The sequence below is a fragment of the Triturus cristatus genome, chromosome 1_1, assembly GCF_964204655.1.
Source record: "Triturus cristatus chromosome 1_1, aTriCri1.1, whole genome shotgun sequence".
Lineage (NCBI taxonomy): Eukaryota > Metazoa > Chordata > Amphibia > Caudata > Salamandridae > Triturus > Triturus cristatus.
The window spans coordinates 997233106-997305194 of NC_140579.1; positions in this window are offsets into that span (position 1 = coordinate 997233106).

The window sequence follows — 72089 nt, forward strand, 5'->3', positions numbered from 1 at the left end:
CTTTCTAGGGTCAGTGCTGGGCTAAAAGATGCAACACTGGGTTCTCTCCCGATAACAGGTGAGTATATCAGAATTCGTAATTTGGCTGATTTAAGAGGAATATTTTTACGTTTCAAAAATGGACACTTGGAAACTTTTCTGGTGAAAACCACACAATGGATTCTTATGGAAGGAAAGACAAGTTACTGGTAAGTACGCTTAGAATTACTTTTCAGGGTCAGTGCTGTGCTAAAAGAATCAGCACTGGGTTCTCTCCTGATAACAGGTGAGTAAATCAGAATTCGTAGTTCGACTAATTTTAGAGGAATATTTGTACATTTCAAAAATGGACACTTGGAAACTTTTCTGGTGAGAACCACACAATGGATTCTTATGGAAGGATAGACAAGTTACTGGTAAGTATGCTTAGAATTACTTTCCAGGGTCAGTGCTGGGCTAAAAGATACAGCACTGGGTTCTCTCCTGATAACAGGTAAGTAAATCGGAATTCGTGGTTCGACTCATTTTAGAGGAATATTTGTACATTTCAAAAATGGACACTTAGAATTTTTTCTGCTGAAAACCACACAATGGTTTCCTGTGGAAGGAAATACAAGTTACTGGTAAGTACGCTTAGAATTACTTTTCAGGGTCAGTGCTGTGCTAAAAGATGCAGCACTGGGTTATCTCCTGATAACAGGTGAGTAAATCGGAATTCGTAGTTCAGCTTATTTTAGAGGAATATTTGTATGTTTCAAAAATGGACAATTAGAAACTTTTCAGCTGAAAACCACACAATGGATTCCTATGGAAGATAATACAAGTAAAGGTAAGTATGCTTAGAATAACTTTTCAGGGTCAATGCTTGGCTAAAAGATGCAGCACTGGGATCTCTCCTGATGGTAGGTGAGTAAATCGGAATTCGTAGTTCGGCTGATTTTAGAGGAATATTTGTACGTTTCAAAAATGGAAACTTAGAAACTTTTCAGCTGAAAACCACACAATGGATTCCAATGGAATGAAGTACAAGTTACTGGTAAGTACGCTTACAATTACTTTTTAGGGTCAGTGCTGGGCTAAAAGATGCTGCTCTGGGTTCTCTCCTGATAACAGGTGAGTTAATTGGAATTAGTAGTTCGGCTGATTTTAGAGGAATATTTGTACGTTTCAAAAATGGACACTCACAAACGTTTCTGGTGAAAACCACACAATGGATGCCTATGGAAGGAAATACAAGTTACTGGTAAGTACACTTAGAATTACTTTCCAGGGTCAGTGCTGGGCTAAAAGATGCAACACTGAGTTCTCCCCTGATAACAGGTGAGTAAATCGGAATTCGTAGTTCGGCTGATTTTAGAGGAATATTTGTACGTTTCAAAAATGGACACTTAGAAACTTTTTTCTGAAAACCACACAATGGATTCCTATGGAAGGAAATACAAGTTACTGGTAAGTACGCTTAGAATTACTTTCCAGGGTCAGTGCTGGGCTAAAAGATGCAACACTGGGTTCTCTCCAGATAACAGGTGAGTAAATCGGAATTCGCAGTTCGGCTTATTTTAAAGGAATATTTGTACATTTAAAAAATGGACAATTAGAAACTTCTCAGCTGAAAACCACACAATGGATTAATATGGAAGGAAATACAAGTTACTGGTAAGTATGCTTAGAATAACTTTTCAGGGTCAGTGCTTGGCTAAAAGATGCAGCACTGGGATCTCTCCTGAAAACAGGTGAGTAAATCAGAATTCGTAGTTCGGCTTATTTTAGAGGAATATTTGTACGTTTCAAAAACTGGACAATTAGAAACTTTTCAGCTGAAAACCACACAATGGATTAATATAGAAGGAAATACAAGTTACTTGTAAGTATGCTTAGAATAACTTTTCAGGGTCAGTGCTTGGCTAAAAGATGCAGCACTGGGATCCCTCCTGATAACAGGTGAGTAAATCGGAATTCGTAGTTCGGCTTATTTCAGAGGAATATTTGTATGTTTCAAAAATGGACAATTAGAAACTTTTCAGCTGAAAACCACACAATGCATTCCTATGGAAGGAAATACAAGTTACTGGTAAGTACGCTTAGAATTACTTTTCAGGGTCAGTGCTGTGCTAAAAGATGCAGCACTGGGTTCTCTCCTGATAACAGGTGAGTAAATCGGAATTCGTAGTTCGGCTGATTTTAGAGGAATATTTGTACATTTCAAAAATGGACACTCACAAGCGTTTCTGGTGAAAACCACACAATGGATGCCTATGGAAGGAAATACAAGTTACTGGTAAATATACTTAGAACTACTTTCCAGGGTCAGTGCTGGGCTAAAAGATGCAGCACTGGGTTCTCTCCTGATAACAGGTGAGTAAATCGGAATTCGCAGTTCGACTTATTTTAGAGGAACATTTGTACATTTAAAAAATGGACACTTAGAAACTTTTTTGCTGAAAACCACACAATGGATTCCTATGGAAGGAAATACAAGTTACTGGTAAGTATGCTTAGAATTACTTTTCAGGGTCAGTGCTGTGCTAAAAGATGCAGCACAGGGTTCTCTCCCGATAACAGGTGAGTAAATCGGAATTCGTAGTTCGGCTGATTTTAGAGGAATATTTGTACCTTTCAAAAACGGACACTTAGCATATTTTCTGCTGAAAACCACACAATTGTTTCCTATGGAAGGAAATACAAGTATAGGTAAGCATGATTAGAATTACTTTTCAGGGTGAGTGCTGGGTTAAAAGATGCAGCACTGGGTTCCCTCCTGATAACAGGTGAGTAAATCGGAATTCGTAGTTCGGCTGATTTTAGAGGAATATTTGTACGTTTCAAAAATGGACACTTAGAATCTTTTCTGGTGAGAAACACACAATGTATTCCTATGGAAGGAATACAAGTTACTGGTAAGTACGCTTAGAATTACTTTTCAGGGTAAGTGCTGGGCTAAAAGATGCAGCACTGGGTTCTCTCCTGATAATAGGTGAGTAAATCAGAATTCGTAGTTCGGCTGATTTAAGAGGAATATTTGTACGTTTACAAAATGGACAATCAGAAACTTTTAAGCTGAAACCCACACAATGGATTCCAATGGAATGAAGTACAAGTTACTGGTAAGTACGCTTGGAATTACTTTTCAGGGTCAGTGCTGGGATAAAAGATGCAGCTCTGGGTTCTCTCCTGATAACAGGTGAGTTAATCGGAATTCGTAGTTCGGCTGATTTTAGAGTAATATTTGTACGTTTCAAAAATGGACACTCACAAACGTTTCTGGTGAAAACCACACAATGGATGCCTATGGAAGGAAATACAAGTTACTGGTAAGTACACTTAGAATTACTTTCCAGGGTCAGTGCTGGGCTAAAAGATGCAACACTGGGTTCTCTCCTGATAACAGGTGAGTAAATGGGAATTCGTAGTTCGGCTTATTTTAGAGGAATATTTGTATGTTTCAAAAATGGACAATTAGAAACTTTTCAGCTGAAAACCACACAATGGATTCCTATGGAAGGAAATACAAGTAAAGGTAAGTATGCTTAGAATAACTTTTCAGGGTCAGTGCTGGGCTAAAAGATGCAGCACTGGGATCTCTCCTGATAATAGGTGAGTAATTCGGAATTCGTAGTTTGGCTGATTTTAGATGAATATTTGTACGTTTCAAAAATGGACACTTAGAAACTTTTCAGCTGAAAACCACACAATGGATTCCAATGGAATGAAGTACAAGTTACTGGTAAGTACGCTTAGAATTACTTTTCAGGGTCAGTGCTGGGCTAAAAGATGCAGCTCTGGGTTCACTCCTGATAACAGGTGAGTTAATCGGAATTCGTAGTTCGGCTGATTTTAGAGGAATATTTGTACGTTTCAAAAATGGACACTCACAAACGTTTCTGGTGAAAACCACACAATGGATGCCTATGGAAGGAAAAACAAGTTACTGGTAAGTACACTTAGAATTACTATCCAGGGTCAGTGCTGGGCTAAAAGATGCAACACTGGGTTCTCTCCTGATAACAGGTGAGTAAATCGGAATTCGTAGTTCGACTAATTTTAGAGGAATATTTGTACATTTCAAAAATGGACACTTAGAATATTTTCTGCTGAAAACCACACAATGGTTTCCTATGGAAGGAAACACAAGTTACTATTAAGTACGCTTAGAATTACTTTTCAGGGTCAGTGCTGGGCTAAAAGATGCAGCACTGGGTTCTCTCCTGATAACAGGTGAGTAAATCAGAATTTGTAGTTCGACTAATTTTAGAGGAATATTTGTACATTTCAAAAATGGATACTTAGAATATTTTCTGCTGAAAACCACACAATGGTTTCCTATGGAAGGAAATACAAGTTACTGGTAAGTACGCTTAGAATTACTTTTCAGGGTCAGTGCTGTTCTAAAAGATGCAGCTCTGGGTTCTCTCCTGATAATAGGTGAGTAAATCGGAATTCGTAGTTCGGCTTATTTTAGAGGAATATTTGTATGTTTCAAAAATTGACAATTAGAAACTTTTGAGCTGAAAACCACACAATGGATTCCTATGGAAGGAAATACAAGTAAAGGTAAGTATGCTTAGAATTACTTTTCAGGGTCAGTGCTGGGTAAGATGCAGCACTGGGTTCTCTCCTGATAACAGGTGAGTAAATCGGAATTCGTAGTTCGGCTAATTTTAGAGGAATATTTGTACGTTTCAAAAATGGACAATTAGAAACTTTTCAGCTGAAAACCACACAATGGATTAATATGGAAGGAAATACAAGTTACTGGTATGTATGCTTAGAATAACTTTTCAGGGTCAGTGCTTGGCTAAAAGACGCAGCACTGGGATCTCTCCTGAAAACAGGTGAGTAAATCGGAATTCGTAGTTCGGCTGATTTTAGAGGAATATTTGTACGTTTCAAAAATGGAAACTTAGAAACTTTTCAGCTGAAAACCACACAATGTATTCCTATGGAATGAAATATAAGTTACTGGTAAGTACGCTTAGAATTACTTTTAAGGGTCAGTGCTGGGCTAAAAGATGCAGCTCTGGGTTCTCTTCTGATAACAGGTGAGTAAATCAGAATTCGTAGTTCGGCTGATTTTAGAGGAATATTTGTATGTTTCAAAAATGGACACTTCCAAACGTTTCTGGTGAAAACCACACAATAAATGCCTATGGAAGTAAATACAAGTTACTGGTAACTACGCTTAGAATTACTTTTCAGGGTCAGTGCTGTGCTAAAAGATGCAGCACTGGGTTCTCTCCTGATAACAGATGAGTAAATCGGAATTCGTAGTTCGGCTTATTTTAGAGGAATATTTGTACATTTCAAAAATGGACAATTAGAAACTTTTCAGCTGAAAACCACACAATGGATTCCTATGGACGGAAATACAAGTTACTGGTAAGTACGCTTAGATTTACTTTCCAGGGTCAGTGCTGGGCTAAAAGATGCAACACTGTGTTCTCTCCTGATAACAGGTGAGTAAATCGGAAATCATAGATCGGCTTATTTTAGAGGAATATTTGTACGTTTCAAAAATGGACACTCACAAACGTTTCTGGTGAAAACCACACAATGGATGCCTATGGAAGGAAATACAAGTTACTGGTAAGTACACTTAGAATTACTATCCAGGGTCAGTGCTGTGCTAAAAGATGCAGCACTGGGTTCTCTCCTGATAACAGGTGAGTAAATCGGAATTCGTAGTTCGGCTTATTTAAGAGGAATATTTGTATGTTTCAAAAATGGACAATTAGAAACTTTTCAGCTGAAAACCACACAATGGATTCCTATGGAAGGAAATACAAGTAAAGGTAAGTATGCTTAGAATAACTTTTCAGCGTCAATGCTTGGCTAAAAGATGCAGCACTGGGATCTCTCCTGATAATAGGTGAGTAAATCGGAATTCGTAATTCGGCCGATTTTAGAGGAATATTTGTACGTTTCAAAAATGGACACTTAGAAACTTTTCAGCTGAAAACCACACAATGGATTCCAATTGAATGAAGTACAAGTTACTGGTAAGTACGCTTACAATTACTTTTTAGTGTCAGTGCTGGGCTAAAAGATGCAGCTCTGGGTTCTCTCCTGATAACAGGTGAGTTAATCGGAATTCGCAGTTCGGCTGATTTTAGAGGAATATTTGTATGTTTCAAAAATGGACACTCACAAACGTTTCTGGTGAAAACGACACAATGGCTGCTTATGGAAGGAAATACAAGTTACTGGTAAGTACACTTAGAATTACTTTCCAGGGTCAGTGCTGGGCTAAAAGATGCAACACTGGGTTCTCTCCTAATAACAGGTGAGTAAATCGGAATTTGTAGTTCGGCTTATTTTAGAGGAATATTTGTACATTTCAAAAATGGACAATTAGAAACTTTTCAGCTGAAAACCACACAATGGATTCCTATGGAAGGAAATACAAGTTACTGGTAAGTACGCTTAGATTTACTTTCCAGGGTCAGTGCTGGGCTAAAAGATGCAACACTGTGTTCTCTCCTGATAACAGGTGAGTAAATCGGAAATCATAGATCGGCTTATTTTAGAGGAATATTTGTACGTTTCAAAAATGGACACTCACAAACGTTTCTGGTGAAAACCACACAATGGATGCCTATGGAAGGAAATACAAGTTACTGGTAAGTACACTTAGAATTACTATCCAGGGTCAGTGCTGGGCTAAAATATGCAACACTGGGTTCTCTCCTGATAACAGGTGAGTAAATCGGAATTCGTAGTTCGACTAATTTTAGAGGAATATTTGTACATTTCAAAAATGAACAATTAGAAACTTTTCAGCAGAAAACCACAGAATGGATTCCTATGGAAGGAAATACAAGTAAAGGTAAGTATGCTTAGAATAACTTTTCAGGGTCAATGCTTGGCTAAAAGATGCAGCACTGGGATCTCTCCTGATAATAGGTGAGTAAATCGGAATTCGTAGTTCGGCTGATTTTAGAGGAATATTTGTACGTTTCAAAAATGGAAACTTAGAAACTTTTCAGCTGAAAACCACACAATGGATTCCAATGGAATGAAGTACAAGTTACTGGTAAGTACGCTTAGAATTACTTTTCAGGGTCAGTGCTGGGCTAAAAGATGCAGCACTGGGTTCTCTCCTGATAACAGGTGAGTAAATCGGAATTCGTAGTTCGACTAATTTTAGAGGAATATTTGTACATTTCAAAAATGGACACTTAAAATATTTTCTGCTGAAAACCACAGAATGGTTTCCTATGGAAGGAAATACAAGTTACTGGTAAGTACGCTTAGAATTACTTTTCAGGGTCAGTGCTGTGCTAAAAGATGCAGCACTGGGTTCTCTCCTGATAACAGGTGAGTAAATCGGAATTCGTAATTCGGCTTATTTTAGAGGAATATTTGTATGTTTCAAAAATGGACAATTAGAACCTTTTCAGCTAAAAACCACACAATGGATTCCTATGGAAGATAATGCAAGTAAAAGTAAGTATGCTTAGAATAACTTTTGAGGGTCAATGCTTGGCTAAAAGATGCAGCACTGGGATCTCTCCTGATAATAGGTGAGTAAATCGGAATTAGTAGTTCAGCTGATTTTAGAGGAATATTTGTATGTTTCAAAAATGGACACTCACAAACGTTTCTGGCGAAAACCACACAATGGATGCCTATGGAAGAAAAAACAAGTTACTGGTAAGTACACTTAGAATTACTTTCCAGGGTCAGTGCTGGGCTAAAAGATGCAACACTGGGTTCTCTCCTGATAACAGGTGAGTAAATCGGAATTCGTAGTTCGGCTGATTTTAGAGGAATATTTGTACGTTTCAAAAATGGCCCTTAGAAACTTTTTTGCTGAAAACCACACAATGGATTCCTATGGAAGGAAATACAAGTTACTGGTAAGTACACTTAGAATTACTTTCCAGGGTCAGTGCTGGGCTAAAAGATGCAACACTGGGTTCTCTCCTTATAACAGGTGAGTAAATCGGAATTCGTAGTTCGGCTGATTTTAGAGGAATATTTGTACGTTTCAAAAATGGACACTCACAAACGTTTCTGGTGAAAACCACACAATGGATGCCTATAGAAGGAAATACAAGTTACTGGTAAGTATACTTAGAATTACTTTCTAGGGTCAGTGCTGGGCTAAAAGATGCAACACTGGGTTCTCTCCCGATAACAGGTGAGTATATCAGAATTCGTAATTTGGCTGATTTAAGAGGAATATTTTTACGTTTCAAAAATGGACACTTGGAAACTTTTCTGGTGAAAACCACACAATGGATTCTTATGGAAGGAAAGACAAGTTACTGGTAAGTACGCTTAGAATTACTTTTCAGGGTCAGTGCTGTGCTAAAAGAATCAGCACTGGGTTCTCTCCTGATAACAGGTGAGTAAATCAGAATTCGTAGTTCGACTAATTTTAGAGGAATATTTTTACATTTCAAAAATGGACACTTGGAAACTTTTCTGGTGAGAACCACACAATGGATTCTTATGGAAGGATAGACAAGTTACTGGTAAGTATGCTTAGAATTACTTTCCAGGGTCAGTGCTGGGCTAAAAGATACAGCACTGGGTTCTCTCCTGATAACAGGTGAGTAAATCGGAATTCGTGGTTCGACTAATTTTAGAGGAATATTTGTACATTTCAAAAATGGACACTTAGAATTTTTTCTGCTGAAAACCACACAATGGTTTCCTGTGGAAGGAAATACAAGTTACTGGTAAGTACGCTTAGAATTACTTTTCAGGGTCAGTGCTGTGCTAAAAGATGCAGCACTGGGTTATCTCCTGATAACAGGTGAGTAAATCGGAATTCGTAGTTCAGCTTATTTTAGAGGAATATTTGTATGTTTCAAAAATGGACAATTAGAAACTTTTCAGCTGAAAACCACACAATGGATTCCTATGGAAGATAATACAAGTAAAGGTAAGTATGCTTAGAATAACTTTTCAGGGTCAATGCTTGGCTAAAAGATGCAGCACTGGGATCTCTCCTGATGGTAGGTGAGTAAATCGGAATTCGTAGTTCGGCTGATTTTAGAGGAATATTTGTACGTTTCAAAAATGGAAACTTAGAAACTTTTCAGCTGAAAACCACACAATGGATTCCAATGGAATGAAGTACAAGTTACTGGTAAGTACGCTTACAATTACTTTTTAGGGTCAGTGCTGGGCTAATAGATGCTGCTCTGGGTTCTCTCCTGATAACAGGTGAGTTAATTGGAATTAGTAGTTCGGCTGATTTTAGAGGAATATTTGTACGTTTCAAAAATGGACACTCACAAACGTTTCTGGTGAAAACCACACAATGGATGCCTATGGAAGGAAATACAAGTTACTGGTAAGTACACTTAGAATTACTTTCCAGGGTCAGTGCTGGGCTAAAAGATGCAACACTGAGTTCTCCCCTGATAACAGGTGAGTAAATCGGAATTCGTAGTTCGGCTGATTTTAGAGGAATATTTGTACGTTTCAAAAATGGACACTTAGAAACTTTTTTTCTGAAAACCACACAATGGATTCCTATGGAAGGAAATACAAGTTACTGGTAAGTACGCTTAGAATTACTTTCCAGGGTCAGTGCTGGGCTAAAAGATGCAACACTGGGTTCTCTCCAGATAACAGGTGAGTAAATCGGAATTCGCAGTTCGGCTTATTTTAGAGGAATATTTGTACATTTAAAAAATGGACAATTAGAAACTTCTCAGCTGAAAACCACACAATGGATTAATATGGAAGGAAATACAAGTTACTGGTAAGTATGCTTAGAATAACTTTTCAGGGTCAGTGCTTGGCTAAAAGATGCAGCACTGGGATCTCTCCTGAAAACAGGTGAGTAAATCAGAATTCGTAGTTCGGCTTATTTTAGAGGAATATTTGTACGTTTCAAAAACTGGACAATTAGAAACTTTTCAGCTGAAAACCACACAATGGATTAATATAGAAGGAAATACAAGTTACTTGTAAGTATGCTTAGAATAACTTTTCAGGGTCAGTGCTTGGCTAAAAGATGCAGCACTGGGATCTCTCCTGATAACAGGTGAGTAAATCGGAATTCGTAGTTCGGCTTATTTCAGAGGAATATTTGTATGTTTCAAAAATGGACAATTAGAAACTTTTCAGCTGAAAACCACACAATGCATTCCTATGGAAGGAAATACAAGTTACTGGTAAGTACGCTTAGAAATACTTTTCAGGGTCAGTGCTGTGCTAAAAGATGCAGCACTGGGTTCTCTCCTGATAACAGGTGAGTAAATCGGAATTTGTAGTTTGGCTGATTTTAGAGGAATATTTGTACATTTCAAAAATGGACACTCACAAGCGTTTCTGGTGAAAACCACACAATGGATGCCTATGGAAGGAAATACAAGTTACTGGTAAGTATACTTAGAACTACTTTCCAGGGTCAGTGCTGGGCTAAAAGATGCAGCACTGGGTTCTCTCCTGATAACAGGTGAGTAAATCGGAATTCGCAGTTCGACTTATTTTAGAGGAACATTTGTACATTTAAAAAATGGACACTTAGAAACTTTTTTGCTGAAAACCACACAATGGATTCCTATGGAAGGAAATACAAGTTACTGGTAAGTATGCTTAGAATTACTTTTCAGGGTCAGTGCTGTGCTAAAAGATGCAGCACTGGGTTCCCTCCTGATAACAGGTGAGTAAATCGGAATTCGTAGTTCGGCTGATTTTAAAGGAATATTTGTACGTTTCAAAAATGGACACTTAGAATCTTTTCTGGTGAGAAACACACAATGTATTCCTATGGAAGGAAATACAAGTTACTGGTAAGTACGCTTAGAATTACTTTTCAGGGTAAGTGCTGGGCTAAAAGATGCAGCACTGGGTTCTCTCCTGATAATAGGTGAGTAAATCAGAATTCGTAGTTCGGCTGATTTAAGAGGAATATTTGTACGTTTACAAAATGGACAATCAGAAACTTTTAAGCTGAAACCCACACAATGGATTCCAATGGAATGAAGTACAAGTTACTGGTAAGTACGCTTAGAATTACTTTTCAGGGTCAGTGCTGGGATAAAAGATGCAGCTCTGGGTTCTCTCCTGATAACAGGTGAGTTAATCGGAATTCGTAGTTCGGCTGATTTTAGAGGAATATTTGTACGTTTCAAAAATGGACACTCACAAACGTTTCTGGTGAAAACCACACAATGGATGCCTATGGAAGGAAATACAAGTTACTGGTAAGTACACTTAGAATTACTTTCCAGGGTCAGTGCTGGGCTAAAAGATGCAACACTGGGTTCTCTCCTGATAACAGGTGAGTAAATGGGAATTCGTAGTTCGGCTTATTTTAGAGGAATATTTGTATGTTTCAAAAATGGACAATTAGAAACTTTTCAGCTGAAAACCACACAATGGATTCCTATGGAAGGAAATACAAGTAAAGGTAAGTATGCTTAGAATAACTTTTCAGGGTCAGTGCTGGGCTAAAAGATGCAGCACTGGGATCTCTCCTGATAATAGGTGAGTAATTCGGAATTCGTAGTTTGGCTGATTTTAGATGAATATTTGTACGTTTCAAAAATGGACACTTAGAAACTTTTCAGCTGAAAACCACACAATGGATTCCAATGGAATGAAGTACAAGTTATTGGTAAGTACGCTTAGAATTACTTTTCAGGGTCAGTGCTGTGCTAAAAGATGCAGCTCTGGGTTCACTCCTGATAACAGGTGAGTTAATCGGAATTCGTAGTTCGGCTGATTTTAGAGGAATATTTGTACGTTTCAAAAATGGACACTCACAAACGTTTCTGGTGAAAAACACACAATGGATGCCTATGGAAGGAAAAACAAGTTACTGGTAAGTACACTTAGAATTACTATCCAGGGTCAGTGCTGGGCTAAAAGATGCCACACTGGGTTCTCTCCTGATAACAGGTGAGTAAATCGGAATTCGTAGTTCGACTAATTTTAGAGGAATATTTGTACATTTCAAAAATGGACACTTAGAATATTTTCTGCTGAAAACCACACAATGGTTTCCTATGGAAGGAAACACAAGTTACTATTAAGTACGCTTAGAATTACTTTTCAGGGTCAGTGCTGGGCTAAAAGATGCAGCACTGGGTTCTCTCCTGATAACAGGTGAGTAAATCAGAATTTGTAGTTCGACTAATTTTAGAGGAATATTTGTACATTTCAAAAATGGATACTTAGAATATTTTCTGCTGAAAACCACACAATGGTTTCCTATGGAAGGAAATACAAGTTACTGGTAAGTACGCTTAGAATTACTTTTCAGGGTCAGTGCTGTGCTAAAAGATGCAGCTCTGGGTTCTCTCCTGATAATAGGTGAGTAAATCGGAATTCGTAGTTCGGCTTATTTTAGAGGAATATTTGTATGTTTCAAAAATTGACAATTAGAAACTTTTGAGCTGAAAACCACACAATGGATTCCTATGGAAGGAAATACAAGTAAAGGTAAGTATGCTTAGAATTACTTTTCAGGGTCAGTGCTGGGTAAGATGCAGCACTGGGTTCACTCCTGATAACAGGTGAGTAAATCGGAATTCGTAGTTCGGCTAATTTTAGAGGAATATTTGTACGTTTCAAAAATGGACAATTAGAAACTTTTCAGCTGAAAACCACACAATGGATTAATATGGAAGGAAATACAAGTTACTGGTATGTATGCTTAGAATAACTTTTCAGGGTCAGTGCTTGGCTAAAAGACGCAGCACTGGGATCTCTCCTGAAAACAGGTGAGTAAATCGGAATTCGTAGTTCGGCTGATTTTAGAGGAATATTTGTACGTTTCAAAAATGGAAACTTAGAAACTTTTCAGCTGAAAACCACACAATGTATTCCTATGGAATGAAATATAAGTTACTGGTAAGTACGCTTAGAATTACTTTTAAGGGTCAGTGCTGGGCTAAAAGATGCAGCTCTGGGTTCTCTTCTGATAACAGGTGAGTAAATCAGAATTCGTAGTTCGGCTGATTTTAGAGGAATATTTGTATGTTTCAAAAATGGACCCTTCCAAACGTTTCTGGTGAAAACCACACAATAAATGCCTATGGAAGTAAATACAAGTTACTGGTAACTACGCTTAGAATTACTTTTCAGGGTCAGTGCTGTGCTAAAAGATGCAGCACTGGGTTCTCTCCTGATAACAGGTGAGTAAATCGGAATTCGTAGTTCGGCTTATTTTAGAGGAATATTTGTATGTTTCAAAAATGGACAATTAGAAACTTATCAGCTGAAAACCACACAATAGATTCCTACGGAAGGAAATACAAGTAAAGGTAAGTATGCTTAGAATTACTTTTCAGGGTCAGTGCTTGGCTAAAAGATGCAGCACAGGGTTCTCTCCCGATAACAGGTGAGTAAATCGGAATTCGTAGTTCGGCTGATTTTAGAGGAATATTTGTACCTTTCAAAAACGGACACTTAGAATATTTTCTGCTGAAAACCAAACAATTGTTTCCTATGGAAGGAAATACAAGTTACTGGTAAGTACGCTTAGAATTACTTTTCAGGGTCAGTGCTGTGCTAAAAGATGCAGCACTGGGTTCTCTCCTGATACCAGGTGAGTATATCGGAATTCATAGTTCGGCTTATTTTAGAGGAATAATTGTATGTTTCAAAAATGGACAATTAGAAACTTTTCAGCTGAAAACCACACAATGGATTCCTATGGAAGGAAATACAAGTAAAGGTAAGTATGCTTAGAATTACTTTTCAGGGTCAGTGCTGGGTAAGATGCAGCACTGGGTTCTCTCCTGATAACAGGTGAGTAAATCGGAATTCGTAGTTCGGCTGATTTTAGAGGAATATTTGTACGTTTAAAAAATGGACACTTAGAATCTTTTCTGGTGAGAAACACACAATGCATTCCTATGGAAGGAAATACAAGTTACTGGTAAGTACGCTTAGAATAACTTTTTAGGGTAAGTGCTGGAATAAAAGATGCAGCACTGGGTTCTCTCCTGATAATAGGTGAGTAAATCAGAATTCGTAGTTCGGCTGATTTAAGAGGAATATTTGTACGTTTACAAAATGGACAATTAGAAACTTTTCAGCTGAAAACCACACAATGGATTCCAATGGAATGAAATACAAGTTACTGGTAAGTACGCTTAGAATTACTTTTCAGGGTCAGTGCTGGGCTAAAAGATGCAGCTCTGGGTTCTCTCCTGATAACAGGTGAGTTAATCGGAATTCGTAGTTCGGCTGATTTTAGAGGAATATTTGTACGTTTCAAAAATGGACACTCACAAACGTTTCTGGTGAAAACCACACAATGGATGCCTATGGAAGGAAATACAAGTTACTGGTAAGTACACTTAGAATTACTTTCCAGGGTCAGTGCTGGGCTAAAAGATGCAACACTGGGTTCTCTCCTGATAACAGGTGAGTAAATGGGAATTCGTAGTTCGGCTTATTTTAGAGGAATATTTGTATGTTTCAAAAATGGACAATTAGAAACTTTTCAGCTGAAAACCACACAATGGATTCCTATGGAAGGAAATACAAGTAAAGGTAAGTATGCTTAGAATAACTTTTCAGGGTCAGTGCTGGGCTAAAAGATGCAGCACTGGGATCTCTCCTGATAATAGGTGAGTAATTCGGAATTCGTAGTTTGGCTGATTTTAGATGAATATTTGTACGTTTCAAAAATGGACACTTAGAAACTTTTCAGCTGAAAACCACACAATGGATTCCAATGGAATGAAGTACAAGTTATTGGTAAGTACGCTTAGAATTACTTTTCAGGGTCAGTGCTGGGCTAAAAGATGCAGCTCTGGGTTCACTCCTGATAACAGGTGAGTTAATCGGAATTCGTAGTTCGGCTGATTTTAGAGGAATATTTGTACGTTTCAAAAATGGACACTCACAAACGTTTCTGGTGAAAAACACACAATGGATGCCTATGGAAGGAAAAACAAGTTACTGGTAAGTACACTTAGAATTACTATCCAGGGTCAGTGCTGGGCTAAAAGATGCCACACTGGGTTCTCTCCTGATAACAGGTGAGTAAATCGGAATTCGTAGTTCGACTAATTTTAGAGGAATATTTGTACATTTCAAAAATGGACACTTAGAATATTTTCTGCTGAAAACCACACAATGGTTTCCTATGGAAGGAAACACAAGTTACTATTAAGTACGCTTAGAATTACTTTTCAGGGTCAGTGCTGGGCTAAAAGATGCAGCACTGGGTTCTCTCCTGATAACAGGTGAGTAAATCAGAATTTGTAGTTCGACTAATTTTAGAGGAATATTTGTACATTTCAAAAATGGATACTTAGAATATTTTCTGCTGAAAACCACACAATGGTTTCCTATGGAAGGAAATACAAGTTACTGGTAAGTACGCTTAGAATTACTTTTCAGGGTCAGTGCTGTGCTAAAAGATGCAGCTCTGGGTTCTCTCCTGATAATAGGTGAGTAAATCGGAATTCGTAGTTCGGCTTATTTTAGAGGAATATTTGTATGTTTCAAAAATTGACAATTAGAAACTTTTGAGCTGAAAACCACACAATGGATTCCTATGGAAGGAAATACAAGTAAAGGTAAGTATGCTTAGAATTACTTTTCAGGGTCAGTGCTGGGTAAGATGCAGCACTGGGTTCACTCCTGATAACAGGTGAGTAAATCGGAATTCGTAGTTCGGCTAATTTTAGAGGAATATTTGTACGTTTCAAAAGTGGACAATTAGAAACTTTTCAGCTGAAAACCACACAATGGATTAATATGGAAGGAAATACAAGTTACTGGTATGTATGCTTAGAATAACTTTTCAGGGTCAGTGCTTGGCTAAAAGACGCAGCACTGGGATCTCTCCTGAAAACAGGTGAGTAAATCGGAATTCGTAGTTCGGCTGATTTTAGAGGAATATTTGTACGTTTCAAAAATGGAAACTTAGAAACTTTTCAGCTGAAAACCACACAATGTATTCCTATGGAATGAAATATAAGTTACTGGTAAGTACGCTTAGAATTACTTTTAAGGGTCAGTGCTGGGCTAAAAGATGCAGCTCTGGGTTCTCTTCTGATAACAGGTGAGTAAATCAGAATTCGTAGTTCGGCTGATTTTAGAGGAATATTTGTATGTTTCAAAAATGGACACTTCCAAACGTTTCTGGTGAAAACCACACAATAAATGCCTATGGAAGTAAATACAAGTTACTGGTAACTACGCTTAGAATTACTTTTCAGGGTCAGTGCTGTGCTAAAAGATGCAGCACTGGGTTCTCTCCTGATAACAGGTGAGTAAATCGGAATTCGTAGTTCGGCTTATTTTAGAGGAATATTTGTATGTTTCAAAAATGGACAATTAGAAACTTATCAGCTGAAAACCACACAATAGATTCCTACGGAAGGAAATACAAGTAAAGGTAAGTATGCTTAGAATTACTTTTCAGGGTCAGTGCTTGGCTAAAAGATGCAGCACAGGGTTCTCTCCCGATAACAGGTGAGTAAATCGGAATTCGTAGTTCGGCTGATTTTAGAGGAATATTTGTACCTTTCAAAAACGGACACTTAGAATATTTTCTGCTGAAAACCAAACAATTGTTTCCTATGGAAGGAAATACAAGTTACTGGTAAGTACGCTTAGAATTACTTTTCAGGGTCAGTGCTGTGCTAAAAGATGCAGCACTGGGTTCTCTCCTGATACCAGGTGAGTATATCGGAATTCATAGTTCGGCTTATTTTAGAGGAATAATTGTATGTTTCAAAAATGGACAATTAGAAACTTTTCAGCTGAAAACCACACAATGGATTCCTATGGAAGGAAATACAAGTAAAGGTAAGTATGCTTAGAATTACTTTTCAGGGTCAGTGCTGGGTAAGATGCAGCACTGGGTTCTCTCCTGATAACAGGTGAGTAAATCGGAATTCGTAGTTCGGCTGATTTTAGAGGAATATTTGTACGTTTAAAAAATGGACACTTAGAATCTTTTCTGGTGAGAAACACACAATGCATTCCTATGGAAGGAAATACAAGTTACTGGTAAGTACGCTTAGAATAACTTTTTAGGGTAAGTGCTGGAATAAAAGATGCAGCACTGGGTTCTCTCCTGATAATAGGTGAGTAAATCAGAATTCGTAGTTCGGCTGATTTAAGAGGAATATTTGTACGTTTACAAAATGGACAATTAGAAACTTTTCAGCTGAAAACCACACAATAGATTCCAATGGAATGAAATACAAGTTACTGGTAAGTACGCTTAGAATTACTTTTCAGGGTCAGTGCTGGGCTAAAAGATGCAGCTCTGGGTGCTCTCCTGATAACAGGTGAGTTAATCAGAATTCGTAGTTCGGCTGATTTTTGAGGAATATTTGTACGTTTCAAAACTGGACACTCACAAACGTTTCTGGTGAAAACCACACAATGGATGCCTATGGAAGGAAATACAAGTTACTGATAAGTACACTTAGAATTACTTTCCAGGGTCAGTGCTGGGCTAAAAGATGCAACACTGGGTTCTCTCCTGATAACAGGTGAGTAAATCGGAATTCGTAGTTTGACTAATTTTAGAGGAAAATATGTACATTTCAAAAATGCACAATTAGAAACTTTTCAGCTGAAAACCACACAATGGATTAATATGGAAGGAAATACAAGTTACTGGTAAGTATGCTTAGAATAACTTTTCAGGGTCAGTGCTTGGCTAAAAGATGCGGTAAAAGGCATGGCTTGGCAGTTCAGGCTGGACAGTTCCCATGAGGCACAAGGTCAGACTGATTTGCATATGGCCATGTCTGGACTGGGGTGGCAGAGTGGGCTAAAGAAGGGTGATGGATCAAACCCAGATCTGTTGACTGGGTGTGAGTGTTTGATTGGTTCTGATGCTCCGTCCGTCACCACCCCCTTTTGTACCGCTTTGTTCGCCATAAGTTGGCAGGGTATGCTCAGACGTGAGTCCCTTGCTCACTTTGCCACTGGATTCAAGCAAGCCTGGCTGAAGATGGCTGAAATGCCAGAAACCGGTCCTAGGAAGCTTGTTACCGGTCCAGGGAAGGCATGGCTTGGCAGTTCAGGCTGGACTGTTCCCATGAGGCACAGGGTCAGACTGATTTTCATATGGCCATGTCTGAACTGGGGTGGCAGAGTGGGCTAAAGAACGTTGCTGGATCAAACACAGATCTGTTGACTGGGTGTGAGTGTTTGATTGGTTCTGATGCTCCGTCCATCACCACCCCCTTTTGTATGGCTAAAAGATGCAGCACTGGGATCTCTCCTGAAAACAGGTGAGTAAATCAGAATTCGCAGTTCGGCTGATTTTAGAGGAATATTTGTACGTTTCCAAAATGGAAAATTAGAAACTTTTCAGCTGAAAACCACACAATGTATTCCTATGGAATGAAATACAAGTTACTGGTAAGTACGCTTAGAATTACTTTTCAGGGTCAGTGCTGAGCTAAAAGATGAAGCTCTGGGTTCTCTCCTGATAACAGGTGAGAAAATCAGAATTCGTAGTTCGGCTGATTTTAGAGGAATATTTGTACATTTCAAAAATGGACACTTACAAACGTTTCTGGTGAAAACCACACAATGGATGCCTATGGAAGAAAATACAAGTTACAGGTAAGTACGCTTAGAATTACTTTCCAGGGTCAGTGCTGGGCTAAAAGATGCAGCCCTGTGTTCTCTCCTGATAACAGGTGAGTAAATCGAAATTCGTAGTTCGGCTGATTTTAGAGGAATATTTGTACGTTTCAAAAATGGACATTTAGAAACTTTTCAGCTCAAAACCACACAGTGGATTCGTATAAAAAGGAAATACAAGTTACTGGTAAGTATGCTTAGAATTAGTTTTCAGGGTCAGTGCTGGGCTAAAAGATGCAGCACTGGGTTCTCTCCCGATAACAGGTGAGTATATCAGAATTCGTAGTTCGGCTGATTTTAGAGGAATATTTGTACGTTTCAAAAATGGACACTTACAAACGTTTCTGGTGAAAACCACACAATGGATGCCTATGGAACAAAATACAAGTTACTGGTAAGTACGCTTAGAATTACTTTCCAGGGTCAGTGCTGGGCTAAAAGATGCAGCCCTGGGTTCTCTCTTGATAACAGGTGAGTAAATCAGAATTCGTAGTCGGCTGATTTTAGAGGAATATTTGTACATTTCAAAAATGGACAATTAGAAACTTTTCAACTGAACACCACACAGTGGTTTCCTATGGAAGGAAATACAAGTTACTGGTAAGTATGCTTAGAATTAGTTTTCAGGGTCAGTGCTGGGCTAAAAGATGCAGCACTGGGTTCTCTCGTGATAACAGGTGAGTATATCAGAGTTCGTAATTTGGCTGATTTAAGAGGAATATTTTTACGTTTCAAAAATGGACACTTGGAAACTTTTCTGGTGAAAACCACACAATGGATTCTTATGGAAGGAAAGACAAGTTACTGGTAAGTACGCTTAGAATTACTTTCCAGGGTCAGTGCTGGGCTAAAAGATACAGCACTGGGTTCTCTCCTGATAACAGGTGAGTAAATCGGAATTCGTAGTTCGACTTATTTTAGAGGAATATTTGTAAATTTCAAAAATGGACACTTAGAATATTTTCTGCTGAAAACCACACAATGGTTTCCTATAGAAGGAAATACAAGTTACTGGTAAGTATGCTTAGAATTACTTTTCAGGGTCAGTGCTGTGCTAGAAGATGCAGCACTGGGTTCTCTCCTGATAACAGGTGAGTAAATCGGAATTCGTAGTTCGGCTTATTTTTGAGGATTATTTGTATGTTTCAAAAATGGACAATTAGAAACTTTTCAGCTGAAAACCACACAATGGATTCCTATGGAAGATAATACAAGTAAAGGTAAGTATGCTTAGAATAACTTTTCAGGGTCAATGCTCGGCTAAAAGATGCAGCACCGGGATCTCTCCTGATAATAGGTGAGTAAATCGGAATTCGTAGTTCGGCTGAATTTAGAGGAATATTTGTACGTTTCAAAAATGGAAACTTAGAAACTTTTCAGCTGAAAACCACACAATGGATTCCAATGGAATGAAGTACAAGTTACTGGTAAGTACGCTTACAATTACTTTTTAGGGTCAGTGCTGGGCTAAAAGATGCTGCTCTGGGTTCTCTCCCGATAACAGGTGAGTTAATCGGAATTAGTAGTTCGGCTGATTTTAGAGGAATATATGTACGTTTCAAAAATGGACACTCACAAACGTTTCTGGTGAAAACCACACAATGGATGCCTATGGAAGGAAATACAAGTTACTGGTAAGTACACTTAGAATTACTTTCCAGGGTCAGTGCTGGGCTAAAAGATGCAACACTGGGTTCTCTCCTGATAACAGGTGAGTAAATCGGAATTCGTAGTTCGGCTGATTTTAGAGGAATATTTGTACGTTTCAAAAATGGACAATTAGAAACTTTTTTGCTGAAAACCACACAATCGATTCCTATGGACGGTAATACAAGTTACTGGTAAGTACGCTTAGAATTACTTTCCAGGGTCAGTGCTAGGCTAAAAGATGCAACACTGGGTTCTCTCCTGATAACAGGTGAGTAAATCGGAATTCGTAGTTCGGCTTATTTTAGAGGAATATTTGTACGTTTCAAAAATGGACAATTAGAAACTTTTCAGCTGAAAACCACACAATGGATTAATATGGAAGGAAATACAAGTTACTGGTAAGTATGCTTAGAATAACTTTTCAGGGTCAGTGCATGGCTAAAAGATGCAGCACTGGGATCTCTCCTGAAAACAGGTGAGTAAATCAGAATTCATAGTTCGGCTGATTTTGGAGGAATATTTGTACGTTTCAAAAATGGAAACTTAGAAACTTTTCAGCTGAAAAACACACAATGTATTCGTATGGAATGAAATACAAGTTACTGGTAAGTACGCTTAGAATTACTTTTCAGGGTCAGTGCTGGGCTAAAAGATGCAGCTCTGGGTTCTCTTCTGATAACAGGTGAGTAAATCGGAATTCGTAGTTCGGCTGATTTTAGAGGAATATTTGTATGTTTCAAAAATGGACACTAACAAACGTTTCTGGTGAAAACCACACAATAAATCCCATGGAAGGAAATACAAGTTACTGGTAAGTACGCTTAGAATTACTTTTCAGGGTCAGTGCTGTGCTAAAAGATGCAGCACTGGGTTCTCTCTTGATAACAGGTGAGTAAATCGGAATTCGTAGTTCGGATTATTTTAGAGGAATATATGTACGTTTCAAAAATGGACAATTAGAAACTTTTCAGCTGAAAACCACACAATGGATTCCTATGGAAGGAAATACAAGTAAAGGTAAGTATGCTTAGAATTACTTTTCAGGGTCAGTGCTTGGCTAAAAGATGCAGCACAGGGTTCTCTCCCGACAACAGGTGAGTAAATCGGAATTCGTAGTTCGCCTGATTTAAGAGGAATATTTGTACATTTACAAAATGCACAATTAGAAACTTTTCAGCTGAAAAGCACACAATGGATTCCAATGGAATGAAGTACAAGTTACTGGTAAGTACGCTTAGAATTACATTTCAGGGTCAGTGCTGGGCTAAAAGATGCAGTTCTGGGTGCTCTCCTGATAACAGCTGAGTTAATCGGAATTCGTAGTTCGGCTGATTTTAGAGGAATATTTGTACATTATAAAAATGGACAATTGGAAACTTTTCAGCTGAAAACCAAACAATGGATTAATATGGAAGGAAATACAAGTTACTGGTAAGTATGCTTAGAATAACTTTTCAGGGTCAGTGCTTGGCTAAAAGATGCAGCACTGGGATCTCTCCTGAAAACAGGTGAGTAAATCTGAATTCGTAGTTCGGCTGATTTTAGAGGAATATTTGTACCTTTCAAAAACGGACACTTGGAATATTTTCTGGTAAGAAACACACAATGCATTCCTATGGAAGGAAATACAAGTTACTGGTAAGTACGCTTAGAATTACTTTTCAGGGTCAGTGCTTGGCTAAAAGATGCAGCACAGGGTTCTCTCCCGACAACAGGTGAGTAAATCAGAATTCGTAGTTCACCTGATTTAAGAGGAATATTTGTACATTTACAAAATGCACAATTAGAAACTTTTCAGCTGAAAAGCACACAATGGATTCCAATGGAATGAAGTACAAGTTACTGGTAAGTACGCTTAGAATTACATTTCAGGGTCAGTGCTGGGCTAAAAGATGCAGTTCTGGGTGCTCTCCTGATAACAGCTGAGTTAATCGGAATTCGTAGTTCGGCTGATTTTAGAGGAATATTAGTACGTTTCAAAAATGGACACTCACAAACGTTTCTGGTGAAAACCACACAATGGATGCCTATGGAAGGAAATACAAGATACTGGTAAGTACACTTAGAATTACTTTCCAGGGTCAGTGCTGGGCTAAAAGATGCAACACTGGGTTCTCTCCTGATAACAGGTGAGTAAATCGGAATTCGTAGTTCGACTAATTTTAGAGGAATATTTGTACATTATAACAATGGACAATTGGAAACTTTTCAGCTGAAAACCAAACAATGGATTAATATGGAAGGAAATACAAGTTACTGGTAAGTATGCTTAGAATAACTTTTCAGGGTCAGTGCTTGGCTAAAAGATGCAGCACTGGGATCTCTCCTGAAAACAGGTGAGTAAATCTGAATTCGTAGTTCGGCTGATTTTAGAGGAATATTTGTACGTTTCAAAAATGGAAACTTAGAAACTTTTCAGCTGAAAACCACACAATGTATTCGTATGGAATGAAATACAAGTTACTGGTAAGTACGCTTAGAAATAATTTTCAGGGTCAGTGCTGGGCTCAAAGAGGCAGCACTGGGTTCTCTCCTGATAACAGGTGAGTAAATCGGAATTCATAGTTCGGCTGATTTTAGAGGAATATTTGTACGTTTAAAAAATGGACACTTGGAAACTTTTCTGCTGAAAACCACACAATGGATTCTTATGGAAGGAAAGACACGTTACTGGTAAGTACGCTTAGGATTACTTTTCAGGGTCAGTGCTAGGCTAAAAGATGCAGCACTGGGTTCTCTTCTGATAACAGGTGAGTAAATCGGAATTCGTAGTTCGGCTGATTTTAGAGGAATATTTGTATGTTTCAAAAATGGACACTAACAAACGTTTCTGGTGAAAACCACACAATGGATGCCTATGAAAAGAAATACAAGTTACTGGTAAGTACGCATAGAGTTACTTTTCAGGGTCAGTGCTGTGCTAAAAGATGCAGCACTGGGTTCTCTCCTGATAACAGGTGAGTAAATCGGAATTCGTAGTTCGGCTTATTTTAGAGGAATATATGTACCTTTTAAAAATGGACACTTAGAATATTTTCTGCTGAAAACCACACAATTGTTTCCTATGGAAGGAAATACAAGTTACTGGTAAGTACGCTTAGAATTACTTTTCAGGGTCAGTGCTGTGCTAGAAGATACAGCACTGGGTTCTCTCCTGATAACAGGTGAGTAAATCGGAATTCGTAGTTCGGCTTATTTTAGAGGAATAATTGTATGTTTCAAAAATGGACAATTAGAAACTTTTCAGCTGAAAACTTCACAATGGATTCCTATGGAAGGAAATACAAGTAAAGGTAAGTATGCTTAGAATTACTTTTCAGGGTGAGTGCTGGGTTAAAAGATGCAGCACTGGGTTCTCTCCTGATAACAGGTGAGTAAATCAGAATTCGTAGTTCGGCTGATTTTAGAGGAATATTTGTACATTTCAAAAATGGACACTTAGAATCTTTTCTGGTGAGAAACACACAATGCATTCCTATGGAAGGAAATACAAGTTACTGGTAAGTACGCTTAGAATTACTTTTCAGGGTAAGTGCTTGGATAAAAAATGCAGCACTGGGTTCTTTAATGATAACAGGTGAATAAATTGGGATTCGTAGTTCGGCTGATTTAGAGGAAGATTTTTACGTTTTAAAAATGGACACTTAGAAACTTTTCTGCTGAAAACCACACAATGGATTCCAATGGAAGGAAATACAAGTTACTGGTAAGTATGCTTAGAATTACTTTTCAGGGTCAGTGCTGGGCTAAAAGATGCAGCACAGGCTTCTCTCCCGATAACAGGTGAGTAAATCGGAATTCGTAGTTCGGATGATTTTAGAGGAATATTTGTACCTTTCAAAAACGGATACTTAGAATATTTTCTGCTGAAAACCACACAATTGTTTCCTATGGAAGGAAATACAAGTTACTGGTATGTACGCTTAGAATTACTTTTCAGGGTCAGTGCTGCACTGGGTTCTCTCCTGATAACAGGTGAGTAAATTGGAATTAGTAGTTTGGCTGATTTTAGAGGAATATTTGAACGTTTCAAAAATGGACACTTGGAAACTTTTCTGGTGAAAACCACACAATGGATGCCTATGGAAGGAAATACAAGTTACTGGTAATTACGCTTAGAATTACTTTCCAGGGTCAGTGCTGGGCTAAAAGATGCAGCACTGGGTTCTTTAATGATAACAGGTGAGTAAATTGGGATTCGTAGTTCGGCTGATTTTAGAGGAATATTTGTACGTTTCAAAAATGGACACTTAGAAACGTTTCTGGTGAAAACCACACAATGGATGCCTATGGAAGGAAATACAAGTTACTGGAAATTACGCTTAGAACTACTTTTCAGGGTTAGTGCTGAGCTAAAAAGATGCAGCACTGGTTTCCTCTCCTGATAACAGGTGAGTAAATCGGAATTCATATTTCGGCTGATTTTAGAGGAATATTTGTTTGTTTCAAAAATGGACAATTACAAACTTTTCTGGTGAGAAACACACAATGCATTCCTATGGAAGGAAATACAAGTTACTGGTAAGTACGCTTAGAATTACTTTTCAGGGTAAGTGCTGGGATACAAGATGCAGCACTGGGTTATTTAATGATAACAGGTGAATAAATTGGGATTCGTAGTTCAGCTGATTTTAGAGAAAGATTTTTACGTTTTAAAAATGGACACTTAGAAACTTTTCTGCTGAAAACCACACAATGGATTTCAATGGAAGGAAATACAAGTTACTGGTAAGAATGCTGAGAATTACTTTTCAGGGTCAGTGCTGGGCTAAAAGATGCAACACAGGGTTCTCTCCCGATAACAGGTGAGTAAATCGGAATTCGTAGTTCGGCTGATTTTAGAGGAATATTTGTACCTTTCAAAAATGGACACTTGGAAACTTTTCTGGTGAAAACCACACAATGGATTCCTAAGGATGTACATACAAGTTAATGGTAAGTACGCTTAGAATTACTTTTTAGGGTCAGTGCTGGGCTAAAAGATGCAGCACTGGGTTCTCTCCTGATAAAAGGTGAGTAAATCAGAATTCGTAGTTCGGCTGATTTTAGAGGAATATTTGTATGTTTCAAAAATGGACACTTAGAAACGTTTCTGGTGAAAACCACACAATGGATGCCTATGGAAGGAAATACAAGTTACTGGTAAGTATGCTTAGAATTACTTTCCAGGGTCAGTGCTGGGCTAAAAGATGCAGCTCTGGGTTCTCTCCTGATGACAGGTGAGTAAATCGGAATTTGTAGTTCGGCTTATTTTAGAGGAATATTTGTACGTTTCAAAAATGGACAATTGGAAACTTTTCAGCTGAAAACCAAACAATGGATTAATATGGAAGGAAATACAAGTTACTGGTAAGTATGCTTAGAATAACTTTTCAGGGTCTGTGCTTGGCTAAAAGATGCAGCACTGAGATCTCTCCTGAAAACAGGTGAGTAAATCGGAATTCGTAGTTCGGCTGATTTTAGAGGAATATTTGTACGTTTCAAAAATGGAAACTTAGAAACTTTTCAGCTGAAAACCACACAATGTATTCCCATGGAATGAAATACAAGTTACTGGTAAATACGCTTAGAATTACTTTTCAGGGTCAGTGCTGGGCTATAGATGCAGCACTGGGTTCTCTCCTGATAACAGGTGAGTAAATCAGAATTCGTAGTTCGGCTGATTTTAGAGGAATATTTGTACGTTTCAAAAATGGACAATTAGAAACTTTTCAGCTGAAAACCACACAATGGATTCCTATGGAAGGAAATACAAGTTACTGGTAAGTACGCTTAGAATTAGTTTCCAGGGTCAGTGCTGGGCTAAAAGATGCAACACTGGGTTCTCTCCTGATAACAGGTGAGTAAATCGGAATTCGTAGTTTGGCTGATTTTAGAGGAATATATGTATGTTTCAAAAATGGAAACTTAGAAACTTTTCAGCTGAAAACCACACAATGTATTCCTATGGAATGAAATACAAGTTACTGGTAAGTACGCTTAGAATTACTTTTCAGGGTCAGTGCTGGGCTAAGAGATGCAGCTCTGGGTTCTCTCCTGATAACAGGTGAGTAAATCGGAATTCGTAGTTCGGCTGATTTTAGAGGAATATTTGTACGTTTCAAAAATGGACACTTACAAACTTTTCTGGTGAAAACCACACAATGGATGCCTATGGAAGGAAATACAAGTTACTGGTAAGTACGCTCAGAATTACTTTTCAGGGTCAGTGCTGTGCTAAAAGATGCAGCACTGGGTTCTCTCCAGATAACAGGTGAGTAAATCGGAATTCGTAGTTCGGCTTATTTTAGAGGAATATTTGTATGTTTCAAAAATGGACAAATAGAAACTTTTCAGCTGAAAACCACACAATGGATTCCTATAGAAGGAAATACAAGTAAAGGTAAGTATGCTTAGAATACATTTTCAGGGTCAGTGCTGTGCTAAAAGATGCAGCACAGGGTTCTCTCCCGATAACAGGTGAGTAAATCGGAATTCGTAGTTCGGCTGATTTTAGAGGAATATTTGTACCTTTCAAAAATGGACACTTAGAATATTTTCTCCTGAAAACCACACAATTGTTTCCTATGGAAGGAAATACAAGTTAATGGTAAGTACGCTTAGAATTACTTTTTAGGGTTAGTGCTGGGCTAAAAGATGCAGCACTGGGTTCTCTCCTGATAACAGGTGAGTAAATCAGAATTCGTAGTTCGGCTGATTTTAGAGGAATATTGGTACGTTTCAAAAATGGACAATTAGAAACTTTTCAGCTGAAAACCACACAATGGATTCCTATGGAAGGAAATACAAGTAAAGGTAAGTATGCTTAGAATTACTTTTCAGGGTGAGTGCTGGGTTAAAAGATGCAGCACTGGGTTCTCTCCTGATAACAGGTGAGTAAATCGGAATTCGTAGTTCGGCTGATTTTAGAGGAATATTTGTACGTTTCAAAAATGGACACTTAGAATCTTTTCTGGTGAGAAACACACAATGCATTCCTATGGAAGGAAATACAAGTTACTGGTAAGTACGCTTAGAATTACTTTTCAGGGTAAGTGCTTAGATAAAAGATGCAGCACTGGGTTCTTTAATGATAACAGGTGAATAAATTGGGATTCGTAGTTCGGCTGATTTTAGAGGAAGATTTTTACGTTTTAAAAATGGACACTTAGAAACTTTTCTGCTGAAAACCACACAATGGATTCCAATGGAAGGAAATACAAGTTACTGGTAAGTATGCTTAGAATTACTTTTCAGGGTCAGTGCTGGGCTAAAAGATGCAGCACAGGGTTCTCTCCCGATAACAGTTGAGAAAATCGGAATTCGTAGTTCGGATGATTTTAGAGGAATATTTGTACCTTTCAAAAACGGATACTTAGAATATTTTCTGCTGAAAACCACACAATTGTTTCCTATGGAAGGAAATACAAGTTACTGGTATGTACGCTTAGAATTACTTTTCAGGGTCAGTGCTGGGCTAAAAGATGCAGCACTGGGTTCTCTCCTGATAACAGTTGAGTATATTGGAATTTGTAGTTTGGCTGATTTTGGAGGAATATTTGCACGTTTCAAAAATGGACACTTAGAAACTTTTCTGCTGAAAACCACACAATGGATTCCAATGGAAGGAAATACAAGTTACTGGTAAGTATGCTTAGAATTACTTTCCAGGGTCAGTGCTGGGCTAAAAGATGCAACACTGGTTTCTCTCCTGATAACAGGTGAGTAAATCGGAATTCGTAGTTCGGCTAATTTTATAGGAATATTTGTTTGTTTCAAAAATGGACAATTATAAACTTTTCTGCTGAAAACCACACAATGGATTAATATGGAACGAAATACAAGTTACTTGTAAATATGCTTAGAATAACTTTTCAGGGTCAGTGCTTGGATAAAAGATGCAGCACTGGGATCACTCCTGATAACAGGTGAGTAAATCGGAATTTGTAGTTCGGCTGATTTTAGAGGAATATTTGTACGTTTCAAAAATGGAAACTTAGAAACTTTTCAGCTGAAAACCACACAACGTATTCCTATAGAATGAAATACAAGTTACTGGTAAGTATGCTTGGAATTAATTTTCAGGGTCAGTGCTGGGCTAAAAGATGCAACACTGGGTTCTCTCCTGATAACAGGTGAGTAAATCGGAATTCGTACTTCGGCTGATGTTAGAGGAATATATGTACGTTTCAAAAATGGACACTTAGAAACTTTTTTGCTGAAAACCACACAATGGATTCCTATGGAAGGAAATCCAAGTTACTGGTAAGTACGCTTAGAATTACTTTCCAGGGTCAGTGCTGGGCTAAAAGATGCAACACTGGTTTCTCTCCTGATAACAGGTGAGTAAATCGGAATTCGTAGATCGGCTTATTTTAGAGGAATATTTATACGTTTCAAAAATGGACAATTAGAAACTTTTCAGCTGAAAACCACACAATGGATTAATATGGAAGGAAATACAAGTTTCTGGTAAGTACGCTTAGAATTACTTTTCAGGGTCAGTGCTGGGCTAAATGATGCAGCTCTGGGTTCTCTCCTGATAACAGGTGAGTAAATCGGAATTCGTAGTTAGGCTGATTTTAGAGGAATATTTGTACGTTTCAAAAATGGACACTTACAAACGTTTCTGGTGAAAACCACACAATGGATGCCTATTGTAGGAAATACAAGTTACTGGTAAGTACGCTTAGAATTACTTTTCAAGGTCAGTGCTGGAATAAAAGATGCAGCACTGGGTTCTTTAATGATAACAGGTGAGTAAATTGGGATTCGTAGTTCGGCTGATTTTAGAGGAATATTTGTACGTTTCAAAAATGGACACTTAGAAACGTTTCTGGTGAAAACCACACAATGGATGCCTATGGAAGGAAATACAAGTTACTGGTAATTACGCTTAGAATTACTTTTTAGGGTTAGTGCTGAGCTAAAAGATGGAGCACTGGTTTCTCTCCTGATAACAGGTGAGTAAATCGGAATTCATAGTTCGGCTGATTTTAGAGGAATATTTGTTTGTTTCAAAAATGGACAATTACAAACTTTTCTGGTGAGAAACACACAATGCATTCCTATGGAAGGAAATACAAGTTACTGGTAAGTACGCTTAGAATTACTTTTCAGGGTAAGTGCTGGGATACAAGATGCAGCACTGGGTTATTTAATGATAACAGGTGAATAAATTGGGATTCGTAGTTCAGCTGATTTTAGAGAAAGATTTTTACGTTTTAAAAATGGACACTTAGAAACTTTTCTGCTGAAAACCACACAATGGATTACAATGGAAGGAAATACAAGTTACTGGTAAGAATGCTGAGAATTACTTTTCAGGGTCAGTGCTGGGCTAAAAGATGCAACACAGGGTTCTCTCCCGATAACAGGTGAGTAAATCGGAATTCGTAGTTCGGCTGATTTTAGAGGAATAATTGTACCTTTCAAAAATGGACACTTGGAAACTTTTCTGGTGAAAACCACACAATGGATTCCTAAGGATGTAAATACAAGTTAATGGTAAGTACGCTTAGAATTACTTTTTAGGGTTAGTGCTGGGCTAAAAGATGCAGCACTGGGTTCTCTCCTGATAAAAGGTGAGTAAATCAGAATTCGTAGTTCGGCTGATTTTAGAGGAATATTTGTATGTTTCAAAAATGGACACTTAGAAACGTTTCTGGTGAAAACCACACAATAAATGCCTATGGAAGGAAATACAAGTTACTGGTAAGTATGCTTAGAATTACTTTCCAGGGTAAGTGCTGGGCTAAAAGATGCAACACTGGGTTCTCTCCTGATAGGTGAGTAAATCGGAATTTGTAGTTCGGCTTATTTTAGAGGAATATTTGTACGTTTCAAAAATGGAAACTTAGAAACTTTTCAGCTGAAAACCACACAATGTATTCCTATGGAATGAAATACAAGTTACTGGTAAGTACGCTTAGAATTACTTTTCAGGGTCAGTGCTGGGCTAAAAGAGGCAGCTCTGGGTTCTCTCCTGATGACAGGTGAGTAAATCGGAATTCGTAGTTCGGCTGATTTTAGAGGAATATTTGTACGTTTCAAAAATGGACACTTACAAACGTTTCTGGTGAAAACCACACAATGGATGCCTATGGAAGGAAATACAAGTTACTGTTAAGTACGCTTAGAATTACTTTTCAAGGTCAGTGCTGGGATAAAAGATGCAGCACTGGGTTCTTTAATGATAACAGGTGAGTAAATCGGAATTAGTAGTTTGGCTGATTTTAGAGGAATATTTGAACGTTTCAAAAATGGACACTTGGAAACTTTTCTGGTGAAAACCACACAATGGATTCCTAAGGATGAAAATACAAGTTAATGGTAAGTACGCTTAGAATTACTTTTTAGGGTTAGTGCTGAGCTAAAAGATGCAGCACTGGTTTCTCTCCTGATAACAGGTGAGTAAATCGGAATTCATAGTTCGGCTGATTTTAGAGGAATATTTGTTTGTTTAAAAAATTGACAATTATAAACTTTTCTGGTGAGAAACACACAATGCATTCCTATGGAAGGAAATACAAGTTACTGGTAAGTATGCTTAGAATTACTTTTCAGGGTAAGTGCTGGGATACAAGATGCAGCACTGGGTTATTTAATGATAACAGGTGAATAAATTGGGATTTGTAGTTCAGCTGATTTTAGAGGAAGATTTTTACGTTTTAAAAATGGACACATGGAAACTTTTCTGGTGAAAACCACACAATGGATTCCTAAGGATGTAAATACAAGTTAATGGTAAGTACGCTTAGAATTACATTTTAGGGTTAGTGCTGGGCTAAAAGATGCAGCACTGGGTTCTCTCCTGATAAAAGGTGAGTAAATCAGAATTCGTAGTTCAGCTGATTTTAGAGGAAGATTTTCACGTTTTAAAAATGGACTCTTGGAAACTTTTCTGGTGAAAACCACACAATGGATTCCTAAGGATGTAAATACAAGTTAATGGTAAGTACGCTTAGAATTACATTTTAGGGTTAGTGCTGGGCTAAAAGATGCAGCACTGGGTTCTCTCCTGATAAAAGGTGAGTAAATCAGAATTCGTAGTTCAGCTGATTTTAGAGGAATATTTGTATGTTTCAAAAATGGACACTTAGAAACGTTTCTGGTGAAAACCACACAATGGATTAATATGGAAGGAAATACAAGTTACTGGTAAGTATGCTTAGAATATCTTTTCAGGGTCAGTGCTTGGCTAAAAGATGCAGCACTGGGAACTCTCCTGATAACAGGTGAGTAAATCGGAATTTGTAGTTTGGCTTATTTTAGAGGAATATTTGTACGTTTCAAAAATGGAAACTTAGAAACTTTTCAGCTGAAACCCACACAATGTATTCCTATAGAATGAAATACAAGTTACTGGTAAGTATGCTTAGAATTACTTTTCAGGGTCAGTGCTGGCCTAAAAGATGCAACACTGGGTTCTCTCCTGATAACAGGTGAGTAAATCGAAATTCGTAGTTCGGCTGATGTTAGAGGAATATTTGTACGTTTCAAAAATGGACACTTAGAAACTTTTTTGCTGAAAACCACACAATGGATTCCTATGGAAGGAAATCCAAGTTACTGGTAAGTACGCTTAGAATTACTTTCCAGGGTCAGTGCTGTGCTAAAAGATGCAACACTGAGTTCTCTCCTGATAACAGGTGAGTAAATCGGAATTCGTAGTTCGGCTTATTTTAAAGGAATATTTATATGTTTCAAAAATGGACAATTAGAAACTTTTCAGCTGAAAACCACACAATGGATTAATATGGAAGGAAATACAAGTTACTGGTATGTATGCTTAGAATAACTTTTCAGCGTCAGTGCTTGGCTAAAAGATGCAGCACTGGGATCTCTCCTGAAAACAGGTGAGTAAATCGGAATTCGTAGTTCGGCTGATTTTAGTGGAATATTTGTACGTTTCAAAAATGGACACTTAACTTTTTTGCTGAAAACCACACAATGGTTTCCTATGGAAGGAAATACAAATTACTGGTAAGTATGCTTAGAATTACTTTCCAGGGTCAGTGCTCTGCTAAAAGATGCAACACTGGGTTCTCTCCTGATAACAGGTGAGTAAATCGGAATTCGTAGTTCGTCTTATTTTAGAGGAATATTTGTACGTTTCAAAAATAGACAATTAGAAACTTTTCAGCTGAAAACCACACAATGGATTAATATGGAAGGAAAAACAAGTTACTGGTAAGTATGCTTAGAATAACTTTTCAGGGTCAGTGCTTGGCTAAAAGATGCAGCACTGGCATCTCTCCCAAAAACAGGTGAGTAAATTGGAATTCGTAGTTCGGCTGATTTTAGAGGAATATTTGTACGTTTCAAAAATGGACACAGAAACTTTTCTGCTGAGCACCACAAAATGGATTCCTATGGAAGGAAATACAAGTTTCTGGTAAGTACGCTTAGAATTACTTTCCAGGGTCAGTGCTGGGCTAAAAGATGCAGCACTGGGTTCTCTCCTGATAACAGGTGAGTAAATCGGAATTCATAGTTTGACTAATTTTAGAGGAATATTTGTACATATCAAAAATTGACACTTTAGAATATTTTCTGCTGAAAACCACACAATTGTTTCCTATGGAATGAAGTACAAGTTACTGGTAGTACGCTCAGAATTACTTTTCAGGGTCAGTGCTGGGCTAAAAGATGCTGCACTGGGTTCTCTCCTGATAACAGGTGAGTAAATCGGAATTCGTAGTTCGGCTGAATTTAGAGGAATATTTGTACGTTTCAAAACTGAAAACTTAGAAACTTTTTTACTGAAAACCACACAATGGATTCCTATGGAAGGAAATACAAGTTACTGGTAAGTATGGTTAGAATTAGTTTTCAGGGTCAGTGCTGGGCTAAAAGATGCAGCACAGGGTTCTCTCCCGATAACAGGTGAGTAAATCGGAATTCGTAGTTCGGCTGATTTTAGAAGAATATTTGTACCTTTCAAAAACTGACACTTAGAATATTTTCTGCTGAAAACCACACAATGGTTTCCTATGGAAGGAAATACAAGTTACTGGTAAGTATGCGTAGAAATACTTTTCAGGGTTATTGCTGTGCTAAAAGATGCAGCACTGGGTTCTCTCCTGATACCAGGTGAGTAAATCGGAATTCGTAGTTCGGCTTATTGTAGAGGAATAATTGTATGTTTCAAAAATGGACAATTAGAAACTTTTCAGCTGAAAACCACACAATGGATTCCTATGGAAGGAAATACAAGTTACTGGTAAGTATGCTTAGAATTACTTTTCAGGGTCAGTGCTGGCCTAAAAGATGCAACACTGGGTTCTCTCCTGATAACAGGTGAGTAAATCGGAATTCGTAGTTCGGCTGATGTTAGAGGAATATTTGTACGTTTCAAAAATGGACACTTAGAAACTTTTTTGCTGAAAACCACAAAATGGATTCCTATGGAAGGAAATCCAAGTTACTGGTAAGTACGCTTAGAATTACTTTCCAGGGTCAGTGCTGTGCTAAAAGATGCAACACTGAGTTCTCTCCTGATAACAGGTGAGTAAATCGGAATTCGTAGTTCGGCTTATTTTAAAGGAATATTTATATGTTTCAAAAATGGACAATTAGAAACTTTTCAGCTGAAAACCACACAATGGATTAATATGGAAGGAAATACAAGTTACTGGTATGTATGCTTAGAATAACTTTTCAGCGTCAGTGCTTGGCTAAAAGATGCAGCACTGGGATCTCTCCTGAAAACAGGTGAGTAAATCGGAATTCGTAGTTCGGCTGATTTTAGTGGAATATTTGTACGTTTTAAAAATGGACACTTAGAAACTTTTTTGCTGAAAACCACACAATGGATTCCTATGGAAGGAAATACAAGTTACTGGTAATTATGCTTAGAATTACTTTCCAGGGTCAGTGCTGTGCTAAAAGATGCAACACTGGGTTCTCTCCTGATAACAGGTGAGTAAATCGGAATTCGTAGTTCGTCTTATTTTAGAGGAATATTTGTACGTTTCAAAAATAGACAATTAGAAACTTTTCAGCTGAAAACCACACAATGAATTAATATGGAAGGAAAAACAAGTTACTGGTAAGTATGCTTAGAATAACTTTTCAGGGTCAGTGCTTGGCTAAAAGATGCAGCACTGGCATCTCTCCCAAAAACAGGTGAGTAAATTGGAATTCGTAGTTCGGCTGATTTTAGAGGAATATTTGTACGTTTCAAAAATGGACACATAGAAACTTTTCTGCTGAAAACCACAAAATGGATTCCTATAGAAGGAAATACAAGTTTCTGGTAAGTACGCTTAGAATTACTTTCCAGGGTCAGTGCTGGGCTAAAAGATACAGCACTGGGTTCTCTCCTGATAACAGGTGAGTAAATCGGAATTCATAGTTTGACTAATTTTAGAGGAATATTTGTACATATCAAAAATGGACACTTTAGAATATTTTCTGCTGAAAACCACACAATTGTTTCCTATGGAATGAAGTACAAGTTACTGGTAGTACGCTCAGAATTACTTTTCAGGGTCAGTGCTGGGCTAAAAGATGCTGCACTGGGTTCTCTCCTGATAACAGGTGAGTAAATCGGAATTCGTAGTTCGTCTGAATTTAGAGGAATATTTGTACGTTTCAAAAATGAAAACTTAGAAACTTTTTTGCTGAAAACCACACAATGGATTCCTATGGAATGAAATACAAGTTACTGGTAAGTACGCTTAGAATCACTTTTCAGGGTCAGTGCTGGGCTAAAAGATGCAGCTCTGGGTTCTCTCCTGATAACAGGTGAGTAAATCGGAATTCGTAGTTCGGCTGATTTTAGAGGAATATTTGTACGTTTCAAAAATGGACACTTACAAACGTTTCTGGTGAAAACCACACAATGGATGCCTATGGAAGGAAATACAAGTTACTGGTAATTACGCTTAGAATTACTTTCCAGTGTCAGTGCTGGGCTAAAAGATACAACACTGGGTTCTCTCCTGATAACAGGTGAGTAAATCGGACTTTGTAGTTCGACTAATTTTAGAGGAAAATTTGTACATTTCAAAAATGGACACTTAGAATACTTTCTGCTGAAAACCACACAATGGTTTCCTATGGAAGGAAATACAAGTTACTGGTAAGTACGCTTAGAATTACTTTCCAGGGTCAGTGCTGGGCTAAAAGATGCAGCACAGGGTTCTCTCCCGATAACAGGTGAGTAAATCGGAATTCGTAGTTCGGCTGATTTTAGAAGAATATTTGTACCTTTCAAAAACTGACACTTAGAATATTTTCTGCTGAAAACCACACAATGGTTTCCTATGGAAGGAAATACAAGTTACTGGTAAGTATGCGTAGAAATACTTTTCAGGGTTATTGCTGTGCTAAAAGATGCAGCACTGGGTTCTCTCCTGATACCAGGTGAGTAAATCGGAATTCGTAGTTCGGCTTATTGTAGAGGAATAATTGTATGTTTCAAAAATGGACAATTAGAAACTTTTCAGCTGAAAACCACACAATGGATTCCTATGGAAGGAAATACAAGTTACTGGTAAGTATGCTTAGAATTACTTTTCAGGGTCAGTGCTGGCCTAAAAGATGCAACACTGGGTTCTCTCCTGATAACAGGTGAGTAAATCGGAATTCGTAGTTCGGCTGATGTTAGAGGAATATTTGTACGTTTCAAAAATGGACACTTAGAAACTTTTTTGCTGAAAACCACAAAATGGATTCCTATGGAAGGAAATCCAAGTTACTGGTAAGTACGCTTAGAATTACTTTCCAGGGTCAGTGCTGTGCTAAAAGATGCAACACTGAGTTCTCTCCTGATAACAGGTGAGTAAATCGGAATTCGTAGTTCGGCTTATTTTAAAGGAATATTTATATGTTTCAAAAATGGACAATTAGAAACTTTTCAGCTGAAAACCACACAATGGATTAATATGGAAGGAAATACAAGTTACTGGTATGTATGCTTAGAATAACTTTTCAGCGTCAGTGCTTGGCTAAAAGATGCAGCACTGGGATCTCTCCTGAAAACAGGTGAGTAAATCGGAATTCGTAGTTCGGCTGATTTTAGTGGAATATTTGTACGTTTTAAAAATGGACACTTAGAAACTTTTTTGCTGAAAACCACACAATGGATTCCTATGGAAGGAAATACAAGTTACTGGTAATTATGCTTAGAATTACTTTCCAGGGTCAGTGCTGTGCTAAAAGATGCAACACTGGGTTCTCTCCTGATAACAGGTGAGTAAATCGGAATTCGTAGTTCGTCTTATTTTAGAGGAATATTTGTACGTTTCAAAAATAGACAATTAGAAACTTTTCAGCTGAAAACCACACAATGAATTAATATGGAAGGAAAAACAAGTTACTGGTAAGTATGCTTAGAATAACTTTTCAGGGTCAGTGCTTGGCTAAAAGATGCAGCACTGGCATCTCTCCCAAAAACAGGTGAGTAAATTGGAATTCGTAGTTCGGCTGATTTTAGAGGAATATTTGTACGTTTCAAAAATGGACACATAGAAACTTTTCTGCTGAAAACCACAAAATGGATTCCTATAGAAGGAAATACAAGTTTCTGGTAAGTACGCTTAGAATTACTTTCCAGGGTCAGTGCTGGGCTAAAAGATACAGCACTGGGTTCTCTCCTGATAACAGGTGAGTAAATCGGAATTCATAGTTTGACTAATTTTAGAGGAATATTTGTACATATCAAAAATGGACACTTTAGAATATTTTCTGCTGAAAACCACACAATTGTTTCCTATGGAATGAAGTACAAGTTACTGGTAGTACGCTCAGAATTACTTTTCAGGGTCAGTGCTGGGCTAAAAGATGCTGCACTGGGTTCTCTCCTGATAACAGGTGAGTAAATCGGAATTCGTAGTTCGTCTGAATTTAGAGGAATATTTGTACGTTTCAAAAATGAAAACTTAGAAACTTTTTTGCTGAAAACCACACAATGGATTCCTATGGAATGAAATACAAGTTACTGGTAAGTACGCTTAGAATCACTTTTCAGGGTCAGTGCTGGGCTAAAAGATGCAGCTCTGGGTTCTCTCCTGATAACAGGTGAGTAAATCGGAATTCGTAGTTCGGCTGATTTTAGAGGAATATTTGTACGTTTCAAAAATGGACACTTACAAACGTTTCTGGTGAAAACCACACAATGGATGCCTATGGAAGGAAATACAAGTTACTGGTAATTACGCTTAGAATTACTTTCCAGTGTCAGTGCTGGGCTAAAAGATACAACACTGGGTTCTCTCCTGATAACAGGTGAGTAAATCGGACTTTGTAGTTCGACTAATTTTAGAGGAAAATTTGTACATTTCAAAAATGGACACTTAGAATACTTTCTGCTGAAAACCACACAATGGTTTCCTATGGAAGGAAATACAAGTTACTGGTAAGTACGCTTAGAATTACTTTCCAGGGTCAGTGCTGGGCTAAAAGATGCAGCACTGGGTTCTCTCCTGATAACAGGTGAGTAAATCAGAATTCATAGTTTGACTAATTTTAGAGGAATATTTGTACATATCAAAAATGGACACTTTGAATATTTTCTGCTGAAAACCACACAATTGTTTCCTATGGAATGAAGTACAAGTTACTGGTAGTACGCTCAGAATTACTTTTCAGGGTCAGTGCTGGGCTAAAAGATGCTGCACTGGGTTCTCTCCTGATAACAGGTGAGTAAATCGGAAATCGTAGTTCGGCTGAATTTAGAGGAATATTTGTATGTTTCAAAAATGAAAACTTAGAAACTTTTTTGCTGAAAACCACACAATGGATTCCTATGGAATGAAATACAAGTTACTGGTAAGTACGCTTAGAATCACTTTTCAGGGTCAGTGCTGGGCTAAAAGATGCAGCTCTGGGTTCTCTCCTGATAACAGGTGAGTAATTCGGAATTCGTAGTTCGGCTGATTTTAGAGGAATATTTGTACCTTTCAAAAATGGACAATTACAAACATTTCTGGTGAAAACCACACAACGGATGCATATGGAAGTAAATACAAGTTACTGGTAAGTACGCTTAGAATGACTTTTCAGGGTCAGTGCTGGGCTAAAAGATGCAACACTGGGTTTTCTCCAGATAACAGGTGAGTAAATCGGAAATTGTAGTTCGGCTGATTTTAGAGGAATATTTGTACGTTTCAAAAATGGACAATTAGAAACTTTTCAGCTGAAAACCACACAGTGGATTCCTATGGAAGGAAATACAAGTTACTGGTAAGTATGGTTAGAATTAGTTTTCAGGGTCAGTGCTGGGCTAAAAGATGCAGCACAGGGTTCTCTCCCGATAACAGGTGAGTAAATCGGAATTCGTAGTTCGGCTGATTTTAGAGGAATATTTGTACCTTTCAAAAACTGACACTTAGAATATTTTCTGCTGAAAACCACACAATGGTTTCCTATGGAAGGAAATACAAGTTACTGGTAAGTACGCTTAGAAATACTTTCCAGGGTCAGTGCTGGGCTAAAAGATGCAACACTGGGTTCTCTCTGATAACAGGTGAGTAAATCGGAATTAGTAGTTTGGCTGATTTTAGAGGAATATTTGAACATTTCAAAAATGGACACTTGGAAACTTTTCTGCTGAAAACCACACAGTGGATTCCTAAGGATGTAAATACAAGTTACTGGTAAGTACGCTTAGAATTACTTTCCAGGGTTAGTGCTGGGCTAAAAGATGCAGCACTGGGTTCTCTCCTGATAACAGGTGAGTAAATCGGAATTCGTAGTTCGGCTGATTTTAGAGGAATATTTGTACGTTTCAAAAATGGACAATTTGAAACTTTTCAGCTGAAAACCACACAGTGGATTCCTATGGTAGGAAATACAACTTACTGGTAAGTATGCTTAGAATTAGTTTTCAGGGTCAGTGCTGGGCTAACAGATGCAGCACTGGGTTCTCTCCCGATCACAGGTGAGTATATCAGAATTCGTAATTTGGCTGATTTAAGAGGAATATTTTTACGTTTCAAAAATGGACACTTGGAAACTTTTCTGGTGAAAACCACACAATGGATTCTTATGGAAGGAAAGACAAGTTACTGGTAAGTACGCTTAGAATTACTTTCCAGGGTCAGTGCTGGGCGAAAAGATACAGCACTGGGTTCTCTCCTGATAACAGGTGAGTAAATCGGAATTCGTAGTTCGACTAATTTTAGAGGAATATTTGTACATTTCAAAAATGGACACTTAGAATATTTTCTGCTGAAAACCACACAATGGTTTCCTATGGAAGGAAATACAAGTTACTGGTAAGTACGCTTATAATTACTTTTCAGGGTCAGTGCTGTGATAAAAGATGCAGCACTGGGTTCTCTCCTGATAACAGGTGAGTAAATCGGAATTCGTAGTTCGGCTTATTTTAGAGGAATATTTGTATGTTTCAAAAATGGACAATTAGAAACTTTTCAGCTGAAAACCACACAATGGATTCCTATGGAAGATAATACAAGTAAAGGTAAGTATGCTTAGAATACCTTTTCAGGGTCAATGCTTGGCTAAAAGATGCAGCACTGGGATCTTTCCTGATAATAGGTGAGTAAATCGGAATTCGCAGTTTGGCTGATTTTAGAGGAATATTTGTACGTTTCAAAAATGGACACTCACAAACGTTTCTGGTGAAAACCACACAATGGATGCCTATGGAAGGAAATACAAGTTACTGGTAAGTATACTTAGAACTACTTTCCAGGGTCAGTGATGGGCTAAAAGATGCTACACTGGGTTCTCTCCTGATAACAGGTGAGTAAATCGGAATTCGTAGTTTGGCTGATTTTAGAGGAATATTTGTACGTTTCAAAAATGGACACTTAGAAACTTTTTTGCTGAAAACCACACAATGGAATCCTATGTAATGAAATACAAGTTACTGGTAAGTACGCTTAGAATTACTTTCCAGGGGGGGCGTGGTCTGGCCACGCAAGAAGATGGCCGCTTAGAACCGGAGCTCCGGCTGTGGGGAGCCCCGGACCGGCAGCTGCAGCTCTTCGGTGTCACAGAGATGATTTATAAACTGCTTCTGTGACAGCGGAGAGAGAGCGGATAAGACAGTGTTATTATTTTTTTTCAAATGAAGGCGCCTGCAGCTTGTCACAGCCCTTGTAAATAATTTCTCCAATGCTGACAGGAAATTCACCTCATGGACTACGGAGCAGCTAACGTGTGGAAAGACTGGAAGGTGAGGCAGTGGCTTCTCTTTCCTTAGGAAGAGCTCTTTCAGCTGAACTTAAATTAAAGCTACTATAATTCACGCGCTGTGTGTGGGGCTTCCTCGTGAAGCCCGGGAACTGTGCTAATGAGGTGATTTACTCAGCTCAAGGGTTCACGTCAGCTGAGGAAAATCTGGAGAGCTTCTGCTTAAATTGCAACATTGTATGCCAGTGACTTGTATTTGACCCTTTTGTGCAGTGAAGGGTTTCAATTGAAGACAGGAATTCTCTGGCAGCTTTTACCATAATTTATTAACAGTGGAGACTTTCAGAGTAAAAAGATAGTTTCTTCCATTCTATATAATGGTGGAAGTCTACAGTTTAAAAATAAATAGACTGTGTATTGATGATTTAACACCTCATAAAACACAGAGGCTATGTTGATGAGGTAATTTATGTGAACCACTTATAACAACATTTGACTTTCTGCTCTACAACACTGGCCCTTCAGTCATTTGCAACAGCAATATTGTAAAGAAAGGTTATTGACCGCTGACTTCCTCAGACAGAAATTACCTCTTTGAAAACACCTGCCTGCTACCCTGAACACCTGGTATGTCCCATCTCTGAAATTAAAGGTGATGCTTTTACACTTGTTGGAAACAGCTGAGCTTGCACCTCTTCTAAATGTACTACATAGCATTGCCATTTTCGCTACTAACTGCAACACTTCGTTTCTTGACAGAAGGCAGCTGTCTGGATTTGTGCCTCTTGGAATACAGGTACAGTGCTGCACTAAAAAGTTATAATTATTCTGCCCAAGCCCAGCTTCATTTGAACGATTGGCAGAACGTGGTCCTGTCTGATGTATTTATGGACAGGCAACCTGTTATGGTGTTCTGGCAGTTAATGGAAGCAAACTATATTGGGAGTGCCTTTGAAATGCATGGAACTCAATAGAACTGTTTAATAAAGCGCGTCTTTTTCCTGTCGGACAGCATGTTTCATGATTCGGACCATGAGGTGAGCTGGAACCTCATTATTTCCCGGTTCTGAGGTGTTTCCTGCATGCCGCTCGGCGGTACCAGCTCTGGCTCCTGCGCAATTACCCGCCATTTTCTCCGCCGGCTGCGTCTCCTCACGGCGGCCGGCTGAAGAGCCTCGCATTTGCTTTTATGGAGTCTGCTGCCCTGAAGTTGGACATTTACAATGGAGGTCGCTAACAGGACTTGCTAACTCTGGAGATGTCTTACAGTGCCACAACTGTGTTTCCTCCCACACATTTGTTATTTCATTCTACTTCTGCATGACCTTGCTTGCTTTCGCTTCGACTCAGCATTGCTTCGCCTTGTGGTGACCTCAGCCTGTCTTTCGTGTTTGCCTGTCTTCCTTGGTCTCAGGTTTCCTGTATTTTCATCATTAACCTATTGCTTTCGTTCAACTGACTCTTAGACTCTTCATGGGCAAACTCCGGAATTTAAAGCTGGCTACTTCTTCTCAATTACCTGTGGACTCAGATTCGGATTCTCCTCCTCAGGACATGGAAGACTCCATGGCACTAAAATCAGATTTAATACGAGGAGCCATCCCAAAAGCACGCAACAAAGGAAAACTGGCGTCCTCTCTAGCTTCCTCTAAGCGCCTGAAGAAGGATCCACCATCCCCAGGGAGTAACTCCTCATCCTGTTCCATGGATCTCATTTTGGAAGAACTTTGTGCGTTCAAACCCTTTATGGAAGCTACCACAAAGAACATGCAGGCTATGCAGGAAAAATGGTCGTCTCTGGAGTCCCGTGTTCAAACTTTGGAAACGTCCACAGACTCTTTGCAATCCTCTTGTTCCCATATTCCGTCAATGGAGGCGGTGATACTTCTACTTAAACGTCAGACGGAGGATTTGGAAAATAGGAATCGTAGGAAAAATCTACGCCTATATGGTCTTCCAGAACTTACAGAAGGGTCAAACCCCACCGTCTTCTTCCAATCCTTTCTTGCCAAGATCTTAGATGCTCCGGCCTTAACTTCCATTAACATCCTAAGGGCTCATCGCCTTGGACCGAAGGTCGCTAGTAAGCCTAGAAGTGTCATTATGTTATTCCTGCAATTCACTGACCTCCTACAGGTCCTTTCAGCTGCCTAGCTCAAGAAGCAAATTATGTGGGAAGGTCATCGCCTCTATCTTTCAGAAGATGTCTCCAAGGCCACTGCAGATCGAAGGAAGAAGTTCTTGGACATGCGACCTCAACTACGGGCCCTGAATGCTAGATATGGACTACTACATCCTTGTCTCTTCAAGGTCACATATAAAGATAGAACAACCACATATGAAGACCCTGCAGCCTTGCAGGCATTTCTCCAATGGCAAGGCCCAGATGTTATGGATGTATCCAGACCTGGTTGACAAGACCTGCTACTTCTTCTTGGAACTCGTTGTGTTATGATTCTGTTGTCTCTCCATTATCGCTGATGTTGTGAATCCCCTACTGTCTCTTCTTCCGATAGTCATTTCACTCTCATGTGTCCCCTATGTAGTTCAATTGTTTCCTGTTCCCCTGTGACACGTCTTTCCCTTCAATTGTATATCTCTCTTGTTTCTACAGACATCTCCTTCCTCCCTCCTACCCTGATGTGCTATGCTACTTTCTATATGCTGCATTTTTGGATCCATTGTAGTTGAGGTTTGATATCTGCTCTGGATGTTGTCATCATCGTTGTCTCCCGGTGCCATCACCCCATCCTCGTTCTTAAGTTTTTCGTTCTGTAAGTATGTTTTTCAGTCGTTCGTTTCGAACGTGTACTGTCTTCTTGTTGGTTTTTGTTTATGTCCTTTTTCCTACACTTGATCTCTTACCTTTTGCTCTTTCCTCTTTCTTTTCACTTTCTTTCACCTCCCATCTCCCCTTCTTGCTCCTTCCTTTCCTTGGATTCAGTATTATATTCATAGTGGTTCCTTCCTTTTTTTCCTTTCCTTTTCTTCTTCTTTGCTTTCTCTCCTTCTGCCCTCTCTCCTTCATCAATTCGTTACAATTCTCTCAGATTTCTCAAGTTATTTTTTCTGCAGTAATAAGCATGTTGCTGTTAGCTGTTTTTCTTTGCTGTTCCATTCCGTGTTACATCGTGGAACGTTAAGGGTTTAAACAATCCCATTAAAAGGCAAAGGGTTTTATCACATTTAGCGAGACTTAAGTCTGATGTTGCCCTCCTCCAGGAGACTCATCTCTCTGAAACGGAGGCTCTAAAACTCAAGCGTTGTTGGGTGGGTCATGTGTTTTGCTCCCCCACAGTTTCCAAGAAAAATGGTGTTGTGATTTCATTACATAAAAAGTTAAATGTTTCCTCAATTTCTCACGAATCGATGTTGATGGTCGATGGGTTATTGCTACACTGCTTATAGATAATATTCCTATCACTCTTTTTAATGTGTATGCCCCAACTGGGATTGACAGATTATTTTGACCCTCTATTTCAACTAAGCTGTCCTCCCTTTCTGGAGATTACATACTTCTAGGGGGAGATTGTAAGCAAGTTGTTGATCCCTTCCTCGATCGTCATACCAATGTTAAATTTGTCCCCTCTAGGATGCACTCTCAATTTGTTAACACCTTTCAAAATAATGCCTTGGTGGATATCTGGAGATTGTGTAATCCTGATCTTAGAGAATACAGTTTTTACTCCCCTCCACATCAATCACAATCCCGCATTGATCATATCTTCCTTAGTAAATCCCTATGCCAGCACGCTATACGCTCTGACATTGGTTCCATCCTAATCTCGGACCATGCTCCGGTTCATGTGGACATTGACCTACTTCCTATTTCCCCTCACTCTGGCAGATGGCGTTTCAACAATGCTTTGCTTTTGGAACCTACTTTTTGTTCTGAATTTACTGCCTTTGCCACTGAATTTTTCCTTTTCAATCATACCCCTGATTCCTCTTTTGTTACTGTTTGGGATTCTTTTAAAGCAGCCTCTAGGGGTTTTATTATTAATTTTGTAGCCCGACGAAAGAAACTTCGAGAAGCCAAATCCGAACGCATTTTAGCTAATATTAAGACTTTAGAGCTTGATTATCATGCATCTAAATCTGAGATTTCTCTTAAAAAGCTTAATGATGCAAAAATGTCCTTCGATAAGTTTACAACTGATGCTGCCTCTAACCTTTTGCTAAAATGTAATTCCAGGTATTATGGGGGTAAGAACAAAATGGGGAAACTTTTGGCCAATTACTTAAAGATAAGAAAGGAGCGTACAAAGATTGAGTCCATTATGACTTCCACTGGGAACTCTTGCTTTAAAGATAAAGACATTCTTTCTGAGTTTGTTACATTTTATGACAATATTTATACCCCAAACACATCCCGGAGACTACGGATCTTCTTTCATATTTTCATTCGCTTCCTTCCCCCCCGGCTTCTCAAGTTGATTTTATTGCCCTAAAACGGGACATTTCGCTTTCTGAAATCTCCCATGCTGTTTCTAAATTGCGGCACGGTAAGTGTCCAGGCCCTGATGGTTTCACTATTGAATTTTACAGCCACTTCGCCTCTCTACTTCCCCATAAACTATTATTATTATTCCGATCCTTCCTTGCAGCGGGTTCTTCCAGCGGCTCCTTCCAACAGGCTTTAATCTGTTTAATTCCCAAAGAAGATAAGGACCACTCGTTATGCAAAAATTACAGACCAATTTCACTGGTCAATACGGATTATAACATTCTGACTAAAATTTTGGCATTGCGCATGGATCCCCTTTTACCCGATCTCATTGGCCCTGAACAATCAGGCTTTGTCAAGGGCCGTCTCTCATCTGACAATTCCCGTGTTTTTCTTAATATACTTAGCAAGGCTTCCTCTTTGTCACTTCCCTTCACGGCTATTTCTTTAGACGGGGAGAAAGCCTTTGACAGGATTGGATGGGATTTTATGTTTCAGGCCTTGGGCTGGATCGGCTTTTCTTCCAAATTCATCTCTATTATTTCTTTACTCTATTCTAATCCCCAGGCTTCCATTTTTGTCAACGGGATGACCTCGGATTATTTCTCGTTACACAGGGGAGTGCGACAAGGCTGTCCTCTATCCCCCCTACTTTTTGTTTTAGCCTTGGAACCCTTTCTTACAAAAATTCATCTAGACAACAGTATTTCTGGTTTTAAATTTGGTTCGCGTCAGGTTAAACTCTCGGTCTATGCTGATGATATTCTTTTTTATTGCTCTGATCCTGTTTCCTCTATTCCCTCTTTTCTCCAGCAGGTGTCTTCCTTCTCCGTGGTCTCTGGTTATCGCCTAAATGCTAATAAGTGCGAGATTCTACCTTTAAACCCTATTTGTCAAAAGCATCTTTTTTCCCAAACGAGTTTCTCCTGGCAACCATCTAGGATCAAATATCTGGGTGTTTGGTTCGCTCCTCTCTTGTCTGATACGCTCAAATTTAATTTTGATTATGTCTTCAAGAAAATGGACACGGCTATTCAACGTTGGAACCCGCTCTTTCTGTCTTGGTGGGGTCGGCTCAATTCTATAAAAATGATATTATCCCCTCTTCTTCTTTATACCATTTCCATGCTTCCAGTACACATTCCAGTTTCCTTCTTTAAACAGATTGATTCCTTGTTGCTGAAATTCTTATGGAATGACAAGCGGTCTCGGATAGCTTTGGCTTCATTGCGCAAGGATAAGGCTCAGTCTGGTGTGCGCTTTCCGGATTTCAGAGAATATCATCGAGCTTTCTCTTTGAAACAATCGACCCGCTGGTTCTCTTCTGATCTTCCGCACTATCCACCCATCTGGTTAAGTATGGAATCTTCCTTTCTATCCCCCTTTACCTTTCGCGAGTTCTTATCTTTCACGTCTTCTTTAGTTTGCTTTCGTACGCCTATTATTTCTCATTCCCGCACTCTCCTTCTCCCTTACATAATATCATCTTATCCCTCCCTCCTTTCCATTCACGAACAACCGATATGGCACAACTCTCTTTTCAAAATTCGTAATCGCACCATCTTTTGGAAGACATGGCATTCTCGAGGATTGTTTTGGATCTCTCAATTAATTTCCCAAGATACCCCTCTCTCATTCCAGGAACTTCAATCCTCTTTCTGACTGCCCTCTTCTGCTCGATCGCAATACAATGCCCTTCTGCCAGTCCTGATCTTATATCTTCGCTGTTTGGCGCCATCTACCGATATTCCTTTGGACCGCAAAGCTACTTCTTTATTATTGGAGACGTCTCCCTCAGCCTCTGCTATTTATAACTCTTTCTGGTACTCCACTGACAGACTAAAATCTAAAATCGAGAATGCATGGGAATTGGATCTTTCTCAGGGTTGGCCAATACCTTTTTGGGACAAAATATGGGCTAAGCTTCATAAAGCCTCTAGAGCTGCTAATACTACCCAAACCTTATATTTCATTTATAACAGAACTTTATGTACTCCACATGCTTTATCCCGTTTTTCACCTGACACATCCCCTATTTGTTGGTCCTGTTCCTGTCCCATTGCAGATCTCAAACACATGTTGTTTGAATGCCCTCCTATCTCCAAGTTCTGGAACCTAGTTTGGACGCAAGTACAAAAGATATTCCAACTTCAAATTCCCTTTTCCCCTTCGCAAGTTTTTCTAGGTTCCCTATCACCGACACTCCCGCAATCTCCTTCCCGTTATCTACTACTTGACCTTCTAGTTGCTGTGGCTTTCCATACCATTACTTCTAATTGGAAACAGGCTGCAAATGTCTCCTACCAATCTTGGTGGAATGCAGTTTGCTTCCATCATCGCCTCGATACTAATTACGTATCTCCCGTTTCCCTAGCAATTAAACGCAACCTGATTTGGCTCCCTTTGGTATCCTATCTCTCCTCCTTTGCTCCAGTGCACGCCTCTCCAGATCCTAACACAGTTGAGGTGCGTAAGACACCATGATTTTCTTGTTTCTTTAATGCCTTTTTTGTTATGATATTACGTTCTACTATACTAGATGGTATTTTTCATTCCTATACGTAGGCTCTGTTCATGTAAGCTTCATGCTTGTTATATTTGCTTTTAATGAGTTTCTATTGAATTGCTTATTTTTTGTATACGTTTATCATGATGATTATACCCCGTTCCCCTCCCCTCTCCTTCCCTTCTTTATTTCTTCAATAAACTCAAACTTAAAAAAAAAAAAAAAAGAATTACTTTCCAGGGTCAGTGCTGGGCTAAAAGATGCAACACTGGGTTCTCTCCTGATAACAGGTGAGTAAATCGGAATTCGTAGTTCTGCTTATTTTAGAGGAATATTTGTACGTTTCAAAAATGGACAATTAGAAACTTTTCAGCTGAAAACCACACAATGGATTAATATGGAAGGAAATACAAGTTACTGGTAAGTATGCTTAGAATAACTTTTCAGGGTCAGTGCTTGGCTAAAAGATGCAGCACTGGGATCTCTCCTGAAAACAGGTGAGTAAATGGGAATTCGTAGTTCGGCTGATTTTAGAGGAATATTTGTACGTTTCAAAAATGGAAACTTAGAAACTTTTCGGCTGAAAACCACACAATGTATTCCTATGGAATGAAATACAAGTTACTGGTAAGTACGCTTAGAATTACTTTTCAGGGTCAGTGCTGGGCTAAAAGATGCAGCTCTGGGTTCTCTCCTGATAACAGGTGATTATATCGGAATTCATAGTTCGGCTGATTTTAGAGTAATATTTGTACGTTTCAAAAATGGACACTTACAAACGTTTCTGGTGAAAACCACACAATGGATGCCTATGGAAGGAAATACAAGTAAAGGTAAGTATGCTTAGAATTACTTTTCAGGGTGAGTGCTGGGCTAAAAGATGCAGCACTGGGTTCTCTCCTGATAACAGGTGAGTAAATCGGGATTCGTAGTTCGGCTGATTTTAGAGGAATATTTTACGTTTCAAAAATGGACACTTAGAATCTTTTCTGGTGAGAAACACACAATGCATTCCTATGGAAGGAAATACAAGTTACTGGTAAGTACTCTTAGAATTACTTTTCAGGGTCAGTGCTAGGCTAAAAGATGCAGCTCTGGGTTCTCTCCTGATAACAGGTGAGTAAATCGGAATTCGTAGTTCGGCTGATTTTAGAGTAATATTTGTACTTTTCAAAAATGGACAATTAGATACTTTTCAGCTGAAAACACACAATGGATTCCTATGGAAGGAAATACAAGTAAAGGTAAGTATGCTTAGAATAACTTTTCAGGGTCAGTGCTTGGCTAAAAGATGCAGCACTGGGATCTCTCCTGATAACAGGTGAGTAAATCGGAATTCGTAGTGCGGCTGATTTTAGAGGAATATTTGTACGTTTCAAAAATGGACAATTAGAAACTTTTCAGCTGAAAATCACACAGTGGATTGTTATGGAAGGAAATACAAGTTACTGGTAAGTATGCTTAGAATTAGTTTTCAGGGTCAGTGCCGGGCTAAAAGATACAGCATAGGGTTCTCTCCCGATAACAGGTGAGTAAATCGGAATTCGCAGTTCGGCTGATTTTAGAGGAATATTTGTACCTTTCAAAAACGGACACTTAGAATATTTTCTGCTGAAAACCACACAATTGTTTCCTATGGAAGGAAATACAAGTTACTGGAAAGTACGCTTAGAATTACTTTTCAGGGTCAGTGCTGTGCTAAAAGATGCAGCACTGGGTTCTCTCCTGATACCAGGTGAGTAAATCGGAATTCGTAGTTCGGCTGATTTTAGAGGAATAGTTGTACGTTTCAAAAACTGGACACTTAGAATCTTTTCTGGTGAGAAACACACAATGCATTCCTATGGAAGGAAATACAAGTTACTGGTAAGAACACTTAGAATTACTTTCCATGGTCAGTGCTGGGCTAAAAGATGCAACACTGGGTTCTCTCCTGATAACAGGTGAATAAATCGGAATTTGTAGTTCGATTAATTTTAGAGGAATATTTTTACATTTCAAAAATTGACACTTAGAATATTTTCTGCTGAAAACCACACAATGGTTAACTATGGAAGGAAATACAAGTTACTGGTAAGTACGCTTACAATTACTTTTTAGGGTCAGTGCTGGGCTAAAAGATGCAGCTCTGGGTTCTCTCCTGATAACAGGTGAGTTAATCGGAATTCGTAGTTCGGCTGATTTTAAAGGAATATTTGTATGTTTCAAAAATGGACAATTAGAAACTTTTCAGCTGAAAACCACACAATGGATTCCTATGGAAGGAAATACAAGTAAAGGTAAGTATGCTTAGAATAACTTTCCAGGTCAGTGCTTGGCTAAAAGATGCAGCACTGGGATCTCTCCTGATAACAGGTGAGTTAATCGAAATTCGTAGTTCGGCTGATTTTAGAGGAATATTTGTACGTTTCAAAAATGGACTCTCGCAAACGTTTCTGGTGAAAACCACACAATGGATGCCTATGGAAGGAAATACAAGTTACTGGTAAGTACACTTAGAATTACTATCCAGGGTCAGTGCTGGGCTAAAAGATGCAACACTGGGTTCTCTCCTGATAACAGGTGAGTAAATCGGAATTCGTAGTTCGACTAATTTTAGAGGAATATTTGTACATTTCAAAAATGGACACTTGGAAACTTTTCTGGTGAAAACCACACAATGGATTCTTATGGAAGTAAAGACAAGTTACTGGTAAGTACGCTTAGAATTACTTTCCAGGGTCAGTGTTGGGCTAAAAGATACAGCACTGGGTTCTCTCCTGATAACAGGTGAGTAAATCGGAATTCGTAGTTCGACTAATTTTAGAGGAATATTTCTACGTTTCAAAAATGGACACTTACAAACGTTTCAGCTGAAAACCACACAATGGATTCCAATGGAATGAAGTACAAGTTACTGGTAAGTACGCTTACAATTACTTTTTAGGGTCAGTGCTGGGCTAAAAGATGCAGCTCTGGGTTCTCTCTTGATAACAGGTGAGTTAATCGGAATTCGTAGTTCGGCTGATTTTAGAGGAATATTTGTACGTTTCAAAAACTGGACACTTAGAATCTTTTCTGGTGAGAAACACACAATGCATTCCTATGGAAGGAAATACAAGTTACTGGTAACTACGCTTAGAATTACTTTTCAGGGTAAGTGCTGGGCTAAAAGATGCAGCACTGGGTTCTCTCCTGATAATAGGTGAGTAAATCAGAATTCGAAGTTCGGCTGATTTAAGAGGAATATTTGTACGTTTACAAAATGGACAATTAGAAACTTTTCAGCTGAAAACCACACAATGGATTCTAATGGAATGAAGTACAAGTTACTGGTAAGTACGCTTAGAATTACTTTTCAGGGTCAGTGCCTGGCTAAAAGATGCAGGTCTGGGTTCTCTCCTGATAACAGGTGAGTTAATCGGAATTCGTTGTTCGGCTGAATTTAGAGGAATATTTGTACGTTTCAAAAATGGACACTCACAAACGTTTCTGGTGAAAACCACACAATGGATGCCTATGGAAGGAAATACAAGTTACTGGTAAGAACACTTAGAATTACTTTCCATGGTCAGTGCTGGGCTAAAAGATGCAACACTGGGTTCTCTCCTGATAACAGGTGAATAAATCGGAATTTGTAGTTCGATTAATTTTAGAGGAATATTTTTACATTTCAAAAATGGACACTTAGAATATTTTCTGCTGAAAACCACACAATGGTTAACTATGGAAGGAAATACAAGTTACTGGTAAGTACGCTTACAATTACTTTTTAGGGTCAGTGCTGGGCTAAAAGATGCAGCTCTGGGTTCTCTCCTGATAACAGGTGAGTTAATCGGAATTCGTAGTTCGGCTGATTTTAAAGGAATATTTGTATGTTTCAAAAATGGACAATTAGAAACTTTTCAGCTGAAAACCACACAATGGATTCCTATGGAAGGAAATACAAGTAAAGGTAAGTATGCTTAGAATAACTTTCCAGGTCAGTGCTTGGCTAAAAGATGCAGCACTGGGATCTCTCCTGATAACAGGTGAGTTAATCGAAATTCGTAGTTCGGCTGATTTTAGAGGAATATTTGTACGTTTCAAAAATGGACTCTCGCAAACGTTTCTGGTGAAAACCACACAATGGATGCCTATGGAAGGAAATACAAGTTACTGGTAAGTGCACTTAGAATTACTATCCAGGGTCAGTGCTGGGCTAAAAGATGCAACACTGGGTTCTCTCCTGATAACAGGTGAGTAAATCGGAATTCGTAGTTCGACTAATTTTAGAGGAATATTTGTACATTTCAAAAATGGACACTTGGAAACTTTTCTGGTGAAAACCACACAATGGATTCTTATGGAAGGAAAGACAAGTTACTGGTAAGTACGCTTAGAATTACTTTCCAGGGTCAGTGTTGGGCTAAAAGATACAGCACTGGGTTCTCTCCTGATAACAGGTGAGTAAATCGGAATTCGTAGTTCGACTAATTTTAGAGGAATATTTGTACCTTTCAAAAATGGACACTTACAAACGTTTCAGCTGAAAACCACACAATGGATTCCAATGGAATGAAGTACAAGTTACTGGTAAGTACGCTTACAATTACTTTTTAGGGTCAGTGCTGGGCTAAAAGATGCAGCTCTGGGTTCTCTCCTGATAATTGGTGAGTAATTCGGAATTTGTAGTTCGGCTGATTTTAGAGGACTATTTGTACGTTTCAAAAATGGACACTCACAAACATTTCTGGTGAAAACCACACAATGGCTGCCTATGGAAGGAAATACAAGTTACTGGTAAGTACGCTTACAATTACATTTTAGGGTTAGTGCTTGGCAAAAAATGCACCACTGGGATCTCTCCTGATAATAGGTGAGTAATTCGGAATTCGTAGTTCGGCTGATTTTAGATGAATATTTGTACTTTTCAAAAATGGACACTTAGAAACTTTTCAGCTGAAAACCACACAATGGATTCCAATGGAATGAAGTACAAGTTACTGGTAAGTACGCTTAGAATTACTTTTCAGGGTCAGTGCTGGGCTAAAAGATGCAGCTCTGGGTTCTCTCTTGATAACAAGTGAGTTAATCGGAATTCGTAGTTCGGCTGATTTTAGAGGAATATTTGTTCGTTTCAAAAATGGACCCTCACAAATGTTTCTGTTGAAAACCACACAATGGTTTCCTATGGAAGGAAACACAAGTTACTGGTAAGTACGCTTAGAATTACTTTTCAGGGTCAGTGCTGGGGTAAAAGATGCAGCACTGGGTTCTCTCCTGATAACAGGTGAGTAAATCGGAATTCGTAGTTCGCCTAATTTTAAAGGAATATTTGTACATTTCAAAAATGGGCACTTAGAATATTTTCTGCTGAAAACCACACAATGGTTTCCTATGGAAGGAAATACAAGTTACTGGTAAGAACGCTTAGAATTACTTTTCAGAGTCAGTGCTGTGCTAAAAGATGCAGCACTGGGTTCTCTCCTGATAACATGTGAGTAAATCGGAATTCGTAGTTTGGCTTATTTTAGAGGAATATTTGTATGTTTCAAAAATGGACAATTAGAAACTTTTCAGCTGAAAACCACACAATGGATTCCTATGGAAGGAAATAAAAGTAAAGATAAGTATGCTTAGAATAACTTTTCAGGGTCAATGCTTGGCTAAAAGATGCAGCACTGTGATCTCTCCTGATAACAGGTGAGTAAATCGGAATTCGTAGTTTGGCTGATTTTAGAGGAATATTTGTATGTTTCAAAAATGGACACTTAGAAACTTTTCAGCTGAAAACCACACAATGGATTCCAATGGAATGAAGTACAAGTTACTGGTAAGTACGCTTACAATTACTTTTTAGGGTCAGTGCTGGGCTAAAAGATGCAGCTCTGGGTTCTCTCCTGATAACAGGTGAGTTAATCAGAATTCGTAGTTCGGCTAATTTTAGAGGAATATTTGTAAGTTTCAAAAATGGACACTCGCAAACGTTTCTGGTGAAAACCACACAATGGCTGCCTGTGGAAGGAAATACAAGTTACTGGTAAGTACACTTAGAATTACTTTCCAGGGTCAGTGCTGGGCTAAAAGATGCAACACTGGGTTCTCTCCTGATAACAGGTGAGTAAATCGGAATTCGTAGTTCGGCTGATTTTAGAGGAATATTTGTACGTTTCAAAAATGGACACTTAGAAACTTTTTTGCTGAAAACCACACAATGGATTCATATGGAAGGAAATACAAGTTACTGGTAAGTACACTTAGAATTACTTTCCAGGGTCAGTGCTGGGCTAAAAGATGCAACACTGGGTTCTCTCCTGATAACAGGTGAGTAAATCGGAATTCGTAGTTCGGCTTATTTTAGAGGAATATTTGTACGATTCAAAAATGGACAATTAGAAACTTTTCAGCTGAAAACCACACAATGGATTAATATGGAAGGAAAAACAAGTTACTGGTAAGTATGCTTAGAAAAACTTTTCAGGGTCAGTGCTGTGCTAAAAGATGCAGCACTGGGTTCTCTCCTGATAACAGGTGAGTAAATCGGAATTCGTAGTTCGGCTTATTTTAGAGGAATATTTGTACGTTTCAAAAATGGACACTTGGAAACTTTTCAGCTGAAAACCACACAATGGATTCCTATGGAATGAAGTACACGTTATTGGTAAGTACGCTTAGAATTACTTTTCAGGGTCAGTGCTGGGCTAAAAGATGCAGCTCTGGGTTCTCTCCTGATAACAGGTGACTAAATCGGAATTCGTAGTTCGGCTGATTTTAGAGGAATATTTGTACCTTTCAAAAATGGACACTTACAAACATTTCTGGTGAAAACCACACAATGTATGCCTATGGAAGGAAATACAAGTTACTGGTAAGTACGATTAGAATTACTTTTTAGGGTCAATGCTGGGCTAAAAGATGCAACACTGGGTTCTCTCCTGATAACAGGTGAGTAAATCGGAATTCGTAGTTCGGCTGATTTTAGAGGAATATTTGTACGTTTCAAAAATGGACACTTAGAAACTTCTCAGCTGAAAACCACACCTTGGATTTCTATGGAAGGAAATACAAGTAACTGGTAAGTATGCTTAGAATTAGTTTTCAGGGTCGCTGCAGGGCTAAAAGATGCAGCACAGGGTTCTCTCCCGATAACAGGTGAGTAAATCGGAATTCGTAGTTCGGCTGATTTTAGAGGAATATTTGTACCTTTCAAAAACGGACACTTAGAATATTTTCTGCTGAAAACCACACAATTGTCTCCTATGGAAGGAAATACAAGTTACTGGTAAGTACACTTAGAATTACTTTTCAGGGTCAGTGCTGTGCTAAAAGATGACGCACTGGGTTCTCTCCTGATACCAGGTGAGTAAATTGGAATTCATAGTTCGGCTTATTTTAGAGGAATAATTGTATGTTTCAAAAATGGACAATTAGAAACTTTTCAGCTGAAAACCACACAATGGATTCCTAAGGAAGGAAATACAAGTAAAGGTAAGTATGCTTAGAATAACTTTTGAGGGTCAGTGCTTGGCTAAAAGATGCAGCACTGGGATCTCTCCTGATAATAGGTGAGTAATTCGGAATTCGTAGTTTGGCTGATTTTAGATGAATATTTGTACGTTTCAAAAATGGACACTTAGAAACTTTTCAGCTGAAAACCACACAATGGATTCCAATGGAATGAAGTACAAGTTACTGGTAAGTACGCTTAGAATTACTTTTCATGGTCAGTGCTGGGCTAAAGGATGCAGCTCTGGGTTCTCTCCTGATAACAGGTGAGTTAATCGGAATTCGTAGTTCGGCTGATTTTAGAGGAATATTTGTACGTTTCAAAAATGGACAATTAGAAACTTTTCAGCTGAAAACCACTCAGTGGATTCCTATGTAAGGAAATACAAGTTACTGGTAAGTATGCTTAGAATTAGTTTTCAGGGTCAGTGCTGGGCTAAATGATGCAGCACTGGGTTCTCTCCCAATAACAGGTGAGTATATGAGAATACGTAATTCGGCTGATTTAAGAGGAATATTTTTACGTTTCAAAAATGGACACTTGGAAACTTTTCTGTTGAAAATCACACAATGGATTCTTATGGAAGGAAAGACAAGTTACTGGTAAGTATGCTTAGAATTACTTTCCAGGGTCAGTGCTGGGCTAAAAGATACAGCACTGGGTTCTCTCCTGATAAGAGGTGAGTAAATCAGGATTCATAGTTCGACTAATTTTAGAGGAATATTTGTACATTTCAAAAATGGACACTTAGAAACTTTTTTGCTGAAAACCACACAATGGATTCCTATGGAAGGAAATACAAGTTACTGGTAAGTACGCTTAGAATTACTTTCCAGGGTCATTGCGGGGCTAAAAGATGCAACACTGGGTTCTATCCTGATAACAGGTGAGTAAATCGGAAATCGTAGTTCGGCTTATTTTAGAGGAATATTTGTACGTTGCAAAAATGGACAATTAGAATCTTTTCAGCTGAAAACCACACAATGGATTAATATGGAAGGAAATACAAGTTACTGGTAAGTATGCTTAGAATAGCTTTTCAGGGTCAGTGCTTGGCTAAAAGATGCAGCACTGGGATATCTCCTGAAAACAGGAGAGTAAATCGGAATTCGTAGTTCGGCTGATTTTAGAGGAATATTTGTACGTTTCAAAAATGGAAACTTAGAAACTTTTCAGCTCAAAACCACACAATGTATTCCTATGGAATGAAATACAAGTTACTGGTAAGTATGCTTAGAATTACTTTTCAGGGTCAGTGCTGGGCTAAAAGATGCAGCTCTGGGTTCTCTCCTGATAACAGGTGAGTAAATCGGAATTCGTAGTTCGGCTGATTTTAGAGGAATATTTGTACGTTTCAAAAATGGACACTTACAAACGTTTCTGGTGAAAACCACACAATGAATGCCTATGGAAGAAAATACAAGTTACTGGTAAGTACGCTTAGAATTACGTTCCAGGGTCAGTGCTGGGCTAAAAGATGCAGCCCTGGGTTCTCTCCTGATAACAGGTGAGTAAATCGGAATTCGTAGTTCGGCTGATTTTAGAGGAATATTTGTACGTTTCAAAAATGGACACTTAGAAACTTTTTTGCTGAAAACCACACAATGGATTCCTATGGAAGGAAATACAAGTTACTGGTAAGAAGGCTTAGAATTACTTTCCAGGGTCAGTTCTGGGCTAAAAGATACAACACTGGGTTCTCTCCTGATAACAGGTGAGTAAATCGGAATTCGTAGATCGGCTTATTTTAGAGGAATATTTATACGTTTAAAAAATGGACAATTAGAATCTTTTCAGCTGAAAACCAGACAGTGGATTCCTATGGAAGGAAATACAAGTTACTGGTAAGTATGCTTAGAATTAGTTTTCAGGGTCAGTGCTGGGCTAAAAGATGCAGCACTGGGTTCTCTCCCGATAACAGGTGAGTATATCAGAATTCGTAATTTGGCAGATTTAAGAGGAATATTTTTACGTTTCAAAAATGGACGCTTGGAAACTTTTCTGGTGAAAACCACACAATGGATTCTTTTGGAAGGAAAAACAAGTTACTGGTAAGTACGCTTAGAATTACTTTCCAGGGTCTGTGCTGGGCTAAAAGATACAGCACTGGGTTCTCTCCTGATAAGAGGTGAGTAAATCGGAATTCGTAGTTCGGTTGATTTTAGAGGAATATTTGTACATTTCAAAAATGGACACTCACAAACGTTTCTGCTGAAAACCACACAATGGATGCCTATGGAAGGAAATACAAGTTAATGGTAAGTACACTCAGAATTACTTTCCAGGGTCAGTGCTGGGCTAAAAGATGCAACACTGGGTTCTCTCCTGATAACAGTTGAGTAAATCGGAATTCGTAGTTCGGCTGATTTTAGAGGAATATTTGTACATTTCAAAAATGGACACTTAGAAACTTTTTTGCTGAAAACCACACAATGGATTCCTATGGAAGGAAATACAAGTTACTGGTAAGAAGGCTTAGAATTACTTTCCAGGGTCAGTTCTGGGATAAAAGATACAACACTGGGTTCTCTCCTGATAACAGGTGAGTAAATCGGAATTCGTAGATCGGCTTATTTTAGAGGAATATTTATACGTTTAAAAAATGGACAATTAGAAACTTTTCAGCTGAAAACCACACAATGGATTAACATGGAAGGAAATACAAGTTGCTGGTAGGTATGCTTAGAATAACTTTTCAGGGTCAGTGCTTGGCTAAAAGATGCAGCACTGGGATCTCTCCTGAAAACAGGTGAGTAAATTGGAATTCGTAGTTCGGCTGATTTTAGAGGAATATTTGTACGTTTCAAAAACGGACACTTACAAACGTTTCTGGTGAAAACCACACAATGGATTCCTATGGAAGGAAATACAAGTAAAGGTAAGTATGCTTAGAATAACTTTTCAGGGTCAGTGCTTGGCTAAAAGATGCAGCACAGGGTTCTCTACCGATAACAGGTGAGTAAATCGGAATTTGAAGTTCGGCTGATTTTAGAGGAATATTTGTACCTTTCAAAAACGGACACTTAGAATATTTTCTGCTGAAAACCACACAATTGTTTCCTATGGAAGGAAATACAAGTTACTGGTATGTACGCTTAGAATTACTTTTTAGGGTCAGTGCTGTGCTAAAATATGCAGCACTGGTTTCTCTCCTGATACCAGGTGAGTAAATCGGAATTCGTAGTTCGGCTTATTTTAGAGGAATAATTGTATGTTTCAAAAATGGACAATTAGAAACTTGTCAGCTGAAAACCACACAATGGATTCCTATGGAAGGAAATACAAGTAGAGGTAAGTATGCTTAGAATTACTTTTCAGGGTGAGTGCTGGGATAAAAGATGCATCACTGGGTTCTCTCCTGATAACAGGTGAGTAAATCGGAATTCGTAGTTCAGCTGATTTTAGAGGAATATTTGTACATTGCAAAAATGGACAATTTGAAACTTTTCAGCTGAAAACCACACAATGGATTAATATGGAAGGAAATATAAGTTACTGGTAAGTATGCTTAGAATAGCTTTTCAGGGTCAGTGCTTGGCTAAATGATGCAGCACTGGGATCTCTCCTGAAAACAGTTGAGTACATCGGAATTCGTAGTTCGGCTGATTTTAGAGGAATATTTGTACATTTCAAAAATGGACACTTAGAAACGTTTCTGGTGAAAACCACACAATGGACGGCTATGGAAGAAAATACAAGTTACTGGTAAGTACGCTTAGAATTACTTTCCAGGGTCAGTGCTGGGCTAAAAGATGCAGCCCTGGGTTCTCTCACGATAAAAGGTGAGTAAATCGAAATTCGTAGTTCGGCTGATTTTAGAGGTATATTTGTACGTTTTTCTAAAATGGACAATTAGAAACTTTTCAGCTGAAAACCACACAGTGGATTCCTAAGGAAGGAAATACAAATTACTGGTAAGTATGCTTAGAATTAGTTTTCAGGATCAGTGCTTGGCTAAAAGATGCAGCTCTGGGTTCTCTCCCGATAACAGGTGAGTATATCAGAATTCATAATTTGGCTGATTTAAGAGGAATATTTTTACGTTTCAAAAATGGACACTTGGAAACTTTTCTGGTGAAAACCACTCAATGGATTCTTATGGAAGGAAAGACAAGTTACTGATAAGTACGCTTAGAATTACTTTCCAGGGTCAGTGCTGGGCTAAAAGATACAGCACTGGGTTCTCTCCTGGTAACAGGTGAGTAAATCGGAATTCGTAGTTCGACTAATTTTAGAGGAATATTTGTACATTTCAAAAATGGATACTTAGAATATTTTCTGCTGTTAACCACACAATGGTTTCCTATGGAAGAAAATACAAGTTACTGGTAAGTACGCTTAGAATTACTTTTCAGGGTCAGTGCTGTGCTAAAAGATGCAGCACTGGGTTCTCTCCTGATAACAGGTGAGTTAATCGGAATTAGTAGTTCGGCTGATTTTAGAGGAATATTTGTACGTTTCAAAAATGGACACTCACAAACGTTTCTGCTGCAAACCACACAATGGATTCCTATGGAAGGAAATATAAGTTACTGGTAAGTATGCTTAGAAATACTTTTCAGGGTCAGTGCTGGGCTAAAAGATGCAGCTCTGGGTTCTCTCCTGATAACAGGTGAGTAAATCGGAATTCGTAGTTCGGCTGATTTTATAGGAATATTTGTACGTTTCAAAAATGGACACTTATAAACGTTTCTGGTGAAAACCACACAATGGATGCATATGGAAGGAAATACAAGTTACTGGTAAGTATGCTTAGAATAGCTTTTCAGGGTCAGTGCTTGGCTAAAAGATGCAGCACAGGGATCTCTCCTGAAAACAGGTGAGTAAATCGGAATTCGTAGTTCGGCTGATTTTAGAGGAATATTTGTACGTTTCAAAAATGGACACTTAGAAACTTAACTGCTGAAAACTACACAATGGATTCCTATAGAAGGAAATACAAGTTACTGGTAAGTACGCTTAGAATTACTTTCCAGGGTCAGTGCTTGGCTAAAAGATGCAGCACTGCGTTCTCTCCAGATGACAGGTGATTAAATTGGAATTCGTAGTTTGGCTGATTTTAGAGGAATATTCGTACGTTTCAAAAATGGACACCTAAAAACTTTTTTGCTGAAAATCACACAATGGATTCCTATGGAAGGAAATACAAGTTACTGGTAAGTACGCTTAGACTTAGTTTTCAGGGTCAGTGATGGGCCAAAAGATGCAGCACTGGGATCTCTCTGATAACAGGTGAGTAAATAGGAATTCGTAGTTCGGCTGATTTGAGAACAATATTTGTACATTTCAAAAATGGACACTTAGAAACGTTTCTGGTGAAAACCACAGAATGGATTCCTTTGGAAGGAAATACAAGTTACTGGTAAGTACGCTTAAAATTAGTTTTCAGGGTCAGTGATGGGCTAAAAGATGCAGCACTGGGTTCTCTAATGATAACAGGTGAGTATATCGGAATTCGTAGTTTGACTGATTTAAGAGGAATATTTTACGTTTCAAAAATGGACACTTGGAATCTCTTCTGGTGAAAACCACACAATGGATTCTTATGGAAGGAAAGACAAGTTACTGGTAAGTACGCCTAGAATTAGTTTTCAGGGTCAGTGCTGGGCTAAAAGATGCAGCACTGGGTTCTCTCCTGATAACAGGTGAGTAAATCGGAATTCGTGGTTCGGCTGATTTTAGAGGAAAATTTGTACGTTTCAAAAATGGACACTTGGAAACTTTTATGGTGAAAACCACACAATGGATTCCTATGAAAGGATTTACAAGTTACTGGTAAGTACGCTTAGAATTACTTTTCAGGGTCAGTGCTGGGCTAAAAGATGCAGCACTGGGTTCTCTTCTGATAACAGGTGAGTAAATCGGAATTCGTAGTTCAGCTGATTTTAGAGGAATATTTGTACTTTTCAAAAATGGACAAATAGAAACTTTTCTACTGAAAACCACACAATGGATTCATATGGAAGGAGATACAAGTTACTGCCAAGTATGCTTAGAATTACTTTTCAGGGTCAGTGCTGGGCTAAACGATGCATCACTGGGTTCTCTCCTGATAACAGGTGAGTAAATTGGAATTCGTAGTTCGGCTGATTTTAGAGGAATATTTGTACGTTTCAAAAATGGACACTTGGAAACTTTTCAGCTGAAAACCACACAATGAATTCCTATGGAATGAAATACAAGTTACTAGTAAGTACGCTTACAATTACTTTTCAGGGTCAGTGCTGTGCTAAAAGATGCAGCTCTGGCTTCTCTCCTGATAATAGGTGAGTATATCGGAATTCGTAGTTCGGCTGATTTTAGAGGAATATTTGTATATTTCAAAAATGGACACTTGGAAACTTTTCTACTGAAAACCACACAATGGATTCCTAAGGAAGGAAATACAAGTTACTGGTAAGTAAGCTTAAAATTACTTTTCAGGGTCAGTGCTGGGCTAAAAGATGCAGCACTGGGTTCTCTCCTGATAACAGGTGAGTAAATCGAAATTCGTAGTTCGGCTGATTTTATAGAAATATTTGTACATTTCAAAAATGGACACTTAGAAACGTTTCTGGTGAAAACCACACAATGGATGCCTATGGAAGGAAATACAAGTTACTGGTAAGTATGCTTAGAATTATTTTCCAGGGTCAGTGCTTGGCTAAAAGATGCAGCCCTGGGTTCTGTCCTGATAACAGGTGAGTAATTCGGAATTCGTAGTTCGACTGATTTTGGAGGAATATTTTTACGTTTAAAAATGGACACTTAGAAACTTAACTGGGGAAAACCACAGAATGTATTCCTATGGAAGGAAATACAAGTTATCGGTAAGTACGCTTAGAATTAGTTTTCAGGGTCAGTGATGGGCAAAAAGATGCAGCACTGGGTTCTCTCTGATAACAGGTGAGTAAATAGGAATTCGTAGCTCGGCTGATTTTAGCGGAATATTTGTACGTTTCAAAAATGGACACTTAGAAACGTTTCTGGTGAAAACCACAGAATGGATTCCTATGGAAGGAAATACAAGTTACTGGTAAGTACGCTTAGAATTAGTTTTCAGGGTCAGTGATGGGCTAAAAGATGCAGCACTGGGTTCTCTAATGATAACAGGTGAGTATATCGGAATTCGTAGTTTGGGTGATTTAAGAGGAATATTTTACGTTTTTAAAAATGGACACTTGGAAACTTTTCTGGTGAAAACCACACAATGGATTCTTATGGAAGGAAAGACAAGTTACTGGTAAGTACGCCTAGAATTACTTTTCAGGGTCAGTGCTGGGCTAAAAGATGCAGCACTGGGTTCTCTCCTGATAACAGGTGAGTAAATCGGAATTCGTAGTTCAGCTGATTTTAGAGGAATATTTGTACTTTTCAAAAATGAACACTTGGAAACTTTTCTGCTGAAAACCACACAATGGATTCTTATGGAAAGAAAGACAAGTTACTGGTAAGTACGCTTAGAATTACATTTCAGGGTCAGTGCTAGGCTAAAAGATGCGGCACTGGGTTCTCTCTAGGGGTGGGCGGAATTTGCGTAATCGCGTTACGCAAATCTCCGCGAAATGGTAAAAAATCTCCGCGAACACGCAGAAATTCCGCGAACACGCGGAAGTGCTTGTTCGCGATACTTTTTCCTGTTCGCGATCGCTGTTTGCGTGCTCGGGGTGAAATATCTCGCGAACACGCATATTGAGAACGCGAACAAGCAAAAAATTTCGCGAAGTCACGGAACGCAGATTTTTGGGCAATTTCGCGTTCTCCGCGGAACGCGAAATTACCCAAATTCCGCAAATTCCGCGAACGGAACGGAATTTGCCGCCCAGGCCTAGTTCTCTCTTGATAACAGGTGAGTAAATCGGAATTCGTAGTTTGGCTGATTTTAGAGGAATATTTTTACATTTGCAAAATGGACACTTAGAAATTTTTCTGGTGAAAACCACACAATGGATGCCTATGGAAGGAAATACAAGTTAATGGTAAGTACGCTTAGAATTATTTTCCACGGTCAGTGCTGGGCTAAAAGATGCAGCCCTGGGTTCTCTCCAGATAACAGATGAGTAAATCGGAATTCGTAGTTCCACTGATTTTGGAGGAATATTTGTACGTTTCAATAATGGACACTTAGAAACGTTTCTGGTGAAAATCACACAATGGATGCCTATGGAAGGAAATACAAGTTACTGGTAAGTACGCTTAGAATTATTTTCCAGGGTCAGTGCTGGGCTAAAAGATGCAGCGCTGGGATCTCTCCTGATAACAGGTGAGTAAATCGGAATTCGTAGTTTGGCTGATTTTAGAGGAATATTTGTACGTTTCAAAAATGGACACTTAGAAACGTTTCTGGTGAAACCCACACAATGGATTCCTACGGAAGGAAATACAAGTTACTGGTAAGTACGCTTAGAAATACTTTTCAGGGTCAGTGCTGGGCTAAAAGATGCAGCACTGGGTTCTCTCCTGATAACAAGTGAGTAAATAGGAATTCGTAGTTCGGCTGATTTTGGAGGTATATTTGTACGTTTCAAAAATGGACACTTAGAAACTTTTTTGCTGAAAACCACACAATGGATTCCTATGGAAGAAAATACAAGTTACTGGTAAGTACGCTTAGAATTACTTTTCAGGGTCAGGGCTGGGCTAAAAGATGCAGCACTGGGTTCTCTCCTGATAACAGGTGAGTAAATCGGAATTCGTAGTTCGGCTGATTTTAGAAGAATATTTGTATGTTTCTAAAATGGACACTTGGAAACTTTTCTGGTGAAGACCACACAATGGATTCTTATGGAAGGAAAGACAAGTTACTGGTAAGTACGCCTAGAATTAGTTTTCAGGGTCAGTGCTGGGCTAAAAGATGCAGCACTGGGTTCTCTCCTGATAACAGGTGAGTAAATCGGAATTCATGGTTCGGCTGATTTTAGAGGAATATTTGTACGTTTCAAAAATGGACACTTGATAACTTTTCTGGTGAAAACTACACAATGGATTCCTATGAAAGGATTTACAAGTTACTGGTAAGTTCGCTTAGAATTACTTTTCAGGGTCAGTGCTGGGCTAAAAGATGCAGCACTGGGTTCTCTCCTGATAACAGGTGAGTAAATCGGAATTCGTAGTTCAGCTGATTTTAGAGGAATATTTGTACTTTTCAAAAATGAACACTTGGAAACTTTTCTGCTGAAAACCACACAATGGATTCTTATGGAAAGAAAGACAAGTTACTGGTAAGTACGCTTAGAATTACTTTTCAGGGTCAGTGCTAGGCTAAAAGATGCGGCACTGGGTTCTCTCTTGATAACAGGTGAGTATATCGGAATTCGTAGTTCGGCTGATTTTAGAGGAATATTTGTATATTTCAAAAATGGACATTTAGAAACTTTTCTACTGAAAACCACATAATGGATTCCTAAGGAAGGAAATACATGTTACTGGTAAGTAAGCTCAAAATTACTTTTCAGGGTCAGTGCTGGGCTAAAAGATGCAGCTCTGGCTTCTCTCCTGATAACAGGTGAGTAAATCGGAATTCATAGTTCGGCTGATTTTAGAGGAATATTTGTAAGTTTCAAAAATGGACACTTAGAAACGTTTCTGGTGAAAACCACACAATGGATTCTTATGGAAGGAAAGACAAGTTACTGGTAAGTACGCCTAGAATTACTTTTCAGGGTCAGTGCTGGGCTAAAAGATGCAGCACTGGGTTCTCGCATGATAACAGGTGAGTAAATCGGAATTCGTAGTTCCACTGATTTTGGAGGAATATTTGTACGTTTCAAAAATGGACCCTTAGAAACGTTTCTGGTGAAAACCACACAATGGATTCCTACGGAAGGAAAAACAAGTTACTGGTAAGTACGCTTAGAAATACTTTTCAGGGTCATTGCTGGGCTAAACGATGCAGCCCTGGGTTATCTCCTGATAACAGGTGAGTAAATCGGAATTTGTAGTTCGACTGATTTTAGAGGAATATTTGTACATTTCAAAAATGGCCAAATAGAAACTTTTCTACTGAAAACCACACAATGGATTCATATGGAAGGAAATACAAGTTACTGGCAAGTATGCTTAGAATTACTTTTCAGGGTCAGTGCTGGGTTAAAAGATGCAGCCCTGGGTTCTCTCCTGATAACAGGTGAGTAAATCGGAATTCGTAGTTCGGCTGATTTTAGAGGAATATTTGTACTTTTCAAAAATGGACATTTAGAAATTTTTCTACTGAAAACCACACAATGGATTCCTAAGGAAGGAAATACAAGTTACTGGTAAGTAAGCTCAAAATTACTTTTCAGGGTCAGTGCTGGGCTAAAAGATGCAGCACTGGGTTCTCTCCTGATAACAGGTGAGTAAATCGGAATTCGTAGTTCCACTGATTTTGGAGGAATATTTGTACGTTTCAAAAATGGACACTTTGAAACGTTTCTGGTGAAAACCACAGAATGTATTCCTATGGAAGGAAATACAAGTTATTGGTAAGTACGCTTAGAATTAGTTTTCAGTGTCAGTGATGGGCCAAAAGATGCAGCACTGGGTTCTCTCTGATAACAGGTGAGCAAATAGGAATTCGTAGTTCGGCTGATTTTAGAGGAATATTTGTACGTTTCAAAAATGGACACTTAGAAACATTTCTGGTGAAAACCACTGAATGGATTCCTATGGAAGGAAATACAAGTTACTGGTAAGTACGCTTGGAATTACTTTTCAGGGTCAGTGCTGGGCTAAAAGATGCAGCCCTGGGTTCTCTCCTGATAACAGGTGAGTAAATCGGAATTCGTAGTTCGGCTGATTTTAGAGGAATATTTGTACATTTCAAAAATGGCCAAATAGAAACTTTTCTACTGAAAACCACACAATGGATTCATATGGAAGGAAATACAAGTTACTGGCAAGTATGCTTAGAATTACTTTTCAGGGTCAGTGCTGGGCTAAACGATGCAGCACTGGGGTCTCTCCTGATAACAGGTGAGTAAATTGGAATTCGTAGTTCGGCTGATTTTAGAGGAATATTTGTACATTTCAAAAATGGACACTTGGAAACTTTTCAGCTGAAAACCACACAATGAATTCCTATGGAATGAAATACAAGTTACTAGTAAGTACGCTTACAATTACTTTTCAGGGTCAGTGTTGTGCTAAAAGATGCAGCTCTGGCTTCTCTCCTGATAACAGGTGAGTAAATCGGAATTCGTAGTTCGGCTGATTTTAGAGGAATATTTGTACGTTTCAATAATGGACACTTAGAAACGTTTCTGGTGAAAATCACACAATGGATGCCTATGGAAGGAAATACAAGTTACTGGTAAGTACGCTTAGAATTACTTTCCAGGGTCAGTGTTGAGCTAAAAGATGCAGCGCTGGGATCTCTCCTGATAACAGGTGAGTAAATCGGAATTCGTAGTTTGGCTGATTTTAGAGGAATATTTGTACGTTTCAAAAATGGACACTTAGAAACGTTTCTGGTGAAAATCACACAATGGATGCCTATGGAAGGAAATACAAGTTACTGGTAAGTACGCTTAGAATTATTTTCCAGGGTCAGTGCTGGGCTAAAAGATGCAGCGCTGGGATCTCTCCTGATAACAGGTGAGTAAATCGGAATTCGTAGTTTGGCTGATTTTAGAGGAATATTTGTACGTTTCAAAAATGGACACTTAGAAACGTTTCTGGTGAAACCCACACAATGGATTCCTACGGAAGGAAATACAAGTTACTGGTAAGTACGCTTAGAAATACTTTTCAGGGTCAGTGCTGGGCTAAAAGATGCAGCACTGGGTTCTCTCCTGATAACAAGTGAGTAAATAGGAATTCGTAGTTCGGCTGATTTTGGAGGTATATTTGTACGTTTCAAAAATGGACACTTAGAAACTTTTTTGCTGAAAACCACACAATGGATTCCTATGGAAGAAAATACAAGTTACTGGTAAGTACGCTTAGAATTACTTTTCAGGGTCAGTGCTGGGCTAAAAGATGCAGCACTGGGTTCTCTCCTGATAACAGGTGAGTACATCGGAATTCGTAGTTCAGCTGATTTTAGAAGAATATTTGTATGTTTCTAAAATGGACACTTGGAAACTTTTCTGGTGAAAACCACACAATGGATTCTTATGGAAGGAAAGACAAGTTACTGGTAAGTACGCCTAGAATTAGTTTTCAGGGTCAGTGCTGGGCTAAAAGATGCAGCACTGGGTTCTCTCCTGATAACAGGTGAGTAAATCGGAATTCATGGTTCGGCTGATTTTAGAGGAATATTTGTACGTTTCAAAAATGGACACTTGATAACTTTTCTGGTGAAAACTACACAATGGATTCCTATGAAAGGATTTACAAGTTACTGGTAAGTTCGCTTAGAATTACTTTTCAGGGTCAGTGCTGGGCTAAAAGATGCAGCACTGGGTTCTCTCCTGATAACAGGTGAGTAAATCGGAATTCGTAGTTCAGCTGATTTTAGAGGAATATTTGTACTTTTCAAAAATGAACACTTGGAAACTTTTCTGCTGAAAACCACACAATGGATTCTTATGGAAAGAAAGACAAGTTACTGGTAAGTACGCTTAGAATTACTTTTCAGGGTCAGTGCTAGGCTAAAAGATGCGGCACTGGGTTCTCTCTTGATAACAGGTGAGTATATCGGAATTCGTAGTTCGGCTGATTTTAGAGGAATATTTGTATATTTCAAAAATGGACATTTAGAAACTTTTCTACTGAAAACCACATAATGGATTCCTAAGGAAGGAAATACATGTTACTGGTAAGTAAGCTCAAAATTACTTTTCAGGGTCAGTGCTGGGCTAAAAGATGCAGCTCTGGCTTCTCTCCTGATAACAGGTGAGTAAATCGGAATTCATAGTTCGGCTGATTTTAGAGGAATATTTGTAAGTTTCAAAAATGGACACTTAGAAACGTTTCTGGTGAAAACCACACAATGGATTCTTATGGAAGGAAAGACAAGTTACTGGTAAGTACGCCTAGAATTACTTTTCAGGGTCAGTGCTGGGCTAAAAGATGCAGCACTGGGTTCTCGCCTGATAACAGGTGAGTAAATCGGAATTCGTAGTTCCACTGATTTTGGAGGAATATTTGTACGTTTCAAAAATGGACACTTAGAAACGTTTCTGGTGAAAACCACACAATGGATTCCTACGGAAGGAAAAACAAGTTACTGGTAAGTACGCTTAGAAATACTTTTCAGGGTCATTGCTGGGCTAAACGATGCAGCCCTGGGTTATCTCCTGATAACAGGTGAGTAAATCGGAATTTGTAGTTCGACTGATTTTAGAGGAATATTTGTACATTTCAAAAATGGCCAAATAGAAACTTTTCTACTGAAAACCACACAATGGATTCATATGGAAGGAAATACAAGTTACTGGCAAGTATGCTTAGAATTACTTTTCAGGGTCAGTGCTGGGTTAAAAGATGCAGCCCTGGGTTCTCTCCTGATAACAGGTGAGTAAATCGGAATTCGTAGTTCGGCTGATTTTAGAGGAATATTTGTACTTTTCAAAAATGGACATTTAGAAACGTTTCAGGTGAAAACCACACAATGGATGCCTATGGAAGGAAATACAAGTTACTGGTAAATACGCTTAGAATTACTTTCCAGGGTCAGTGTTGAGCTAAAAGATGCAGCCCTGGGTTCTCTCCTGATAACAGGTGAGTAAATCGGAATTCGTAGTTCGGCTGATTTTAGAGGAATATTTGTACTTTTCAAAAATGGACACTTAGAAATTTTTCTACTGAAAACCACACAATGGATTCCTAAGGAAGGAAATACAAGTTACTGGTAAGTAAGCATAAAATTACTTTTCAGGGTCAGTGCTGAGCTAAAAGATGCAGCACTGGGTTCTCTCCTGATAACAGGTGAGAAATTCGGAATTCGTAGTTCGGCTGATTTTAGAGGTATATTTGTACATTTCAAAAATGAACAATTAGAAACTTTTCAGCTGAACACCATACAATGGATTCATATGGAAGGAAATACAAGTTTCTGGTAAGTATGCTTAGAATTACTTTTCAGGGTCTGTGCTGGGCTAAAAGATGCAGCTCTGGGTTCTCTCTTGATAACAGGTAAGTAAATCGGAATTCGTAGTTCGGCTGATTTTAGAGGAATATTTTTACATTTGCAAAATGGACACTTAGAAATTTTTCTGGTGAAAACCACACAATGGATGCCTATGGAAGGAAATACAAGTTACTGGTAAGTACGCTTAGAATTATTTTCCAGGGTCAGTGCTGGGCTAAAAGATGCAGCACTGGGTTCTCTCCTGATAACAGGTGAGTACATCGGAATTCGTAGTTCCACTGATTTTGGAGGAATATATGTACGTTTCAAAAATGGACACTTAGAAATTTTTCTACTGAAAACCACATAATGGATTCCTAAGGAAGGAAATACATGTTACTGGTAAGTAAGCTCAAAATTACTTTTCAGTGTCAGTGCTGGGCTAAAAGATGCAGCTCTGGCTTCTCTCCTGATAACAGGTGAGTAAATCGGAATTCATAGTTCGGCTGATTTTAGAGGAATATGTGTAAGTTTCAAAAATGGACACTTAGAAACGTTTCTGGTGAAAACCACACAATGGATTCTTATGGAAGGAAAGACAAGTTACTGGTAAGTACGCCTAGAATTACTTTTCAGGGTCAGTGCTGGGCTAAAAGATGCAGCACTGGGTTCTCTCCTGATAACAGGTGAGTAAATCGGAATTCGTAGTTCCACTGATTTTGGAGGAATATTTGTACGTTTCAAAAATGGACACTTAGAAACTTTTCTGCTGAAAACCACACAATGGATTCCAATGCAAGGAAATACAAGGTACTGGTAAGTACGATTAGAATTACTATTCTGGGTCAGTGCTGGGCTAAAAGATGCAGCACTGGGTTCTCTCCTGATAACAGGTGAGTATATCGAAATTCGTAGTACGGCCGATTTAAGAGGAATATTTTTACGTTTCAAAAATGGACACTTGGAAACTTTTCAGGTGAAAACCACACAATGGATTCTTAAGAAAGGAAAGACAAGTTACTGGTAATTACGCTTAGAATTACTTTTCAGTGTCATTGCTGGGCTAAACGATGCAGCCCTGGGTTATCTCCTGATAACAGGTGAGTAAATCGGAATTCGTAGTTCGACTGATTTTAGAGGAATATTTGTACATTTCAAAAATGGCCAAATAGAAACTTTTCTACTGAAAACCACACAATGGATTCATATGGAAGGAAATACAAGTTACTGGCAAGTATGCTTAGAATTACTTTTCAGGGTCAGTGCTGGGTTAAAAGATGCAGCCCTGGGTTCTCTCCTGATAACAGGTGAGTAAATCGGAATTCGTAGTTCGGCTGATTTTAGAGGAATATTTGTACTTTTCAAAAATGGACATTTAGAAATTTTTCTACTGAAAACCACACAATGGATTCCTAAGGAAGGAAATACAAGTTACTGGTAAGTAAGCTCAAAATTACTTTTCAGGGTCAGTGCTGGGCTAAAAGATGCAGCACTGGGTTCTCTCCTGATAACAGGTGAGTAAATCGGAATTCGTAGTTCCACTGATTTTGGAGGAATATTTGTACGTTTCAAAAATGGACACTTTGAAACGTTTCTGGTGAAAACCACAGAATGTATTCCTATGGAAGGAAATACAAGTTATTGGTAAGTACGCTTAGAATTAGTTTTCAGTGTCAGTGATGGGCCAAAAGATGCAGCACTGGATTCTCTCTGATAACAGGTGAGCAAATAGGAATTCGTAGTTCGGCTGATTTTAGAGGAATATTTGTACGTTTCAAAAATGGACACTTAGAAACATTTCTGGTGAAAACCACTGAATGGATTCCTATGGAAGGAAATACAAGTTACTGGTAAGTACGCTTGGAATTACTTTTCAGGGTCAGTGCTGGGCTAAAAGATGCAGCCCTGGGTTCTCTCCTGATAACAGGTGAGTAAATCGGAATTCGTAGTTCGGCTGATTTTAGAGGAATATTTGTACATTTCAAAAATGGCCAAATAGAAACTTTTCTACTGAAAACCACACAATGGATTCATATGGAAGGAAATACAAGTTACTGGCAAGTATGCTTAGAATTACTTTTCAGGGTCAGTGCTGGGCTAAACGATGCAGCACTGGGGTCTCTCCTGATAACAGGTGAGTAAATTGGAATTCGTAGTTCGGCTGATTTTAGAGGAATATTTGTACATTTCAAAAATGGACACTTGGAAACTTTTCAGCTGAAAACCACACAATGAATTCCTATGGAATGAAATACAAGTTACTAGTAAGTACGCTTACAATTACTTTTCAGGGTCAGTGTTGTGCTAAAAGATGCAGCTCTGGCTTCTCTCCTGATAACAGGTGAGTAAATCGGAATTCGTAGTTCGGCTGATTTTAGAGGAATATTTGTACGTTTCAATAATGGACACTTAGAAACGTTTCTGGTGAAAATCACACAATGGATGCCTATGGAAGGAAATACAAGTTACTGGTAAGTACGCTTAGAATTACTTTCCAGGGTCAGTGTTGAGCTAAAAGATGCAGCGCTGGGATCTCTCCTGATAACAGGTGAGTAAATCGGAATTCGTAGTTTGGCTGATTTTAGAGGAATATTTGTACGTTTCAAAAATGGACACTTAGAAACGTTTCTGGTGAAAATCACACAATGGATGCCTATGGAAGGAAATACAAGTTACTGGTAAGTACGCTTAGAATTATTTTCCAGGGTCAGTGCTGGGCTAAAAGATGCAGCGCTGGGATCTCTCCTGATAACAGGTGAGTAAATCGGAATTCGTAGTTTGGCTGATTTTAGAGGAATATTTGTACGTTTCAAAAATGGACACTTAGAAACGTTTCTGGTGAAACCCACACAATGGATTCCTACGGAAGGAAATACAAGTTACTGGTAAGTACGCTTAGAAATACTTTTCAGGGTCAGTGCTGGGCTAAAAGATGCAGCACTGGGTTCTCTCCTGATAACAAGTGAGTAAATAGGAATTCGTAGTTCGGCTGATTTTGGAGGTATATTTGTACGTTTCAAAAATGGACACTTAGAAACTTTTTTGCTGAAAACCACACAATGGATTCCTATGGAAGAAAATACAAGTTACTGGTAAGTACGCTTAGAATTACTTTTCAGGGTCAGTGCTGGGCTAAAAGATGCAGCACTGGGTTCTCTCCTGATAACAGGTGAGTACATCGGAATTCGTAGTTCAGCTGATTTTAGAAGAATATTTGTATGTTTCTAAAATGGACACTTGGAAACTTTTCTGGTGAAAACCACACAATGGATTCTTATGGAAGGAAAGACAAGTTACTGGTAAGTACGCCTAGAATTAGTTTTCAGGGTCAGTGCTGGGCTAAAAGATGCAGCACTGGGTTCTCTCCTGATAACAGGTGAGTAAATCGGAATTCATGGTTCGGCTGATTTTAGAGGAATATTTGTACGTTTCAAAA